At 45.9% G+C, this 72,089-nt stretch overlaps 1 protein-coding gene across 1 annotated transcript; it reads right to left on the reverse strand.

The window, feature by feature from the left end:
- Positions 1-26,980: 26,980 nt before the first annotated feature.
- Positions 26,981-42,699, reverse strand: LOC126272519 (antifreeze protein Maxi-like). The gene is made up of 5 exons (XM_049975425.1): positions 42,587-42,699; positions 35,138-35,240; positions 29,554-29,697; positions 27,997-28,035; positions 26,981-27,108 (listed from the first exon to the last, which is right to left on the reverse strand). The coding sequence occupies exons 1-5, from the start codon at positions 42,641-42,643 to the stop codon at positions 27,077-27,079; spliced, it is 375 nt and encodes a 124-aa protein (XP_049831382.1). The 5' UTR covers positions 42,644-42,699; the 3' UTR covers positions 26,981-27,076.
- Positions 42,700-72,089: the final 29,390 nt, after the last annotated feature.

A 72,089-nucleotide genomic window follows, 5' to 3' on the forward strand; every position in this document is an offset into this window, starting at 1 on the left:
TGTACAACAATGAAAGACTACAACTACAAAGGAGATTCTGTCTACAATTACGCGCTAGCAATAAACAAAATCTACATTAATTACACAAACTACAAGAAAAAAATCAGAAGATTCCAGTGAGGTATCCTTGGCTAAGGGTCGACATATGAAACGTCCCCTTAGAAAAATTTTTACAAGACTCTGCTTAAACTGACACACAATATTTTTAGCGCAACGCAATCTGACTTCCAAAAATCTCTACGAAAGAATGGCCCTGACTAACATTAACCTATACGTTTCACAAATCACTTACCTCACAAAATCTTCGTTACTCAAGCTACTGCAATACAGCGAGCGCCGCTACTGCCAGCTAACTAAAAGATTCAAACTACGGAAGTCACTAACTACTGATAGGCACAGTTAGTAAATGAAAGATTTTAATAGGGAACAAACAACGTATTTACCTTTATAGTCATAATATATGAATCAATTCATGACACCAATTCTTACAAATTTCAAAACTCCGCCATCTCTCTCCCCACGTCCACCACTGCTGGCGGCTCACCTCCAACTGCCAACGCTACGCGCTGTTAGCATCCAGCTGCCGCTGCCCAACACTACAATGGCAGACAACAATGCAAACCAGCCACAGACTGAACAAGGCACAGCCAGTGATTATCATACAGAGCGCTACGTGGCGTTACCAATAAAAAAAACTAAAGAGCCTACTTACACTGATTGGCCAACTAAGTTACTTATCTCATCAATCGCTTTGTTTAACACCAGCTTTTGTAGTTGTTCCGTGTTTGACTTCCAATCCTACGTTGAGACACACACACACAGTATCCAAGGAAGTATTTCGCTGACAGCTTTTCTTCTGAATGGTAAGTTACGTTTTCTCCGATAATAGCGTATTCCAATTGCGAACTCTGTCTTCGAATTGTGCCTATATCCTGCAAATTACGTGTGCTCTATAGCCAGACGGGTAAACATCCGTTCGGGTCTGGCAGCGGATCACTGAGGGCCACTCGTGACGATTTTTAGCCCAGTACCAGACTCCGGACGACTCCAGGTGACTAGGTTGCATGTATCTCGAGATAGTAGTTCATAGTGAAAAATCTTTCTTTACCTGTCTCTGACAGACAGGAATTTTGTTAGCCCCATACAGTACAGTACAGCAAGTAATAAATTTCTGTCTTCCCTGTTGTCGAGTGTATCGAGACATTGGAGGGAAGGTCTTGTTTCATTTTAACCTGCTATCTCACGGGCACGTGACACAGTAAGCAAGGCATACAAGCGGAACACAGTGGGATGGGGAATCGATCTAGCGAAATTGCAGCTTACCCGCTCTGAAAATCACGATACGTGGGGATCTGCAGTGAGTTAAAAAAGTATTCGTCTAGCTGCATATCTTTTAGAAAGCAGTCTGTGTAACATGAAAAGAAATTTATACAAAATCTAATGAGCTAGTCATGTGAGAAGTACCTCGGTATGTCATTTTGCTTGAAAAGGAAGGAAAGAAATACATCCAAATCGACAGCAAGGTTAACAAAATAGAGCATGTAATATAAGAGCTAGTTCATATTCGTCCACCATCTGAACATGCCGAAATTTTGAGCGCAGTGAATAAACTATAACGCTGACCCACAGCACGCACTAGAGTCAACCGTGCGTGGCCCCACTATGTCGCCTGTTGTGGTTCTCAACGGGGCCGATACAGTGCAATTAGCGCCTTTGGCTGTAAGGGTAGTGTGACGTCGCTGATTGAAAGGAAACTTATTCTGCGCTTACATAATGAGTGCAAATCTTCCTTCGAGATTGTTAAAGTAGTCGGTAGACCTAGATCGACAGTTCAGCCGATAATAGATCGATTTTGCGCAACAAAATCATTAAGAAACCAACCACGTACCGGACGCCCGGACACTTTGACTGATGCAGACGTGAGATTTATCAAGAGGGAACTGATTAAGGAATCTAAAATCAGCGCTCCTAAGTTGTTTGGGGAGTTAAGAGTCTAGGGGAAAGAAGGTATGTGCCAACACAATCAGAAATACCTTCAAAACGTGTGGGTATCATGGCCGGGTAGCGTCCAAGAAATTATGGGTCAGTGAACAGAATCGAAAGAAACGTCTTCATTTTTTAATGGAACGTATATCCAAAAAGGAAGACTTATGGAACAGGGTAATATTTTTGATAGTAAATATAACGTATTTGGGTCTGATGGCAGGCGAATGGTGTGGCGTAAGAACAATGCGGAGATGTTGCCACGCAATCTTGTGCCAACGGTTAAACACAGTAGTGGCTCACTGATGGTGTGGGGCTTTAGGAGTGCTGCAGGCGTTGGAAAATTACATTTCATAATAGGTGCAATGGATCACCATATCTATATCAATGTTTTAAAGGACAATCTTAATCCTAGCGTCGAAACATTAGGTCTGCAAGGAAATTACATTTTTCAGCAAGATAACGAACCAAAGCATACGGCTCTAAATGCAAGGCTGTGGTTCCTGTACAATGCCCCAAAAAAACTTAACACCCCTCCCCAGAGCCCAGACATTAATCCTATTGAACACCTTTGGAATGTGTAAGTAGGCTGTTTAGGTTTTTATGTTGGTAACGCCACGTAGCGCTCTGTATGAAAATCACTGGGTGAGCTGTGTGGAGTTGTGGCTGGGTTTCCGTTGTTGGAATATTTGCTATTGTAGTGTTGAGCAGTTGGATGTGAACAGCGCGTAGCGTTGCACAGTTGGAGGTGAGCCGCCAACAGTGGTGGATGTGGAGTTTTGAGAGCCGATGATCTAGACGTGTGTCCATCAGAGAGAGTAAATTTGCAAGACTGGATGTCATATATATATGACTTTTGAACACTATTAAGGTAAATACATTGTTTGTTCTCTTTCAAAATCTTTCATTTGCTAACTATGCCTATCAGTAGTTAGTGCCTTCAGTAGTTAGAATCTTTTATTTAGCTGGCAGTAGTGGCGCTCGCTGTATTGCAGTAGTTCGAGTAACGAAGATTTTTGTGGGGTAAGTGATTCATGAAAGGTATAGGTTATTGTTAGTCAGGGCCATTCCTTTGCAGAGATTATTGAAAGTCAGATTGCGTTGCGTTAAAAATATTGTCTGTCAGTTTAGTGATGATCAGAATAAGTAAAGAGAGAAATCTCTGAGTACGTTCAGTTTTGCTCAGCTGTATGAAAATCAAATAACGTAAGGGGTTTATCAGCACAATAATTCATTAATTTTTCTAAGGGGATGTTTCAAAAGTACTGGAAGATAACATCAGGAGAAGACACATTTCTACTTAGACAGAGCTAAAAAGAGGCACTTCAAGACGAATGGGACAAAATTCCAACCTCTCTGACGGCAAACTTGGTCAAGTCGGTGCCCAGATCACTAAAAGCAGTAATAGCTGCAAAGGGAAAACCTCCACTAAATATCAGTTTTTTTCTAGCTGAAATCATATTTTCAGATTGTAAATTTAAAAAAGTATGAGTGGACGAATACTTTTTGAAGTAGTCCTTGAATAAATTCTCAATTTTGTAAAATTTTTTATCGCTGTGGATGTACTTATTTCCTTGTTCATCAATAAAAATGACTTATAAAGGTCCGTTGCTTATGACCGGATGTTCACATATTGTGTTCCCTTCCTTTCAAGTGACATATACTTGGCTTTTTTTTTTTAATACAAATAGACGAATACTTTTTGGACTCACTGTATGGCAGATCTGGCTACACTGCTGTTGCAGCCACAGGTGTTTTGGAGCTCACCTTTCATCAGACGTTCTTGAACATGAAGCTCTGCAGCAGATGTTCTCATGTCGACCCGGTGTCAGGGTCAATTACGATTCCACTTGGTACGGAATACTCGAGACTGGACCGTACAGAATGGAAACGCGTCGCCTGGTAGGACGATCCACGTTTCTTGTTACACTCGGCGAAGGATCGTGCCCGTAGCCAGGCGAACAGCTGCTCGAAACACGGACTAAGGTCTGTGGGAACAGTATTATGCTGTGGGGAACATTCATATGGGCCTCCGTTGGACCTGAGGAAGTAATCGAAGACATCTGGACTCCGTGAACCTTACTGCGGACTACATGCGCTCCTTCGTGCTTGATGTTTTCCCTGGTGGAGTCATCATCTTCCGCCAGAATAACTGTCTTTCTCACAGTGTTTGCAGGAGCATGATAGTTTAGTCACTTCGACGTCTTGGCAGAACATCCGCATGAATCTGAATCCGATAGAATACATTTTGGGTACTATCAGGCGCCAGGTCCGCATCATACACAAGCCATCGGGCCGTTTACGGAAATCACGTGATCCTCCGTATACCAAGCCTGGTGATACAGTTGTGAAGTGCATACCTCGAAACTGGGAGATCACGGCATCGAAACCCGACCGGACCACGGAAGTTTTCAGTCTAGTTTTAATCTAACCCTCACATCTCAAATGATGCGATGTATCACCAAGAATGACACATTAAGGTTTAGACATCCCTGTTGGGTAACCGAGGTAGGGTTTGGATAGCAACACACACATCGCCATTGTGGCATCCAGTAGAAAGACCTGCACTCGGCCATTGATCTGCATCTCTCTCTCTCTCTCTCTCTCTCTCTCTCTCTCTCTCTCTCTCTCTCATACACAAGGTGAGTCACTAACTATAGCCACCTACAATAAATCCGAAAGTAGGATAGTAGTTGAAACGTTTGTGGTACAAAAGTTGCATGGGACAAAGGGGGCCGTAACATACGGCTTTTTGTTGCTAGGTGGAGTTGCTTCAGAGACATGAAAGTGAACTTTCTTTTCTTAAATGGGTTGCTATAGATTGGTGTGTATTTTCTGACAGCGGCTATCGACACCAATACAATGATGTGTAACAGTAAGGTATTTGAAGGTAAACAATGCCACAAAGGTGGCATGTACGTCCATTTACAGAAGGTGTTCGAGCTGATGACCATTAGTATCAATGCAGTGCTGCAATCTTCTTATCATGGATTGAATGGTATTCCTTACCACTTCGGCACTTATCGAAGCACATGCGCTGACAATTCTCTCTCGTATATCGTGCAAATAGTAAATACTCACCGAATACGGCGTATCCATCTAACGTTCCATTGACACGTAAACACCGTTCGACAGTTCTGCAATACAACACAAATAGAACGGTAAGACTAGTATCGTCGAATCAAGCGAATGTGAATGATATATTCCTTCTCATTTACGGAGAATACCAACGAAATTCACTGAGAGCTAGACTTAGGCCTATACGCTGAAAGATATCCTCAACGTATTCACCCTAGACGTCGTACATTTAAATGTCTGTATGATAAATTAGAACAACTGGATCTTTAAGGCATCGGAAATACATCCGGGAAAAGAAGTTACTAACGAGGAAGCGAACATTGGTACTCTTGCCACTGTGGTCCGAGGCCCTTGTGTTAGTTTACATCAAATCGCAAGGGAATCTAGCATGAGCCAGAGTAGTGTTGTTTGTGTTCTGCATCGCCATTAAGTCATCCTTACCACATCAGTCTCCAGCAAGAATTAACTGGTACGGATTGTGTGCGTCGCATTGAATTCTGCAGATGGGCTCAACTTCAGATTAACAGGGATGACACGTTTATTGATTTGGTTTTATTTACTGACGAGGCTAAATTCACGAACCATGGAAATGTTAAGTTGCATAACATACATTATTGGGCAACTGAAAACCCATGTTGGCTGCGGAAAGTTGCACACGAAAACCCGTGGGCGGTGAATGTATGTGGGACTATGGAGGACAGAATTATAGGCCACTATTTCATCTAAGGAAATCTTAATGGTAGGAAGTACACAACGTTCCTGCAAGAAACATTAGGTCTGTTACTGGAAGAAATACCTTTGCCTACAAGGAACGGAATGTGGAATGAACACGATGGGTGTCCGGCACATTTTTCGCTGATGACTAGAAATGAGTCACAGAGAGAATTTCCAAATCGTTGGATTGGACGCGGAGATGTTTCGTTGTCGGCTCGTTCGCCAGACTTGACGCCTCTGGACTTTTTGACTCAAATGGTTCAAATAGCTCTGAGCACAATGGGACTTAACATCTGAGGTCATCAGTCCCCTAGAACTTAGAGCTACTTAAACCTAACTAACCTAAGGACATCACACACATCCATGCCCGAGGCAGGATTCGAACCTGTGACCGTAGCAGTCCCGCGGTTCCGGACTGAGCGCCTAGAACCGCTAGACCACCGCGGCCAACTCTGTACTTTTTCTTGTAGGGATTCGTAATAGAGATTGTTTATAAAGACGTTCGAACGGCACCTGAAGATATGCGAAAGAGAAATGTCAAACCATGTGCTTCGATAAAAGCTGATGTGACAAGGAGTACCATTCAATCCATGATAAGAAGATTGCAGCATTGCAGTGATGCCAATGGTCATCACTTCGAACACCTTCCGTAAATGGACGTTCGTGCCACATTTGTGACATTCGTTGACCTTCAAAGACCTTACACAACATAGGATTCGTCTCGATAGCCGCTGTCAGAAAATACGTACCAAACTATAGCATCCCATTTAAGAAAACAAAGTTGACCTTCATATCTCTGACGCGACCCCACATAGCAACAAAAACGAACGTCATATTATGGCCCCAGTTGTCACACGCAACTCTTGTCCTACAAACTTTTCAGCTCCTATTATACTTTCGGAGTTATTCTTGGTGGCAATAGTTAGTGACTCACACTGTATATATACACGCAGGGTGAGCCAAAACAAACTTTACAACTACGGAACGATATAGAAATTTATTGAAATAACATTCAGAACCGGAATATGTAAAAAAAAAAAATTTCCAGCGTGTACAAACTCAACGGCTTCATCGATGAGAAGATGCGGAACAAAAAAGGTCTAATGAACTTACGTCCCGAAATGCATGGTTTCCATGCTAGACAGCATTTATTTAATTATACTTTGTTACAGAGATTGCTGTCTAATACGCGCTGTACCATGCAGCCACAGTTACAGAATGCATGATATCCTTCTAGAGCGTGGTACTGTTCCTTATACGTCATGCCCTAGCGCCCTCTCCTGCCGTAGTCATTGGTAATGTGTCTGATTCACTTTTCTTGTGGACTCACCTTGTAGTGGATGTGATATAGCGTTCTGCACAATGGATCCGTATTCGAATCGAGAGCTTTCCGACTCGTAAAGGCAGACGGCAACGGGAGGGGGCCAACAGGGTTGTATCATGAGACCTATCCCAGCCGACAACAACCACAGCATTGAATGTCTGCAACAGTGTTTCGCCGTTTCTCTGAGACAGGGTCGTTTCAGGAAGCAGGAAATAATAAGAGACGTACCCGAAATGTTCGGATACCAGACTTGGAGGAAAATGTGATTAACATTGTGGAACGCGACAGATTTTCCACATCGCGAAAAGTTATGTCACCGGTTTCTTCACCAGGCAACCATCACTCCGTGATTTGTCATCCATCCTATTCACAGATGAGGCCATCTTTACGCGGAGTGGTATCTTCAACTTTCATGACAGCCATCTGGGGGATCGCATGCAGAACCCACATGGTGTGGTGATAGCGAATGATCAGCGTCAGTGTAGCCGGAATGTGTGGTCCAGGTTAATTGGCAACAATATTTTGGGACCAGCCTTCTTTCCACGTCGCCTACCAGGCCGGAACTATCGGCGATTCTTGCGGGTGACTTTGCCTCCCCTCCTGGAAGAAGTGCCATTCATGATTCGAAGGGTTATGCGACTGTTACATGACGGTGCTCCAGCCGACTTCCCCGTTAACGCCAGCATGCATCTCAATCGGGTCTTCATTTATCGATGGATAGGATGAGGGGGTCCAGTTGCATGGTCTGCTCGTTCACCGGATCTCAGTCCGTGCGATTTCTGGTTATGGGGATATCTCAAAAATATCCTGTATGCAGAGTCCATTCCAGAAGTGGAGACACTGGAGTAGCGTATTCATGCTGCCTTTGACCCGTTTCGCATGCAGCCTGTTCGTTGTAAACGTGTGGGACAGAACTTCCTACGGCTGGTATACGAATGCGTTGCCGCACACGGAAACCATTTTCAACACATACTGTAACTGTGGCTGCCTGGTACAGCGCGCATTAGACTGCAGTCTCTGTAACACCGTATGACTGAATAAATGGTGTCTAGAATGGGAACCATACATTTCCGGCATACATTTATTAGACCTTTTTGTTTCGTATCCTCTCATCGATCAACCCCTAGAGGATGTCCACGGTGGGAAAAAACTACCTTGTCACATACCTCCTGAAATCTTCCAAGAAATGTTGCTGCTGTGTTACGTACCGAAGGTTTACCAATCCGCTTTTACACATGCGGTCATAACGTTTTGTCTCATCGGTGTATGTATGTATGTACATGAATCAAAGATTATGGAAAATCCGGTAAAGAGAAGATTCGAAATGTTTGAGATTTGGTGCTACGGAGGAATGCTGAAATAACATGCGAGTCTCCACAGAATCGGTGATGAAAGGAATAAATGAACATTAACTGAACACATGGACTGTGGTGGTTGTTAGTGTTTAACGTCCCGTCGACAACGAGGTCATTAGAGACGGAGCGCAAGCTCGGGTTAGGGAAGGATTGGGAAGGAAATCGGCCGTGCCCTTTCAAAGGAACCATCCCGGCATTTGCCTGAAACGACTTAGGGAAATCACGGAAAACCTAAATCAGGATGGCTGGAGACGGAACTGAACCGTCGTCCTCCCGAATGCGAGTCCAGTGTGCTAACCACTGCGCCACCTCGCTCGGTCCACATGGACGAGCTGGTAGGAGATGAGTTAAGACAGCAGGGAATAATTTCCGTGGTATCTGAGAGAGCGGGATACGGGAAGAGAGTGATCGGAGTTGAATTTGTTGGGCGTTTGAATTACTCTGAGAACAAGAGATTGACATCGAAGATAGATCTGACGGCTCACGTAAAAAAAGAAATTTTGCAAATCCAAGAATCCATAAACCATAATGTTCCATGGGAAAAGGGTAACTGGAAAAGTGGCGCGTGAAGGGGTGAGGGAGGGGGAGAGGGGAGACCGCAAGAAAAAGAAAAAAATGGTTCAAGTGGGTCTGAGCATTATGGGACTTAACATCTCAGGTCATCAGTCCCCTAGAACTTAGAACTACTTAAACCTAACTAACCTAAAGACATCACACACATCCATGCCCGAGGCAGGATTCGAACCTGCGACTGTAGCGGTCGCGCTGTTCCAGACTGAAGCGCCTAGAACCGCCCGGCAACCCTGCCGGCGGGAGGCTGCAGGTTGCAAGCTGGCGACGTCTGCGACACGTTTACCTTCTCCTCGTTTTGAGTGCTAGGATGATTCATTTAATTTGGTGCTGACCCTCTGTCGGTACGGCGTTGCGTTCTTTGCAAAGAGGTATGTTGGCTGGCTTGGTGTGACGGTAGCCGGAGAAAGTCCACCAACGTCTATAACGCTGCAATGCGACCTCCTGGTGTATAGTGTCATTAAGAAGAACGTTGCTGCCTGTCAGTGTTAATGGGGTGTTGAAAGCTGATAGTACGCTTACATTTGATGACTAGTGCGCTAAAATTTCTCTTTATGACAGGGAGGCAATATCTAGACTAAACTTATACTTACCAAGAGACATAAAATTCAAAAAAGTATTTTACCGCATGGAGAAGAATTGTACAGCTTGCCTTAGGAGCTCAAATAGATTACTAAAAATGCTAACTTAAAGAGGCAGTTAAAAAGTTCCTGTTGAGTAATACATTCTAAGAAGTGAAGCATTATTTAGATTGAAAATAGTAGTGGTCTGGTAAAAACTGTAGTACAAGTTATCAGATACCGTAGCTTTCTTATTTACGCCTATGTAAAATAGGTACGATATGGCAGTGGCTGTGTTAAATGAAAACTTGTATCGGACCAGGTGTCGAATCCGGGTTTCCCCCTTATCGCGAGCGGTCGCCTTACCGTTAGACTACCCATGCACGACCCACGGCCACACGCAAACTTCCATATGTCGCCAATCGTGTGTCTACGACCTGTACTCGTACATCCTTATGTATATTCCCGTACAGGGAAGGCACTTTGTTAAATATGTCGCTCAGTCTGTTGATAATTGTGGCCATGTCTAGCGCAGTTAAGCCCTGTAGGACAACGGTAGTCGCTACGAGATATGCTGGGCGCAATGCCTTCTAGTTCAGTATGATCTCTAGTACGAGATATGTTTAGTGCAATGTGAATACGTAATTGTTACTGAAAAACCTTCGAACAAATAATAACCAACTTTTTAACTTGAAAACAACATTGCGCAGCTTCAAATTACTTTGCAGCTACCTGTCCTGGCCGCAGACATATATTACTATACTGGCAACGACACAGCTGTTACTGAAGCCTAAAGTATGATGAGGTGAGATGGCAGTGTCAGGAAGTTTTTGTATGGTACTAACACGATTTTACTGAAACGACATGGCGTTGTAAGTTTTACGAGGTGGTATGAAGAAGTTGTGCGGTTGAGAAAATATCTGTGTACTAGTCTAGTTTACCACATACGCCATAGAATCGTATTATAAAATGAACGTACAGTTACATATATATGTTTACCCCCTGCAGGTCCGAAGGTTAGAATAGGCCCGAGGTATTCCTGCCTTTCGTACGAGGCGACTAAAAGGAGTTTCACACATTTCGGCCTTTATGTGATGGTCCATGTACGGTTTGACATCCATTCTTCAAAATGGGCACCTTACAAGATGTATCGTGTCCATCGTGCATTGAAATCTTTAGCCCATTTTCTCGTCGTCGCATTGCAGTCCTGCCCATTCTCCATCTCTTGGGCGAGGACACCTTGCTGGGTGAGTTTTCCACCATCCACCATGCACTAAGCAGTGTCGATTTCTGCGTCGACGATGACTATGGACTTCTTAGCACGTGATATCCAGCACAGTAGCCAGTCCGTTGTGGTGGGGCAGCCATGTTGGTTGTAGCCCCCTGACCACGCAGGGATCGCTCTGCTGATGCCTGCTTCGTTAACTCCCCATGTATTCCAAGGGGTAGATGCCCATCCCCCTGGGGCGACAGGACTCCCGGCAATGGCTATACTGCCAGGTGGCCTTTGCTGCGGCTGGGTGGCGCCTGTGGGGAGGGCACCTGGTCAGAGTGGGTGGTATCAGGGCGGATGACATGCGATGCAGCGTAGTCCATCATCTCTTGCTGGTGGTGAAACACCAGCAGTCTCTAGGCGATCACGAGCTCAATTCAGCGCACAGAAGCATGACCCCAAATCGTTCCACTCCATGGCCACACCATGGGAGGAACGTCAGGCTAAGGATGGCAGCGGATCTTATTCGCCCCAGTACCTTGTATGTTTGAGAGCTGATGGGGAATCTTTCATGAGGATGAAGCCTCAGTTTTTTGTTGAGCATTTAGAGGACAAGTTCGGGGAGGTGCAGGGCTTGTCCAAAATGAGATCTGGCTCAGTCTTGATCAAACCAGCATCCTCTGCCCAGTGACGGGAGTTATTCGCTTGTGACAAGCTGGGAGATGTTTCTGTTTCCATCACGCCCCACAAGAGCTTAAATACGGTCCAGGGTATCATACTCACAAGAGCTTAAATACGGTCCAGGGTATCATACTCACAAGAGCTTAAATACGGTCCAGGGTATCATATTTTACAGGGACCTTCTTTATCAGTCTGACGATGAGCTGCGCGTCAATTTAGAGCGGCTTGTTCACTGGGTTCCGAGGGGATAATCAGGTTGCCACCGGTGCCTTCATCTTGGCCTTTGAGGGTGGCACCTTACTCGAGAAGATCAAGGTGATAGTCTGCTACTGTGACATAAAGCCATATATCTCTCCACCGATGCAGTGCTTTATGTGCTGGAAGTTCAGCCATATGTCTTCCCGCTGTACTTCCAGTGTCACCTGTCAGGACTGTGGACGTCCTTCACATCCCAATACTTCTGTGCCCCGCCTCCCATCTGAGTCAACAGTGGAGAGCACCATTCGCCTTGCTCACCTAACTGCAGGATCCTCCAGGAAGAAAGGAAAATCAAGGGGTACAAGACCCTGGACAGACTGACCTGCACTGAAGCTAAGAGAAAATTTGAACGCCTCCATCCTGTGCATATGACATCATCTTACAGCGCCGCTACAACAGTTCTGGCACCATCAGCTTCGCCAACCCAGGTCACCTTTCAGAGCCAGAAGACTACACCTGCCCTCTTGATGGTGGTGGGCATTTCCCTCCCTGTTGCTCCTGCACCACCTGCTTTGAGAGCAACCCCCACCCTCCCCCAACCATTGGGGACGTCAGTCCCAAGCCGGAGAAGCGTAAGTCTTTTTCAGCTTCTCTCTCTAAGAAGGGGTCCATTAGATCACTCCCTTCCCCGGTTTCTTCTAGTGGGAAAGACGACACCGACCAGTGGCTGAAGAGCCCAAAAGCAGCTGGTCATAGGGCTTCACACTCATCCTCAGTCCCAGAGACTGAGCCAGTGAAGTCCTCCCAGCCAGAGAAACTCAAGGAGCAGCGACAAAAATCCAAAAAGCAAACCCCCTAAGACCAAGGAAATTGCGGTGGCACCCACACAACTGCTACCGACAAGCTCTGTGTCTGAGGATGGGGTGAAGATTTTGGCGTCCACTGAGGACCCAGATCTCACCAGACCCTCATACACAATGGATATAGACTAAATAAATCGGTGGCAGCGGGTAACCCTGAGGCATAAACTGCCTCATTGAATGTTCCATGCCTTCCCGGTCTCACGATGTCATCCTCCAGTAAAATTGCGCCGGTTTTTTCCATTGTCTGGATAAGCTACAGCAACTGTTAAGCTTTACACCAGCTATCTGCATTGCCCTCCAGGAAACATGGCTCCCAGCAATGCAGACCCCTGCCCTTCGCAGCTATAAGGGATATTACAGGAACTGTAGCGACTATAATCGAGTGTCAGGTGGAGTTTTTGTTTATGTCCTAAACTCGGTCTGTAGTGAACATGTGCCCCTTCAAACCCCTCTTGAAGCTGTGGCTGTCAGAATAAGGACAACGCAGGAAATAACTGTCTGCAATGTATATCTTCCTCCAGATGGTGCAGCAGCCCTGAAAGTATTATTTGCACTGATTGATCAACTCGCTAAGCCTTTCCTACTTTTGGGAGATTTTAATGCCCATAACCCTTTGTGGGGTGGTACCATACTTGCTGGCCGAGGCAGAAATGTCGAAACTTTACTGTCGCAATTCGACCTGTGCCTCTTAAATACTGGGGCCATCACACATTTCAGTGTGGCTAATAAGTAGTTACTCGGCCATTGATTTATCAATTTGCAGCCCAGGACTTTTCCCATCTATTCTTGGAGAGGACATGACGACCTGAGTGGTAGTGACCACATCCCCATCTTCCTGTCACTGCCACAGCGTCAGGCACACGGACGCACGCCCAGATGGACTTTGAACAAGGCGGACTGGGGAACTTTCACCTCTGCAGTCACCGCTGAATTTCGCCCACACGGTAATATCGATGTGATGGTTGATCAGGTGATTTGCACAATTGTTTCTGCAGCAGAAAACGCTATCCCTCGCTCTTTAGGGTGCCCGAGGCGTAAGGCAGTCTCTCAGTGGTCGCCGGAAGTCGCTGAAGCAATTAAGGAGCGTCGGCGAGCTCTACAGCGTCATAAGCGGCACCCTTCCCTGGAGGACCTCATAGCCTTTAAACGGCTCTCTGCCCGTGTGCGGTACCTTATCAAACAACGGAAGAAGGAATGTTGGGAGAGATACGTCTCCACCATTGGATGCCACACAGCACCTTCCCAACTCTGCCCAAAGATCAAACGTCTTTTTCGGGTACCAGCCCCCAACAGCTGTCTCCGGTGTTACCATAAATGGCGAGTCATGTACCGACGCAAACGCGATTGCCGAGCACTTCGCCCTGCACTTCGCCCTGCACTTCGCCCTGCACTTCGCCCTGCACTTCGCCCTGCACTTCGCCCTGCACTTCGCCCGGCACTTCGCCCTGCACTTCGCCCGGCACTTCGCCCGGCACTTCGCCCGGCACTTCGCCCGGCACTTCGCCCGGCACTTCGCCCGGCACTTCGCCCGGCACTTCGCCCGGCACTTCGCCCGGCACTTCGCCCGGCACTTCGCCCGGCACTTCGCCCGGCACTTCCCCCCGGCACTTCGCCCAGCACTTCGCCCAGCACTTCGCCCGAGCCTCTGCATCGGAAAATTGCCCCAAAGCCTTTCGCACATTGAAACGGCGGCTGAAAGGGAATGTCCTCTCATTCACTGCAGTGAATCCCATAATGCCCAATTTACAAAGTGGGAGCTCCTCAGTGCCCTTACACATCGCCCCGACACAGCTCCTGGGCCTGATCGCATCCACAGTCAGGTGATTAAACATCTCTCATCTGACTATAAGCGACATCATCTCATCAACTTCAACCGTATCTGGTGCGATAGCGTCATTCCATCGCAATGGCGGTAGAGCACCATCATTCCGGTGCTCAAACCCGGTAAAAACTCTATTTATGTGGATAGCTATCGCCCCATCAGCCTCACCAACGTTCTTTGTAAGCTGCTGTAACGTGTGATATGTCTGCGGTTTGGTTGGGTTCTGGAGTCACGTGGCTTGCTTGGCTCCATGTCAGGGTGGCTTCCGCCAAGGTCGCTCAACTACTGATAATCTTGTGTCCATCGAGCCTGCCATCGGAACAGCCTTTTCCAGGCGGCAACACCTGATTGCCGTCTTTTTTGAATTACGTAAAGCATACGACACGACTTAGCGACATCATATCACAGCCACATTGGCGAGCGCATTGCTCTCTGGGGATCACTCACGATTTTTATCCAAAACTTCCTGTCGCTCCGTACTTCCCGTGTCCAAGTTGGTGACTCCCATACTTCCATCCATATCCAAGAGAATGGAGTCCCGCAGGGCTCTGTATTGAGTGTCTCTATTTTCAGTGTCCATTAATGGTCTAGCAACAGCTGTCGGGCCCTCTGTCTCACCTTGTCTGTATGCAGACGACTTCTGCATTTCGTACTGCTGCTCCAGTACAGTTGCTGAGCGGCACCTCCAGGGAGCCATCCACAAGGGGCAGCCTTTGGCTCTAGCCCGCAGTTTCCAGTTTTCAGCCCCAAAGTCGTGTGTCGTGCACTTCTGTCGGCGTCGTACCGTTCATCCGAAACCCCCACTTTACCTTAATGATGATCCACCCACTGTAGTGGAGACATACCAATTCCTAGGACTGGTTTTTGACGTTCGATTGGCTTGGTTCCCTCATCTTCGTCAGGTTAAGCAGAAGTGCTTTCAGCACCTCCATGCCCTCCATTGCCCGAGCAACACCAATTGGGTTGCAGATCGCTGTACGCTGCTGCAGCTCTACAGAGCACTTGTCCAGTCCCGAACTGAATATGGGAGTGTGTTTTGTGTTTCGGCTGCGCCTTCAGCATTGCATTTACTTGACTCTGTGCACCACTGTGGGGCTCGATTAGCGACAGGAGCTTTTAGGACGAGTCTGGTGACCAGCGTACTGGTGGAGGCTGATGTCCCTCCACTGCAGATCAGACGTGCACAACTGCTCGCCAGTTACGCAGCACACATTCATAGTTCTCCTGAGCATCCGAATTACCGTCTCCTTTTCCCGCCCGCGGCACTCTGTCTCCCGCATCGGCGGCCCAGATCGGGGCTAACGATTGCAGTTCGCGTGCTGTCCCTTCTCTCCGAACTGGAGTCCTTCCTTTTACCACCTCTACTTGCGGTCCGTTCACGTACGCCTCCATGGTGTAGACCTCGGCCGCAGCTTCGTCTGGACCTTTTCCACGGCCCTAAGGACTCCGTTAACCCCGCCGCTTTCCACTGTCACTTCCTCTCGATTATTGACGTGTTCCGGGGCTCTGAAGTGGTTTACACCGACGGCTCAATGGCTGATGGGCACGTAGGCTTCGCATAAGTTCATGGAGGTCATATTGAGCAGCACTCCTCGCCAGTTGGCTGCAGTGTTTTCGCTGCAGAGCTGACGGCCACATCTCGTACTCTTGAGCGTGTCCAGTCATGCCGTGTTGAGTCATTTCTCCCGTGTACTGACTCATTGAGCAGCCTACAAGATATCGACCAGTGCTACCCTCGCCATTCTCTGGTAGCGGCCATTCAGGAGTCCATCTATGCCCTGGGACAGTCCCGCCGTACCGTGGTGTTTGTGTGGACCCCAGGACACGTCGAAATCCCCTGCAACGTACTTGCCAACAGGCTGGCCAGATATGCTACTTTGAAACCGCTTCTGGAAATAGGCATCTGCGAAGCTGTCTTACCCCGCAGGGTTTTTCAGCTTTGGGAGGCGGAATGGCATAGCAGCACGCACCAAAAACTGTGTGTCATTAAGGAGACTAACAATGTGTGGAAGTCTTCCATGCAGGCCTCTCGCAGGGAATCAGTTGTCCTCTGCTGGCTCCGCATTGGCCATACGTGGCTAGTGCATGGTTACCTACTCCGTCGTGAGGACCCACCTTAGTGTCGCTGTGGCTCCCAAATGACAGTCGTCCACCTCTTGTGGACTGCCCACTTTTAGCCGCTCTGGGGGAGACTTTTAACTTTCCCAGCACCCTGCCTCCACAGCAGCTTTAGTTTTACGTTTTATCCGTGAGAGTGGGTTTTGACTTCTATGTAGGTTTTAGCGCATGTCCTTTATCCCTCTGTCTCTTCCACGCTAGTGCTTTTGGGTGGAGGTTTTAATGTGTTGCAGAGTGGCCGGCTTTCCCTTTCTGTTCTCGTGGTTGGCCAGCCACTGTAATCTGTTTTCATGTTTTACTGTCCTCTGTTTCTAGCGTCTCTCTGCTGTTTTCTTGTCCTCTTTTGTTCCTTTTAGTGTCCGTTGCCTTCACTTACTTCTTGTGGCTTTTCATTTCTTTCTGTTTTGTGTAATATGTTTCGCCCGTTTTATTCTTACACTTGTGGCATTGTTTTATTAGGAACAAAGGACCGATGACCTCGTAGTTTGGTCCCTTCTCCTGCCTTTAAACTAACCAACCAAACACATTTCACCCTTCTTAAATACTGGAGTCACCTGCGCCTTTTTCCAGTCGCTTGGGGCTTTGTGCTGGGCGTAAGATTCGAGATGAATACAGGCTAGGTAATGGGTCAATGACGTAGTGTACTCTTTCTAAAACTGAACTGGGATTCCATCAGGTCCTTGTGATTTATTTGCTTCCAAATCTTTCAGCTGTTTCTCTACGCCAGAGATGCTTATTACTATGTCGTCCATACGGGAGTCCATCCGATGGTCAAATGACGGTATGTTTGTACGATTCTCCCGTGTGGGCAATTTCTTGGACGTGAAATTTAAAACTTCGGCTATACATTGCTATCTACATTCGCTCTTGAGCTCTTTTGGAAATTTTAATACTCCCCCCCCCCCCCAATGGTTAATATCAATCGCAGCTCGGTGGCACTACAGATCACAGTTTACGGTTGCCACCGGGGGCGTGCACGGCACGTCACGTGATCGAGCTGCTCAGAGGAACGGGGCCAGGGGTTCAGCCGCGATTCAGTCCAGCACAGTCCGTCTAGTGGGATATCACTTACCACGCTGTTCTGATTACTGGATTTCGAACCATCATTTACCTGGACTTGCATCTTCCTGTGATTGACCTTTCTTCCGTGTTCTGCTCTCGACGAACTTATCTTTGTTCAGAAATGGTTCAAATGGCTCTAAGCACTTTGGACAACATCTGAGGTCATCAGTCGGACCCTAGACTTAAAAATACTTAAACCTAAAGGTTATCACGTACATCCATGCCCGAGGCAGGATTCGAACCTGCGACCGTAGCAGCAGCGCGGTTCCGGACTGGAGCGCCTAGAACCGCTCGACCACAGCGGTATGCTATCTCTGTTACAGATTGGGCGACTGTATCTGGAGTGGACGGAAAATAACTAGCAGTCTTTCTCCCTAAACACTATATGTTTTCATAGCAACTATGCAACAAGGACGACATTCATGTCTTACAGAGATTCCACCATTAACAGTATCTCACATTCCTGTGTGTCCTATATTTCTTCTGCTGAGAAAGGCACACATCATTCGTTGACTTACTGAATCTCAGATCGATTCTGTAGATTTGCGGCGGGTTCTAAGTTTCAGAATAAGCTTGTGTGTGTGTGTGTGTGTGTGTGTGTGTCTGTGTCTGTGTGTGTGTGTGTGTGTGATTGCCCAGAATCTTCGGTCGTTGGAGGATGGATCAAAATAAGCGAACACGTGTCTCTGCTTATCAGTAGATACTCTATCGTTTCTGAGAAGACGATGGTCAAAGAATTTGATGTAATTTGAATCCGTCTTAGTAGGCGGTCAGTTATCGGAAGTGGTGGACAGTGGCTAGATTCGCGATTTTACACTTTTGCACCCCAACTTCGAAACACAAATTATGTTTTTATTTTTTCATTTATCTACTCACATCTGCAGAAAGTTACTACACGAACGTTTATTATCACTATAGAGAATGCAAGGGCGTTATATTAATCGTAATACACTCCTGGAAACTGAAATAAGAACTCTGTGAATTCATTGTCCCAGGAAGGGGAAACTTTATTGACACATTCCTGGGGTCAGGTACATCACATGATCACACTGACAGAACCACAGGCACCTAGACACAGGCAACAGAGCATGCACAATGTCGGCACTAGTACAGTGTATATCCACCTTTCGCAGCAATGCAGGCTGCTATTCTCCCATGGAGACGATCGCAGAGATGCTGGATGTAGTCCTGTGGAACGGCTTGCCATGCCATTTCCACCTGGCGCCTCAGTTGGACCAGCGTTCGTGCTGGACGTGCAGACCGCGTGAGACGACGCTTCATCCAGTCCCAAACATGCTCAATGGGGGACAGATCCGGAGATCTTGCTGGCCAGGGTAGAACGATCCGGAGATCTTGCTGGCCAGGGTAGAACGATGGGTTCGATGAAGGTTTGGATGTACCGTGCACTATTATTCAGTGTCCCCTCGACGATCACCAGAGGTGTACGGCCAGTGTAGGAGATCGCTCCCCACACCATGATGCCGGGTGTTGGCCCTGTGTGCCTCGGTCGTATGCAGTCCTGATTGTGGCGCTCACCTGCACGGCGCCAAACACGCATACGACCATCATTGGCACCAAGGCAGAAGCGACTCTCATCGCTGAAGACGACACGTCTCCATTCGTCCCTCCATTCACGCCTGTCGCGACACCACTGGAGGCGGGCTGCACGATGTTGCGGCGTGAGCGGAAGACGGCCTAACGGTGTGCGGGACCGTAGCCCAGCATAATGGAGACGGTTGCGAATGGTCCTCGCCGATACCCCAGGAGCAACAGTGTCCCTAATTTGCTGGGAAGTGGCGGTGCGGTCCCCTACGGCACTGCGTAGGATCCTACGGTCTTGGCGTGCATCCGTGCCCCGCTGCGGTCCGGTCCCAGATCGACGGGCACGTGCACCTTCCGCCGACCACTGGCGACAACATCGATGTACTGCGGAGACCTCACGCCCCACGTGTTGAGCAATTCGGCGGTACGTCCACCCGGCCTCCCGCATGCCCACTATACGCCCTCGCTCAAAGTCCGTCAACTGCACATACGGCTCACGTCCACGCTGTCGCGGCATGCTACCAGTGTTAAAGACTGCGATGGAGCTCCGTATGCCACGGCAAACTGGCTGACACTGACGGCGGCCATGCACAAATGCTGCGCAGCTAGCGCCAATCGACGGCCAACACCGCGGTTCTTGGTGTGTCCGCTGTGCCGTGCGTGTGATCATTGCTTGTACAGCCCTCTCGCAGTGTCCGGAGCAAGTATGGTGGGTCTGACACACCGGTATCAATGTGTTCTTTTTTCCATTTCCAGGAGTGTATTACAACTGCGTTGCACATTGTCACACATTTATTATGGTCTTTCATTTATTATTTTATTTATTATTGCTTTATTTCTTGTGGTATTTTCTGGGGTTTAAATTCTAATATTCTTATACCAATTCTTCTATTAATCCTTACATTTCATTCTTACGTTTAATCTTCAGTAAAATTTGGTTCATTCCTTTAGGTGACGCCGACCATACAAACTTTCGAAACGCAGACATTCCTACCACCAGAATGACACGCGATGGCAGTCACATTTCTTCGTGTGAATCTCACTCTGAAAAGATTTCGCAGCAAACCACGCCTAACGGATCATTTTCCAGAAAACTGGAGCTTCAAAATGATTATGAATCAACACCCGGCTCTTTATTGCGTCGTGTCTAGTTTGAAATCCGTTTGTTGTGCAAAGACTGTAAAGCAGTTCTCGCGTTTTCAGGCGAAATACTTTATTTGGTATTAAAAGTATATGTCACGGGGTAAACAGAGTTGCGTGTAGTTCAAGGAATTACTTTCAATGAACAGGTTTGTATTCGACCTTCATTCACGAATTTCTTGTTGTATAACGAAGGATGGATCTATCCACGTCATGAATCACTAATGAACAATAATGGCTCCCTTGTACGAGTCAAATGAAAACCTTAAATATTTTTTTAAATATTTATTGTGCAGAAGTGGTACAAAGCTGTACAAACTTTCAACTTTGTTGTGGTTGGCAGGAAAGCCAATACCGTGTTAGTAGAGGAGGCCGAAAGGCACGCATTTTAGCTCACGCAGGATGGCGTGACGTCAGGAACAGGACAAGGAAATTAGAATTTAGAAACAACGGACGGAGCTGGTGGAATACTTAACTTTAATCCATTAATGATGAACGTCGCTCTTGTCGGTACATGATTCACAATATCAATAGCAACTGAATATGGCGCCTTGCTAGGTCGTAGCAAATAACGTAGCTGAAGGCTATGCTTACTATCGTCTCGGCAAATGAGAGCGTAAGTAGGCAGTGAACCATCGCTAGCAGAGTCGGCTGTACAACTGGGCCGAGTGCTAGGAAGTCTCTCTAGACCTGCCGTGTGGCGGCGCTCGGTCTGCAATCACTGATAGTGGCGACACGCGGGTCCGACGTATACCACCGGACCGCGGCCGATTTAACGGCTACCACCTAGTAAGTGTAGTGTCTGGCGGTGACACCACAAACATAATCTCCCCCACGCTCAATTCAAGTCCTCCAGCGCTTACAAAGTGCATAAACTCCTGTAGAAAATAATTCTTTTGGTAGTCCGCGAAACCACTCATGCACCGCGTGGCGTACCTCCTCATCAGAACGGAACTTCTTTCCTGCCATTGCGTTTTTGAGTGGTCCAAACATATGGAAATCACTTGGGGCAAGGTCTGGTGAGTATGGTGGATGAGGAAGACACTCAAAATGCAGGTGTGTAATTGTTTCAACTGTTGTACGGTTAGTGTGGTGCCTTGCATTGTCATGTTGCAAAAGGACATCTGCTGACAGCAATCCACGTCGCTTTGATTTGATTGCTGGCCGCAGATGATTTTTGGGAGATCTGTGTATGATGTGCCGGTAACAGTGGTCCCTCTAGGCATGTAATGCCACTAAATGACGCCTTGTAAGTAGGCTGTTTAGGTTTTTTATTGGTAACGCCGCCGCCACGTAGCGCTCTGTATGAAAATCACTGGCTGTGCCGTGTGCAGTCTGTGGCTGGTTTGCATTCTTGTCTGCCATTGTAGTGTTGGGCAGCGGCAGCTGGATGCTAACAGCGCGTAGCGTTGGCAGTTGGAGGTGAGCCGCCAGCAGTGGTGGACGTGGGGAGAGAGATGGCGGAGTTTTGAAATTTGTAAGAATGGATGTCATGAACTGACATATATATTATGACTATTAAGGTAAATACATTGTTTGTTCTCTATTAAAATCTTTCATTCGCTAACTATGCCTATCAGTAGTTAGTGCCTTCCGTAGTTTGAATCTTTTATTTAATTGGCAGTAGTGGCGCTCGCTGTATTGCAGTAGTTCGAGTAACGAAGAGTTTTGATGAGGTAAGTGATTTGTGAAAGGTATAGGTTAATGTTAGTCAGGGCCATTCTTTTGTAGGGATTTATGAAAGTCAGATTGCGTTGCGCTAAAAATATTGTGTGTCAGTTTAAGCACAATCATGTATAATTGTTCGAAGAGGACGTTTCAGCCTTTTTCGTCCCAAAAGAGTGTCAGCATAATCTTCCCTGCTGATGTTTCTGTTCCAAACTTGTTTGATTTTGGTGATGAGGAATGGCGCCATTCCTTGCTCGCTCTCCTCGTTCCCTTTTGGTGGAAGTGAACTCAGGTTTCGTCCCCAGTAACGATTCTTGCAAGGAAGACATCACCTTCTCGTTCAAAGCGCCGAAGAAGTTCTTCACAAGCATCAACACGTCGTTCTCTCATTTCAGGGTCGGCTGCTGTGGCATCTGTCATGCAGACACTTTGTGAAACTGGTGCACATCATGCACAATGTGGTGTGCTGACCCATGACTAATCTGTAAACATGCTGCAATGTCATTCAGTGTCACTCGGCGGTTTTCCTTCACTATGGCTTCAACTTCTGCAGTGTTCTTGGAGTCACAACTCCTAGACGAGGAGCATCTTCTACTGAAGGCACACCATCTGCGAACTTCCTACTCCATTCGTATACTTTGCTGCCATGACAAATATGCATCACCATACTGAAACTTCATTCGATGAATTTCAATAGGTGGCACACCTTCACTACGCAAAAACCGAATAACAGAACGCTGTTCTTCTCTGGTGCAAGTCGCAAGTGGGGCGGCCATCTTTATACTGATACTGCGACGGTATGTGTGCATCCGCACTATGCTGCACGCTGTTTGTAGCACGCTTACCAACTTACAGGATAACGGCGCGAAGTTTCGATTTGTTATTACAAATTTAAGGTTTTAATTTGACTCACCCTCGTAACATACGGTCTCATAACTTTATCCAAGAACTGACTTTGTGTTTCTCTTGTCAGCTTGGTGGATTTTGTGGTGGTCACGTACACGTTAGGATTGTGTTCCACTGCTTTTGTTGGCCTCTTGTTGCTCAAGGACCGTACTGCCCGCCAACTTTTCTTATGAGAGATGATAATTCTTGGGACTAATCTCTGCGAACACGGGTAGAAAATAAGTGAAAACACAGTAAAAAATAATAAAAACAATAATCGGGCTTCGAACACGGGGCGCAAAAGTGTGAAACCACGATGTAAGCCGCTATATCACGGTTGCGGTTGAAATGCTTCCTCCCTAAGAGGCACATCAGATACGTCGAACACTTTGACGATCGTTTTCCTCTTCCTCGGAGCTAAGTTTCTTAGAAATCGGGTTATGGCACTTGCCGTGTTCTTCTCGTAAGTCTCGTTACATACAACTTCGTGAGTTGTTACTTTTGCGATTTTTTTCGCTGCAAATAAGAGAAACTGTTTGCTGCGTCTTTACCAGACACGGTACATAGTGTGATCTTTGGAGGGCGTTTCGCACCAGCCAGTAACGACGTGGCACACATACCGCGATCAGCCTAGATGGCGCCCACACCAGGAGCTATTCTGTGCTTCCACGCACAACATTGAAATAGCCCATCCATCCACCAGTAGCCTCGTCTGTCGCCACGGAGGGCGCTGGAACTCGGAACTATTTGATGCATCGGTCAAACAGTTCACAGACTGACATTCATACGACGACTGCAAGGTTTAATCGATCGTATGCCCACAGTCGACCGTATATCGCTCAGTTCTCAGTAGTTATCAATCGAATCCAGTTCTTCGGCTGCACAAAATGGTTAAAATGGCTCTAAGCACTATGGGACTTAACTTCTAAGGTCATCAGTCCGCTAGACGTAGAACTACGTAAACCCAACCAGCGTAAGGACATCACACACATCCATGCCCGAGGCAGGATTCGGACCTGCGACCGTAACAGCAGCGCGGTTCCGAGCTGAAGCGCCTAGAACCGCTCGACTACAGCGGCCGGCTTTTCGGCTCTACAGTTGCCTACACGGCGTTTTTGTAAGAGCGTGCAAAAGTTTTAACAGGATGTAGAGGATGCTCCACTAAACAATTTGAGGCAGGGAATCTGAGGTCGGAAAATCCAGCTTACAGAGGTATGGAAGTAAACGTGTCAACCGCTTTCTCTAGCATTACTGTTTTCCAACTTATTTACAACTAAGTACAAGTTTACACGTACTGTGCTGTTTATTTCGAGCACATTCTTTATTTCCTGCGAGGCTACATGGATACTCTGCAAATCACATTTAAGTGCCTGGCAGAGGGTTCATCGAACCACCTTCATAATTCTCTATTATTCCAATCTCGTACAGCGTGCGGAAAGAACGAACACCTATATCTATCCGTACGAGCTCTGATTTCCCTTATTTTATCGTGGTGATCGTTCCTCCCTATGTAGGTCGGTGTCAACAAAATATTTTCGCGTTCGGAGGAGAAAGTTGGTGATTGGAATTTCGTGAGAAGATTCAGTCGCAACGAAAAGTGCCTTTCTTTTAATGATTTCCAGCCCAAATCCTGTATCATTTCTGAACCACTCTCTCCCTTATTCCGCGATAATACAAAACGTGCTGCCTTTCTTTGAACTTTTTCGATGACTCCGTCAGTCCTATATGGTAAGGATCCCACACCGCGCAGCAGTATTCTAAAAGAGGACGGACAAGCGTAGTGAAGGCAGTCTCCATAGTAGATCTGTTAAGTTTTCTAAGTATCCTGCCAATAAAACGCAGTCTTTGGTTAGACTTCCCCACAACATTTTCTATGTGTTCCTTCCAATTTAGGTTGTCCGTAATTGTAACACCTAGGCATTTAGTTGAATTTAAGGCTTTGGATTAGACTGATTTATCGTCTAACCTTAACGAGTTCCTTTTAGCACTCATCTGGATGACTTCACACTTTTCGTTATTTAGAGTCAACTGCTACTTTTCGCACCATTCAGATATCTTTTATAAATTGTTTTGCAGTTTGTTTTCATCTTCTGATGAATTTATTAGTCAATAAACGACAGCGTCATCTGCAAACAACCTAAGACGGCTGCTCAGATTGTCTCCCAAATCGTTTATATAGGTAAGGAACAGCAAAGGGCCTATAACACTACCTTGGGGAACTCCAGAAATCACTTCTGTTTTACTCGATGACTTTCCGTCAGTTACTACGAACTGAGACCTCTCTGACAGGAAATCATAAATCCAGTCACATAACTGAGACGATATTCCATAAGCACGTAATTTCACTACCAGCCGCTTGTATGGTACAGTGTCAAAAGTCTTCCGGAAATCCAGAAATACGGAATCGATCTGAAATCCCTTGACAGTAGTACTCAACACTTCAAGTGAATAAAGAGCTAGTTGTGTTTCGCAGGAACGATGTTTTCTAAACCCATGTTGACTGCTTGTCAATAGACAGTTTTCTTCAAGGTAATTTATAATGTTCGAACACAATATATGTTCTAAAATCCTGTTACATATAGACGTTAACGATATGGGCCTGTAAATTAGTGGGTTACTCATACTACCTTTATTGAATGTTGGTTTGACCTGTGCAACTTTCCAGTCCTTGGGTACGGGTCTTTTGTCGAGCGAACGGTTGTGTATGACTGTTAATTATGGAGCTAATGCATCAGCATACTCCGAAAGGAACCTAAGTGGTATACAGTCTGGACCAGAAGACTTGCTTTTATTAAGTGAATTAAGTTGCTTCACTACTCCGAGGATATTTGCTTCTACGTTACTCATGTTGGCAGCTGTTCTCGATTGGAATCCTGGAACATTTACTTCGTCTTCTTTTGTGAAGGCATTTCGGAAGGCTGTGTTTAGTAACTCTGCTTTGGAAGCACTGTCTTCGATGGTCTCTCCATTGCTGTCGCGCAGGGAAGGCATTGATTGTTCCTTGGCGCTAACATAATCACTTACGACCAGAATTTCTTTGGATTTTCTGCCAGGTTTCGAGACAAAGTTTCGTTGTGGAAACTGTTACAGGCATCTGGCATCTAGGTGCAACATGACGGTGTATCACTTCACTTGAGTGTGTATGTCCGCAACCATCTCAACGTTGTATTTTCTGGTCGTCGGATTGGAAGATGTGGCCCTATTTCAACAGCCAGCGAGGTCACATGACCTGAATCCCCTTCGTTATTTCCTACGGGGATACCTAAAGTCAGTTGTGTATGAGACCCCAGTGGATACTGATATGGAAATATTTGACAGAATTGTAACTGCCTGTCATGTAATTCGAAACACGCCAGGGATATTTGTCAGGGTGCGTCAGAATCTTGTTCGCTGAAGTCATGCTTGCATTGAGGTTGATGGCCGTCAGTTTCAGCACATTTTGTAAGATACAGTACACATGGTACATTCATTGTGTCAGTAATGATATTTGCAGTTAACTAAGGCAAATAAAAAAAGTACACAGTAATGTGATTTTATTCCTATGATCTCCTTCAGCAGGATTCTCCCACCCGACGTTCCCTACCTCAAACTGTTCAGTGTAGCATCCTCTAAGTCTTGTTAAATTTTTGCACGCTCTTACAGAAACACAGTATATACAGTGCCAACTAGTTCTTGTCTTCGTATGGTTTGCAGTAAGTGTCAAACATTTGTCAAAGTGCTAGCCAAAATGTTTATCTATCGGGAGAGAGTGAATTCAGACCCTCTGAGATAGGAGTCCATAATGAACTTGAATTAGATTACTTAGCGATCATCTCCTGTGTTATTTTAGCTTAGGTGCAGAACTTTGCATCAGTGCCTCTATATCCCTGGAACCAACAGCTGAGTATATTTTTGTATACATTATTTCAATAAATTATTGTTGTTGTTTCTGATGGATTGCCTAGTGATTTTATTTTAGAGCTATCACCCTGTGAAGAGTTCGCAGTTCGTGTGTAACTTGACCACTGCTTTCTGTTATCTTATTTTTGAACACCTTCTATAGGTGAAGGCAACACCATTGTATTTGTTTCGAGTTTTTAGAATTTCTGAGCTACCAGCTGTTTAATGTCTTTAGTGTAGATAACAATGATGATGTGAGGAAGGAAGGGGGGGGTGAGGGGGACCGTTCTGGGAGGCGGTGTCAGTGAATAAAACGGTACGTGCGTTCAGAGTAGAAGCTCGGCTTTATTAACAACAGAAGCGTCTATAGGAAGCAGTGCGTGGCGGCGAAACAGAACAGCGGGCGGAGGCGCCTCCTGCACTAGAAGCCTGCTGCCTGGTTGGCTGCCGCAGCTGCAAAAGACGAAACATTTCGTTAGTGCTTTGTCTGTCCTCTTGACAGGTTACAGGAAAGGAGAGGAGAGGTACATTAGGAGTACTGGGAAATCCAGCAACGCAGTGCCATGTTCTCTGTTTTGGCTACCCCCTAGTCACACAAACACACACACACACACACACACACACACACACACACACACACACACACACAATTTTCCTGCTCTGGCGGTAATATACATAGCTTGACGAAGACATTAGTAGAAATGTAGCGAAATGATGGAAGCAAGATGCCGAAAGCGCTATGAACGACCCGTGTTACTGCAGAGTTCGAAATGACGCAAACGAAATGCTTGTTAGTGTGGAATTACAATTTAGAACCGCATGTTATTCAGTTCTAAGGACTGTTGGTGCAAATACATTGGTACTGCTACCTGACAAGGACGTGAGCTGTAAATACTTCATCCATTATGACCTGTGTTATAAAAACCGTCACTGCTATTCTAACTAATAATATTACAACGTCTGCATTAGATACAATTTTTTCCACTATGCATTTCGACGGTTTGTAGCGATTGCGTAGTGGAAATACTGTAGAAGGAGGAGGAGGAGATAAGTGTTTAACGTCCCGTCAACAACGAGGTCATTAGAGACGGAGCCAAGCTCGGGTTAGGGAAGGACAGGGAAGGAAATCGGCCGTGCCCTTTCAAAGGAACCATCCCGGCATTTGCCTGAAAGGATTTAGGGAAATCACGGAAAACCTAAATCATGATGGTTGAAGACGGGATTGAACCGCCGTCCTCCCGAATGCGAATCCAGTGTGCTAACCACTGCGCCACCTCGCTCGGTGGAAATACTGTAAGACAGTTTAAACGTTCTTTTGCTTGCGAACGCTGCGAAACTCACCAGCTGCAAGGGCGCGTGCCACATCTACTTCCTCCAGAACTGGAAATGAAAAAGCATAAAAGTTAGCAAGAGTGCACATATTTACATCGGTAAATAAGAAACATGCAGTATGTTGGACAGCGTCTCGTTTCTTGCTGTAATGGTCAGCTTTCCGTGCATACCATTATTTTTACACACTTTGGAAAATAACGAAGCCATTACAGATATAACACACAGAGAAAAAATTACTGCTCAAATTTACTTTGGCACAGAAATAGGTCGATAATGGAGCAACGGAAATATAAGACATACATTGTAAACCATTTTAAACCGAAGAAGTAGATAGAAGGAACACTGGGGAATAATTTCCTGCCTACGTCTTCGTTACATGACAGAATATGAAAGACAGAATGCCACCAACCTGTAAAAGATTGTTCAGACTCCTACTGTGAGACTTACATCATGGGATGCTTTGAAAGCGGCCAGATATTAATCTATAGATGCTAGGTACTTTGCCAATCAGCGCCAGTGTGGTACTCACCTACCCCAGACCCCCCCAAGCAGCGCTCTGCTCCCAGGTGGTGCGAGTGTGCACCTCACCTATCTCAGCACCGAGGTAGCACCCTGCCCCACGCAGCGCCAGAGTGCAACTCACCTACTGTAGCCCCCAGTTAATTCCAGTGTGCAACTCACCTGCCCCAATCCACCTCCCTCAGGCAGCGCCCTACTGCCCAGGCAGTGCCACAGCGAAGCTCACCTTGCTTGTCCTAAGGTAGCGTAACAGCCCCAGGTAGCGCCAGAGTGCAATCACCCGCCCCAGCACCGAGGTAGCGCACTGTCCCCAGGAAGGGCTAATGTGCATCTCACCTGCCCTAGTCCCCCAGGTAGCGCCTTGCCCCCAGGCAGTGTCACCCGCATCTCCCCACCTGCCTCCAGGTAACGCCTTCCTCGAGGCACTTAATATGCAAATGACCTGCCCCAATCCCCAATAGCACCCTGCCCTTCTATAGTGCCTGTGTGCAACTTACATGTCCCAGCCCCCAGGCAGCACTTTGCCCCTAGTAATCATATTGTGTCTGGCCTCTAGGTAGTGCTAGTGTGCACCTGTTCAGTCTCAGCTCCCAAGTAATATCCTGCCCACATGTAGTACAAGCATGCAGTTCGCTTGTCCCAGGACCCAGGTAGCACCCTGTTGCCAAATAGTACCAGTGTCCACCTCAGCTGTATCAACCCACCCCCCCCCCCCCCCCAGTAGCACCCTGATCCAAAGTAGTGCCGCTCTGTAAATCACCTGCCCCAACCACCAATGTATCACCAGTGTGCACCTCACCTGCCCGCTGCCTCAGGCTCAGGTAGCACCCTGCCCCAAGGTAGTGTCAGTGTAGACCCCACCACCCCTAGCCCCAGTTAGCCCTATGCCATCAGCTAATACCAGTGGGCAGCTGACCCACCCACCCCCAGTTAATGCCAGTGTGCAGCTCACCAGTAGTGGGAGTATGCACCTCTCCAGCCCCAGTCCCCAGTAGTGCTCCATCCCCAGTGTGTCCCGCCCCCGGATGGTACCAGCCTGCGACTCACCTCCTGATGAAGCTCCTAGGGAACGTGCAGCGGCATTGGCTGCTGCCGCCCTGGCGGCTGCGTTGGCCGCTGCTGCTCTCGCCGCATTCAGTGCAGCTGCACGCTGGGCACTCTCCAGTCCCACAGCCGAAGCCGAATCCAAGCCTGCAACATCCGTCAACAATCCATGTCATTCCTCGTTGTTGGGATATGTCCTTCACCACATCTCGCATGAAGCTGCTCATTTCTAGGTGTATCGAATGAGACAGTCTGAGGTGTGCACAAAGAGTACTGTAAGTGCAGTGGTCGTGAAGAGATTCTAGCAAGCATGGACTAGACAGGACTGACAAGCCTTAGCAAGGGTCTTCGGTTTATAATCCCACAACAATTTCTGCTGTTCATCTCAAACAGTTTCTGAGCGAACAACTGTAAGAGAACTGCATTCAGTGGACATCAGAAGTCGGGTACCTCGCAAAAGGACATTGTCGACAGTAGCACATAAAGTTTCATGTCTTCAATAAGCCAATCAGTACAAGTGGACCGTATCTGACTGAGTCGCGGTGCCGAAAGAGTGCGATTTGGCCTATTCCCAAATGTTGCAAAGCGCCCCGTGTACCGACGGCGCAACGAGGCGATTAATAACCAGTTTGTAGAAATTATACTCCTGGCCCCAGGTGGCTGTGTGATGCCTTGGAGGTGATTTCATCCCATGGCTTCATCTGATACATCCATATTGCTTTTAACACGAGCATGGTTTGTATTTCAAGATTGTTGGTGACCAACTACTACCTTTTCTTCTTCATCTTCACGATGCTTATGCTGCACACACTCATGTCTTAGAAGAAGGCAGAAGCCCTGTTCACGAGGCTGCATGGATATGTTTCTGATTTGGGCACCCCATCGCCTTTGAATGGTTCGTAAATCACCATATCTTAAACCTGTATACATCTGAGACTATTTGGAACTCTGAGTTTGTTTAATGTGGTTAAAGAATATTTACCTATTATCACATCTCATGAGTGTACACACAAACGGTTAAATGAACACATGGTCGTTGAATGTGAACAGGGTGAGAAGGAAAAAAAGATATTTTTTGTGGCCAGGAGGGTGTGGCCTGGTTTAGAACTGCTAAGAACGGACTGTGGACAGTAAAATGTAGTGTTGCTTCGCTATAAAGTCGCTTGCACTATGGTTTCGCACAGATGCCGTCACCGAGTTTTGCAACGTAAGCAGGAGCTGAGGGCAGGCAGGTGTTCTTCAGCACTGAATCCGTAACTGACACAGAGCAGGAAAGCGTAAATTGCAGCTACGCTGTGGCTAGTAGCAGGTCTACATATGGTTGAGCTATAGTGAGCAAGCGAATTATGAGTGGCAGTCAAATGAAAACATCTGCCGCAACGGGACCATGGAATGGTTCCAGCGAAAAGTAATCACCATATATGTTATTTATCCCAGTGGGAGATGAGACGGTCAATTCCTGTTTCGTAGAACACGGTCGACCGCTGACTGATCCACAGTCAGCAGTTCGTGGTCGTGCGGTAGCGTTCTCGCTTCCCACGGCCGGGTTCCCGGGTTCGATTCCCGATGGGGTCAGGGATTTTTTCTGCCTCGTGATGACTGGGTGTTGTGTGATGTCCTTAGGTTTGTTAGGTTTACGTAGTTCTAAGTTCTAGGGGATTGCCGGCACGATAGCACAGCGTGCTCGGTCAGAGGGTTAGCTTCCCTCTGTAACAAAGAAAAAAAAACTGAGTGAACGGATCAACAAAGAACCTGAACGGCTGTCGTCTGACGTCCGCCACGAACAAATTCATGACCAATATAGAGCAAAAGGGACTGATGACCATAGATGTTAAGTCCCTGAGTGCTCAGAGCCATTTGTACAATTTTTGAACGGATCCACAACCGCACCCAGTCTTGGACAGACGTTCACATAGGTCTTTTCTCAGGCCGCTAAAGAAGTGAAAATCACACGACTAAAGACACGAGCTGTATGGAGGATGTTGCAGTGTTTTCCCAACCAAACAGTAACCTTCGTCCCATTGGCAGTATGGTGGCGATCGTTAATGTGCAACAGGATGATTCCATCCCATACTATTTCGAGAGCATGAGGGCAGACGGGAAACCCAACACTGGAAACGTCCCGCACCTCCCTCAGCAAATAAATCCGCCGCCGGGGGGCCAACATTTGGACAGCACCGAGAACTGTTTTGACTCTCCAGAACTTCTAGTGTGCCAGCCTATTCGTTGTTCTCCACCACCACCAACACTCATCCCATTTCTGAATGTTACTACAGCAGCTAACATTAAACTTGTAGTCTACTTAGTTACGCATTCCGTTCTACACCGCTCAAAACCATTACAGGAATACATGTATAAACTTCCGGTATGTCAAATTTGTTTTGATACAGGCTGTACCCTGTGGTCTTACTGCGTGGCTTGAGAGCTTCACTTTCAGTGTAGGCAACAATTAAAATCTTTCGCCACCTATTGGCTGCGTAGTGTATACGTGTCACCCCTTAGAAGGAAGTGAGCTCCCGTGACCCAGTGTTTTCTAGTGTGTTACGCAGATGGCGTTTGTCATTTGTGGACGTTGTATTCAACCAAGCACCCCCAGCGCCACTGAAACGTCCCCTTAGAAAAATTTACTAATGATTGTGCTGATAAACCCCTTACGTTATTTGATTTTCAAACAGCTGAGCAAAACTGAACGTACTCAGACATTTCTCTCTTTACTTATTCTGATCATCACTAAACTGACACATAATATTTTTAGCGCAACGCAATCTGACCTTCAATAATCCCTACAAAAGAATGGCCCTGACTAACAACAACCTATAACTTTCAGGAATCACTTACCTCACAAAAATCTTCGTTACTCGAACTACTGAAATACAGCGAGCGCCACTACTGCCAGCTAAATAAAAGATTCGAACTACTGATAGGCATAGTCAGCAAATGAAAGATTTCGATAGACAACAAACAATGTATTTACCTTAATAGTGTTCAAAAGTTATATTCATGACACCCACTCTCACAAATTTACTGTCTCTGATGGACACACGTCCAGATCATCCGCTCTCGAAACTCCGCCATCTCTCTCCCCACATCCACTACCACTGGCGGCTCAACTCCAACTGCGCAACGCTACGCGCTGTTAACAGCCAACTGCCCAACACTACAATAGCGAATATTGCGACAATGCCAACCAGTCACACTGCACACAGCACAGTCAGTGATTTTCATACAGATTGCTACGTGGCGTTAACAATATAAAAACCTAAACAGCCTACTTACACTACATTTTAATGTAATGCAAGTTGCATGGGCAGTGTGTTTGTTCCAAAAAGGATTGACTTTCGGTTGTGTTACCTCAGATGTTAATGTCTCTATATGTGTCATCCATAGGTTGTGGACGCGCTACAGGGAGACAGATCAGCACACAAGGCGAGTTGGGCAAGGTAGCCAACGTATTACAACCCCCACGTGAAGACCAGTACGTAGCCATCCGTGCGTTGCGGCGTCGTACGAATACAGCCAGAGCATTGCAAGTGATCAAGGGCCACTGGAGCCGCTGTGTCCGAACAGACTGTAATGAACAGAATATATAAAGGACTCGCGACGCAGACGTCCTGCTCGAGTACCACGCCTGACATGACAACATGTTGCAGGACGTCTTACTTCTGCCGTTCCCATGTCAACTGACAACTTCATCACTGGCGAAATGAATTACTCACGGAAGAGTCCAGGTACCCTCTCAGTAGGTTATAGCCGTCTTCGTGTTCAGAGAGCCGCAGTGGGCAGTACGTCCCAAATGTTGTCAAAGTAATCTACAGTTCTTTCAAGGTTCTGTGATGTTGTGGGGGCCTTCTAAGTCGTCAACCATACGGGTCTTGTACTTATCCAAGTTCGCCTTACAGCTAGGCTGTAAATCGAACAGATCTGTTGGACCACTTGATGGCTGCTGCATATGGTGGTGGCTCTGACTTCCTTCTCATGCTAGGATCTGTGTGGCGGGCGTCAGCAGGACTGACTTGAGAAGTCTGGACACTGGAGTAACGGAATGGCTGGCGGTGAGTCCCAACGTAAACCCCATCGTCCGTATGTGGGACATGCTTGACAGACGTGTTCGTGGTCGTCCAGTTCCACCACACTCTCTCCGAGAACTCTCATGAGCTCTCCTTGAAGAATTGAACCTACATCACAGGGTGTCCTCCACAGATATACGTACATGTCAGGCAGTGATAAACGCTCACGGTGGGTATACACGTCATTGGAGCTCTCAAAGTCCAATGAAAAGCCCACAGGATAACGTGTCAGACATTGCAGTTGTTGTTTGTTGTTGTGGTCTTCAGTCCTGAGACTGGTTTGATGCAGCTCTCCATGCTACTCTATCCTGTGCAAGCTTCTTCATCTCCCAGTACCTACTGCAGCCTACATCCTTCTGAATCTGCTTAGTGTATTCATCTCTTGGTCTCCCTCTACGATTTTTACCCTCTACGCTGCCCTCCAGTACCAAATTGGTGATCCCTTGATGCCTCAGAACATGTCCTACCAACAGATCCCTTCTTCTTGTCAAGTTGTGCCACAAACTCCTCTTCTCCTCAATTCTATTCAAATTCAATACCTCCTCATTAGTTATGTGATCTACCCATCTAATCTTCAGCATTCTTCTGTAGCACCACATTTCGAAAGCTTCTATTCTCTTTTTGTCTAAACTATTTATCGTCCATGTTTCACTTCCAAACATGGCTACACTCCATATAAATACTTTCAGAAATAACTTCCTGACACTTAAATCAGTACTCGATGTTAACAAACTTATCTTCTTCAGAAACGTTTTCCTTGCCATTGCCAGTCTACATTTTATATCCTCTCTACTTCGACCATCATAAGTTATTTTGCTCCCCAAAAAGCAAACTCCTTTACTACTTTAAGTGTCTCATTCCTTAATCTAATTCCCTCAGCATCACCCGGCTTAATTCGGCTACATTCCATTATAGTCGTTTTGCTTTTGTTGATGTTCATCTTATACCTCCTTTCAAAACACTTCTCTTCCAAGTCCTTTGATGTCTCTAATAGAATTACAATGTAATCAGCGAACCTCAAAGTTTATCTTTCTTCTCCATGGATTTTAATACCAACTCCGAATTTTTCTTTAGTTTCCTTTACTGTTCGCACAATATACAGATTGAATAACATCGGGGATAGGCTACAACCCTGTCTCATTCCCTTCCCAACCACTGCTTCCCTTTCATACCCCTCGACTCTTATAACTGCCTTCTGCTTTCCGTACAAATTGTAAATAGCCTTTCGCTCCCTGTATTTTGCCCCTGCCTCCTTCCGAATTTGAAAGAGAGTATTCCAGTCAACATTGTCAAAAGCTTTCTCTAAGTCTACAAATGCTAGAAACGTAGCTTTGCCTTTCCTTAATCTTTCTTCTAAGATAAGTCGTAGGGTCAGTATTTTGCAGTTAGTTTTATGTAAACGACTGAGACTGCAATGATGAGTTGATGTTGCTTAATTTGTGAAGGATAAAGGTATAATTTGGTAACATGCCCAGTCGTCAGTGGAGTATAACTCTTGAGCCGTGCATTGCGGTACTCACCTACTGGGGCGCCGGCGAGACCCAAGCTGGCTGCCTGGAAGGCTCTGGCGATGGCTGCTGCGCGCGCAGCCTCGGCTTCACTCGTGGCTCCAGTCATGTGGGGCTGGAAAATAAACGCACACACTCAACTACCGCTCAACAAGGAACAGCGTGGTGTTTGAGAAGACTCAATCCATTATGGAGCCAATAATCTTTGCATCTCCTGAAACACGCGCACCCCCCCTCCAATATTTCAACGAAGGCTTAATCAGTCTTATATCAAACAATTAAATATTATATGAGGAGATAGGAAATGACGGGAACAACTGAAACAGCGCATCTCTTCACAGCAATTTGCATTTATTGTAACACTCGAAAACAGACACTTGACAGATAATAACACTAGAACAGTAATAAACACCTGATTCAGTTTTCTGCACTTTAACTAAAGTTCAACAGGCGAACACAATTTAAGGTCTTCCATAAATATAAATATGCGCGTAGGCGCCTTAAAAAACTGGTTATGAAACAGTCGCTTATAACATCAAGGGAGGCACGTTCCATTTAAAGGGAAAATAATTAGCAAGTTTACACATTGACTAGAACACTAAAATGAATAACAGGGAAGTGCATCGTCCACAACACCTTACGGCGACAGTTAACCTTCAATAAGTTCCTTCCATTATAATATGCCATTAAGTACAGCTGAGTAGTGGTAAAAAAATTTAGATTCCACCGATGCATATATAGGTGGATTCTAGATTTGGTCAACTTTCAATTTAGTGTTTTTCCATCAGTTTTTAATCGTGTTTATGCATATATATATAAATATATTGGCATAAGCACGATTAAAAGCTGGTGGAAAAACACTGAACTGGAAATTGACCAATCTACACTCAGCCGCACGCCATCTAAACACCCTAAAAATGGCAACTTAATGGCTACCTAGAGTAACAAAATTAAGAATAGCATGCTTATAGATGGACTAGAATAAAGGAATAAATAACACATACACGGCTTCTGATGGCCGACAGGCTGTATTGAGCTACTGAGCAGTCATTCATTTAAGCTAGCCACAACATACGCTAACCAGGTTAGCGGCGTATTTAAAATCAAGCGTGGAGCGAGAACTCTGATCAGAAGGTAATGGAACCAGTACTAATTCACAATTAAGTACAGCATTGAAATAAACTGATGACAGGTTGACCATTACCGATGTGGCGTACCATGGACAGTCAATAGAGTGAACACTCAGCTGAAACCCAAGTATAATGCTGAAAGGCGAAATGCCCAGCCCAGAGCATGTTTATCGCAGACACGTACTTTGAGAACAAAACAACCATGAAACAACAGGATGGTATTGCAGCTTGCTGTACAAATGCCAGTGCCCGAATATAGCCTTAACCCAAGGCAGGACTAAAGCACACTAGTTTCTCAAAACAATCAAAACTAGCAAGATTCCCTTACACGGCAGACGTGCCAACATTTCCGTTCATACCTCCTAATCAACTAGCGCAACATAAATCATTAACACATTTCAATTAATATTTTGAAACAACATACTTAAATACCTTTGTTTACCACAAGTCTTAATTAGTTAACAGGTTAGGCTCTGTTACTGATGCCACGCAAATGAGATAGCAAGTTAAGGTCCACAATTCTACTTTGCCATTTAACACGCCTCGTGACGAGGAAAGAAAGAATCCAGCTAATTAATTGAAAGTCACTACTTGGATTCAGTATTTGACAATGCGCTTAAAATCAAAAGACAAAGGTGATAGTCAAGTTTACACTCGCAAGCAGCATACGCAGAACACAAGCTTAAGGTGAGCATTAAATAAACTGCTCCTTGTTTAATCATTTACACACCGACGAAACAAATAGTCTTCGCCGAATTACTGCAGACGCCGGAATCTCCAGTTGCTTGGAAATGACGCAAATAATGATCAAAACGTCTTTAAGTCCGATGACATCCGTAAGATAGGAGTTTCAATGGACAACCAGGCCTCATCCACTTGGATCCACCTGCAACCAAGACAGTAACATTGTCTGCCACGGCTTTAACGAGTCCCTCCTCCCGAACGACGCACTCCCGCAAACACGGCAAGCAGCCGGCCGCATCAGCGCCACGGCACCCTCTGGCTAGAGTAAGAAAACAGCACAGCGCGAACCGGGAATTTCAAAAGGAACGCGCTGCAGACAAGGAGGAACCGCAGAGAACTAACTGTGACAATGCATATGATGGCAAATTGATCTACGCGTACATCCCAGGATCACATCCATAGGAGACTAATACACTGCTGTCCACCTCTTAGGCTTACACAAGCAGTTATTCAGCTTGGCGTTGACTGACAGAGTTGCTGGACTTCCTCCTGAGGGATATCGTCCCAGTGGCCGAGAGGTTGTAGGTGCTACAGTCGCAGGTTCGAATCCTGCCTCGGGCATGGATGTGTGTGTCGTCCTTAGGTTAGTTAGGCTTAAGTAGTTCTACGTTCTAGGGGACTGATGACCTTAGAAGTTAAATCCCATAGTGCTCAGAGCCATTTGAACCATATCGTCCCAAACGCTGCTCAAGTGATGCGTTACATCGCCAAAATTCCGAGATAGTTGAAGGGCCCTGCCCATAATGATCCAAACGTACTCAATTCGCGTGCGATCCATCGACCTTTTTGGTCAAGGTAGGGTTACGCAACCTCGAAGACAAGCTGTAGGAGCTCTAGCCTGTGAGAATGGGTATTTATCTTGACGAAATGTAAGCCCGGGATGGCTTGCCATGAGCGGCAACAAAAGGAGGCCTAGAATGTCGTCGACGTACTGCTGTCAGCGAGTGGCAACCAGAGCGGTCCTGCTATGAAAAGAAGTGACACACCAGAGCACCACTCCTGGTTGTCGGGTCCTATGGTTAGGGGACAGTCAAGTTGGTATCCCGCCGCGGTCCGGGACGTTTCCAGACACGTCTTCGGCCTGGAGCAGAAAATTGTCTTCGTTGGCGATTCCCGCTTTCGGTTGAGCCCCGAAGACCAGCGATGACGTGTCTGGAGAAGCCTCGGGCAGCAGTGGGATACCAACCAGAGTGTCAGCCGCATTACCGTCCGACAGTCAGGAGTGATGGTCTGGGGTGCCATTTCTTTTCATAGAAAGACCCCGTTGCTTGTCATCCGCGATACCATTACAACAAACCAGTATGTCGACGACATTCTACGCCTTGTTTTGTTGCCGTTCATGGCAAGCAGTCCAGAGATTACATTTCATAAAGATAATACTCGCCTACACTCGGCGAGAGTTTCCTTTGCTTGTCTTCGTGCTTGCCACAAGCTGCCTTTCTCAGAAAGGTCACCGGATCTCTCTCCAACTGAGAACGTTTCGGTCATTATGGGAAGGGCCCTCTAAACAGTTCGGAATTTCGACGATCTAACGCGCCAATTCTGCAGAATTTGGTACGATATTCCTCAGGAGGACATCCAGCAAACTATGAATGAATGCCAAGGAGAGTAACTGCTTGCATAGCAGCGAAGGTTGACCGACGCGTTATTGACTTGCTCAGTTCTTGAAAGTCTTTCTCTTGAATAAATGGTCCAAGTTTTCTGAAAGTGAAATCAGTTGTTCGTTTGCATATCTAAATTATATCTACCGATTTCCGTCCCATTCTGATAATTCCTTCGAGGTATGTCGTTCGTTTTTGTCTTAGAGTGTTTTTGTATATCCCAAGCTTTTTGTTAAAATTTACCTAGCTAGGTGGCGCAGTGGTTAGACACTGGACTCGCATTCGGGAGGACGACGGTTCTATCCAGCGTCCGGCCATCCTGATTTAAGTTTTTCGTGATTTACCTAAATCGCTCCAGGTAAATGCCGGGATGGTTCCTTTGAAATGGCACGGCCGACTTCCTTCCTCGTCCTTCCCTAATCCAATGAGACCGATGACCTCGCTGTCTGGTCTCGTTCCCCAAACAACCCAACCCTAAAACATTCAGATTCAGATTAGTTATAATTTATCTGTAGTTGGATAGGATGGCAATAGCAGCACATCGCTTCGTGTTGAAAAAACCTGTCTTTAACGTCTTCGCTGGGAAAGAGAATTGTAGCTCATTAATGGCCTACTGGCAGTGTTACAGTGGAGATTTTAATCTGTCTTCCTACATTTCAAAAAATTAGATTTTCAACTGTGTGATAAATTTAGGACTGGATAACCAGGTAAAAATGCAAAACGAAAGAAACCATTGAAAAAAAGTCATGAACTGATACGCAGGAGACGCAGGCAGCAAGAGAGGATCTAAGCAAAACTAAAGAAAACCTACGACATTTCTTCCTTTCATAGCCCCTCTGTACCCTAGTTTCTAGCAGAATCTGACGTCTGTGGAAGGTCATAGTGAAGAAGGTACATTACACGTTGCTGAAGATGAAAATGAGTAAACCAGCACCTCCAGGGCTGGTAACGGAGAATGCACTGTGCTTCTGTAAATTTTTGTATCTACTGCCCATATAATACGTTTGCTCAAAACATTCTTGCAGCGTAAGTGTATAACGTGGACATGGTCCTGGTTCCTCAAAATATCAGCTGCTCCACAGTAAGAATCATATCTTTCGTCAGCCAAAGTAACTTCTGAAAGACAAATTTCGCCATAATCAGAATTTCCTAGTGTTAATAATATTCTAAAAAATGCTAAATTTGTGTTCTCAAATAATTTATTTGGATTATTTCCAATAAACAAAGAAAAGAGAGTACCTTTAGCATTGGAGTCTTAACTACCATGCACTTGTCGCAAATCTCGCTCTCAGTGCAAAGTCCCAAGCGACTGGAAAAACGTGAAGGTGACTGCCGTACAAATATGAGTGAATGAACGAACCCGCAAAACTGCAAACGAATATCCTTAAAGTAGGTTTGCTGCAGAATTCTCGGGAAATTCTGATTTCAAGTGTAATAAATGTACTTGAGAGAGGAAAGCTTTGATCCACAAATCAACGCTAAATTTTAATTGCCCTTTTCGCACACGATACCCTGTGAAATATCAGTGAAGAGAAACGGGCAGATTCGATATTGCTAGATTTCCAGACAGCATTTGGTGCAGTGCCACAGTGCACACTGTTAACCGAGGTCTCAGCATAAGGACTAGGTTTTTAGATATGTGAGTGGCTCGTATACTTTTTGCGTAGTAGGAGACAGTACTTTGTCCTGGAGAACGAGTGTTCATGAAGGACAAATGTAATGCCAGGAGTACCCAGAGAAGTGTGATAGGGTCGCTGTTGTTCCCTGTACGTACAAACGATGTGACAGATAGGGAGAGCAGAAATTTGGGACTATTTGCTGAATACATAGCAGTGTTTGGGAAAATGTCATCGTTGCGTGACTGTAGGGGGATACACGAAGGCTTGGACACAATTTATATTTGCTCTGATGAACGCTCTGAATACGGAAAAATGAAATTTAATGCAAACTAGAAGCAAAAACAGTCCTGTAATCTGCCCTGCTTGACATAGTCATGGTGATTAAATATATAGATGTAACGCTGAAATATGACGTGAAAAGGAACGAGTACATAAGATAGGTTGTAGCGACCTTGACATTTTTTTATTGGGAGAATTGTAGGAAAGTGTGGCTCATCTACAAAGGATGTTGCATACAGAACACCTGTGAGACTCATTCCTGAGTACTCCTCGAGTATTTGCGAGCCCAAACAGGTCGAATTAAAGGAAGACATCGAAGCAGTTCAGTGGTGTACTGCTATATTTGTTGCCAGGGGGGGTGGGGGGGGGGGGGTCGACCAACAGGCGAGTGCTACGGAAAGTTCCGTGAAATCAAATTCGAATCCCTGGAGGAGAGAAGACCTCTTTCTGCGAAACACTTTAAGGGGGGATATTGATGAAATTCACCTAATTGACTTTCGATTTATTTTTTGTTTGTTAGTACAACCCATAGACAGTAAGTTCCCAAAGTTTCAATGTTTAAATTGCATACGAAGCGTCTGAAACTTAATTAAAAGTGTGACGCAGCCTTCCTGCCACGCACACGTTCTGAAGCAGCACTTCAATATCAGCTCAGTGAACAACGATTCTGTGTTTTATTTTCAAACAAACATGTGCGAGATACATGTAGAAGGCCGCGTGATACATACTCTTTGGTTTTATAGATCATCTTTGGCCGATCCTGCACTTCTCAAAAACTGCGTTCGTGGCAATTTCCAAAATCCAAATGAATCTCTAAACTCACTCATATGGAAACGATGCCCTAAAAACACATTTGCATCTGATACAGTTGCCAAGATTGCAACTTATGATGCAGTTATTGTATTTAATGGTGGAATCGTCGGGGGGATGAAGGTATTAGAAAGAATGGGCTTCAAGATAGGAAATTTTACTCAAGACATCCTGCAAAAGATTGATTTACAGCACGTTTCTGTAACTGAAAAGTCGGTTGAAGACCTGGTAAAGGAAAGAAGACAGACAACAAGAAACCAGAAGAGAAGCCTTGAAGGGAAAGACTACCCAGAGTACAAATGTGGTGCCTTATGAAGAAGTGACATAAGTAAAAAAGTTAAGTTGAACTTTAAATTGCGTTTCCTGAAAAGTTTTTTTTTAAGTTTATGTACCTTTTCCTCAGTTTATACGCATGCTAGAATTGTGAAATGTTGTACACATATTTCTGTAAGGCAAATAAACGTTGTCTGAAGAGCAAATTTTGAAATTCTGACTGCAAGCTGAGATATGGGACAAAGTGGTTGGAATTTTGCATGAATTTAAAATTGTACTTGTGGAATTATAATTTAAAAATTATGAAAATTCTCTTATTTGGCCTATTCCAAAAGCCTCATGAGAGAAGCTTACAACGTATAAATAGATCAAATAGAGAAATTTTTGTAGAAATCTCTTGAATACTTTCTGAGAAAAAGGAACATACATTATTTTTTGAAAATAAAACTTCAAATTTCATTCAAAAAAAGTTGAATATATATAATCAAAGGATTTTACATGTAAATGTGTTACTTTCATATAAAGCGTGGTACAAAATTTCATTGCCATATCTCCAAAATTGTGGATTTGGTGCATTTTTGGAATAGAGTGTGTTTTTTCATCAACGTGCCCCCTTAACTTCGTTGATCTGACGGGAACCCCTATTACCACCGTGACAAAGCCGTTGGTGTACAGACAGTCGGTTTTCGCTCTTTCCATTTGCGAGTGGAACAGAGGAGAGGCGTGGTACAAGGTATCCTCCACAACGCACCATGTATCTACAAATGTGGTGGAGCACATACGAGCGTTTATCTCGAAACTTTGCACATGGACAGGGCCACTTTTTTTTTTCTACTCAACGGTCCGAGTGACCTTTCAAGCTGTAGAAGAAAGATGGCCACAAACGTGGATAATTTTCGTAATGAGTCCACTCGACACCTTGCAGTTTGTGAACAGAAGGCCGGCCTTTGTCTGAGGCTGCGTGGTGCTCAGATGAGCTGCTCATGCGTGGTGTGTGGTACTCACATGGCACAGGGTGACGACCAGGGAGGCGAGGACGACGACGACCTGGATGGCCTGCATGGTGGCGCTGGTGGTTGGTGGTTGTTGGTAGCGCTGTTGTCCTCCGGAGCGAGAGCTGGCCAGAACGGGCACCGCGAGGCTATTTAAACCGGTCACGGCGCGCGATCGGAGCCGACGTATCGTAAATCGGAACGTCTAAGTGCCGCTCATTAATGCCAGACAGTGCAGATAAGACAGCGTTTACGCCACCTTACTGTCCACTTTGAACGAAATACGCTAATCACGTCGACGTTAATCCTCCTACTGTTTCTGAGCTCGTGCAATCAAAGATGTCTTCGTTGCTTGCCGCGGATGAGCCTTTATCCTTCAAAGAACAATCTTCCACAGGTTACAGGGAACCTCTCTATTGTCTTCATGTGTTTCAAAATTTAGAAAAATATTTGCACGCAAAATAAAACTAGTCTAGTCTTCAGTCTTATCGATGTGATGTAGTTCAGCACATCAAAAAATAGAACTTAAGACGACTTGAGCTGAACTTCAGACGAGTTGATCTGACTAAGAACGTGTTTTGAGATTCTCTCTCTCTCTCTCTCTCTCTCTCTATCTCTCTCTCTCTCTCTCTCTCTCTCTCTCTCTCTCTCTCACACACACACACACACACACACACACACACACACACTCCCTGTGTGTGTGTGTGTGTGTGTGTGTGTGTGTGTGTGTGTGTGTGGACGGGGCGTGAGTCGTGCTTGGGTAGCTCAGCTGGTAGAGCACTTGCTAAGCAAACCAATGTGTCTCTCCCCCCCTCTCTCTCCCTCCCTCTCTCTCTCTCTCTCTCTCTCTCTCTCTCTCTCTCTCTCTCTCTCTCTCTCTCTCTCTCACTCTCCCTGTGTGTGTGTGTGTGTGAGAGAGAGAGAGAGAGAGAGAGAGAGAGAGAGAGAGAGAGAGAGAGAGAGAGAGGGGGGGGGGGGAGAGGGGGGCGAGACACATTGGTTTGCTTAGTACGGTAAAAGACTTAAAATTCCTCACAGTACAAACTAGAGTTGTAAAACTACAATAGGCTACCGTAGACTATCGTAAGTAAGCATAAACTACGGTAGTTATGAAACTTTTTTGTTTATTTATTGAAACTTCCTGGCAGATTAAAACTGTGTGCTGGACCGAGACTTCATCTCGGGACCTTTGCCTTTCGCGGGCAAGTGCTCTACCAGCTGAGCTACCCAAGCACGACTCACGCCCCGTCCTCACAGCTTTACTTCTGCCAGTACCTCGTCTCCTACTTTCCAAACTTTACAGAAGCTCTCCTGCGAACCTTGCACAACTAGCACTCCTGAAAGAAAGGATATTGCGGAGAAAAAAATGGCTGTGAGCACTATGGGACTCAACATCTTAGGTCATCAGTCCCCTAGAACTTAGAACTACTTAAACCTAACTAACCTAAGGACATCACACACATCCATGCCCGAGGCAGGATTCGAACCTGCAACCGTAGCAGCCCCGCGGTTCCGGACTGCAGCGGCTTAGCCACAGCCTGGGGGATGTTTCCAGAAAGAGATTTTCACTGTCTCTGAAATATCCTTTCTTTCAGGAGTGCTTGTTCTGCAAGCTGTGCAGGAGAGCTTCTGTAAAGAGATTTTCACTCTGCAGCGGAGTGTGCGCTGATATGAAACTTCCTGGAAGAGTGAAAATCTCATTCTGGAAACATCCCCCAGGCTGTGGCTAAGCCATGTCTCCGCAATATCCTTTCTTTCAGGTGTCCTAGTTCTGCAAGGTTCGCAGGAGAGCTTCCGTAATGTTTGGAAGGTAGGAGACGAGGTACTGGCAGAAGTAAAGCTGTGAGAACGGGGCGTGAGTCGGGTAACTCTGTTGGTAAAGCACTTTCCCGCGAAAGGCAAAGGTCCCGAGTTCGAGTCTCGGTCCGGCACACAGTTTTAATCTGCCAGGAAATTTCATATCAGCGCACAGTCCGCTGCAGAGTGAAAATCTCATTCTACGGCAGTTTTCTTAGTAGGTTTAGTCAGTCAGAATCGTGAGTTTGCATATCATGAATATCCGAACTCAATACTTTAACCTTAACGCAACCCCCCCCCCCCCACACAAAAAAAATGTCAAGAGGTGTTATGTATGATGAAAGTAGTAGCCATGATGTTCGACCGTCTTTATCAACCCATCTGTCCGGGCAGGTTTCATCACAGAACTGGACAACAAATAATCCCTAGCGTGGCGATGCCTCATCTTATTGAAACAATACCCACAGTGGAAAAGGAAATGAAATACTGTTCACAGCCCACAGCCCACAGCCCACGTGGAACTGCGTCCATAAAGAATTTCAGGAGCAAAGGCACCATCTGTAACAAAGCGCATAGCTGTATCCAGCATAATTCCCCAGTAATAAATTTCTGTAATCCCCCTAGATAATGAAATAGGAACGTTACAACATGTAAATGTCAGACCAAAATGTACTGCCAGACTTCTCGCGAAATGTGCTTTATCACCATCGAAATCTTCAATGAAGCCTTATAAGCAGCATAATCAACAAGATGAAGTCAAATATTAGCAAACTGCCAAATGACGTAACCTCCATTAAACCCCATCTTACACATCTCCACATATTCCTCGTACAATATAGTCGTACAGAAAAATCAATTCAAGTAAATCCAGCAACTAGGATGTTATCCAGTGCAATACACCAACAAAATACAAGCAATGCAAAATGAAAATAGCTGGAAAGACCGGAAAAGGATATGGGCAAATATCCACAGCACACTGAACATCTAAAAGGCAGAATCTAGGTGGCACAGAATATCTGTTAATACATTTATCCCGTTATCAGACAAGACGGTCAAGCATTCGTGGAAAAATATTTGCGGTTGCCTGCGGGACCATTATTGTATCGAGGTGTGCCACACCCCTCCGTCCGATGGAGCCAACAGCCACGAATATATTTCTTCAGGGATCCAAAAATCTCGCAAGAGGAGAGATCCAATGTGCGTTCACCGCGATATCTCCAAACCACAGATGCGACCATCATGATGCTCTCAACAGAACCTGGATTCATCCGAAAAAAATGACATTTTGCCATTCGTGCACCCAGGTTCGTCGTTGAGTACACCATCGCAGGCGATCCTGTCTGTGATGCAGTGTCAAGAGTAACCGCAGCCACGGTCTCCGAGCTGATAGTCCATGCTGCTGCAAACGTCGTCGAACTATTCGTGCAGATGGTTGTTGTCTTGCGAACGTCCCCATCTGCTGACTCAGGGATAGAGACGTGGCTGCACGATCCGTTACAGCCATGCGGATAAGATGCTTGTCATCTCGACTGCTAGTGACACGAGACCGTTGGGATCCAGCAGGGCATTCCGTATTACCCTCCTGAACCCACTGATTCTATATTCTTTCTAACAGTCATTGGATCTCGACCAATGCGAGCAGCAATGTCGCGATACGATGAACCGCAATCGCGATAGGCTACAATCCGACCTTCATCAAAGTCGGAAACGTGATGGTACGCGTATCTCCTCCTTACACGAGGCATCACAACAAAGTTTCACCAGGCAACGCCGGTCAACTGCTGTTTGTATATGAGAAATCGGTTGGAAGCTTTCCTCATGTTAGCACGTTGTGTGAATGCTCTGAAAAGCTAATCATTTGCATATCACAGCACCTTCTTCCTGTCGGTTAAATTTCGCGTCTGTAGCACGTCATCTTCGTGGTGTAGCAATTTTAATGGCCAGTAGTGTATTTCATAACGTTCTAACACAGTATATTTTCCAAAATTCTACTGCACATTGATGTCATCGATATGAGTCTATAATTCAGGGGATGACTTCCATTACTCTTCCTGTGTGTTCGAGTGACCTGTGCAGCTTTCCATTCTTTAGGCAGGGGTCGCTCGTTGTGTGAGCGATTGTATATGATTGCTAAAATGCAGGAATTTCATCACGATACTGTGAAAGGAACCAAACTGGTACACGAAGTGGGCCAGAAGAATTGTCTTTATTGAGTTAGTTGCTTCGCTGCACTGATAGTGTCTGTTCCTAATTTGAATTTTGAAAATTTGCTATGTTTTCTTTGGAAAAGGAATTTTGGAAAACCTTGTTTCGTAACTCTGCTTTGCTGGCGCTGTTATCGGTAATATTACCACTGCTATCGCACAGTGAAGATATTTGCTTGTCTTGCTACTGGTGTGCTTTACGTTCAAACTAATCTCTTTGGATTTTTTGCCCGATTTCAAGACAGGGCCTTAAATCCAATCTTCCTTCCTTCCTTCCTCGAGACAGGATTTCGCTGTGGAAATTATTAGAAGCATTTCGCATGAAACCCGAGTTGCTTTTCATGCTTCAGTATAGCCGCGCGGGATTAGCCGAGCGGTCTTAGGAGCTGCAGTCATGGACTGTATGGCTGGTCCCTGCGGTGGTTCAAGTCCTCCCTCGGGCATGGGTGTGTGTGTTTGTCCTTAGGATGATTTAGGTTAAGTAGTGTGTAAGCTTAGGGACTGATGACCTTAGCAGTTAAGTCCCATAAGATTTAACACACATCTGTACATGCTTCAGCATCAAGTCACCAGTCTTGGAGATTGCAGGTTCTTTTTTAATTTCACATGCTATTTTCGTTATTTCTGCAATGGTGTTCTGATCTATTTTGTGTACCATAAGCCGTTATGTACGTCTCTTATTAATGAAAAATGTTTTTCATCGACATAGCATATTTGTCTGTTGCGTGAGGAACAGGAACCACCTTGGGACTTGCTTTGTTCTCTGTTTTATGGTCGTAGAAAGTTCTGGCCTGGCAACGAGCTTGGGAAAAATTTGTGTTCGTTCCTCTGCACGTGGAAACGCAGCCCATTGGCTCATTCAGAAAACTTCCCTAGACGGGAGACACAACATTACATTGGGCAGTTGCTTTAGACCAAGCTCTCCGACTGATGGGGGAAAGTGCACGAAATTATGACACCGGACTCTGGAGTGGAGAAGCCAGGGAGTCATAGTGGATGACGTAGTAGGCACTCCTGGAGTGATGTTGTTTGGAGTATTGGCTTTCTTTAAGCACTTTTAGCACTCGCTCGGGACTCGGAAAATTTCCCGCTGATAAGCTGCAGAGGCAGAAGGACTTCGGAGCCAACGGATAATCTGTCGTCACGCAGTCGATGTCTGGGGCTCTTCCAGTTACGAAAACACACATCTTGCAGCTGCAGTTTCCGGCACACAGTTATTATGGTTTATGTATTTATTTAGCGTTACACAAGCACACATTTTTATATTTACAATACATCTACAAATATTTAACACTTCTAAAAGAAAGTCACGAATATAAGCTGATTAAATTTACAATATTTACAGATCACAGAACGTGACAGGCTTATGTCCAACTGCTGAACATGCACAGTTGACGCCTTAGTTGTTAACAGAAACTCTTCTGGATCGCCACGTAAGGATCGATGTGGCCATGTATGTACACTCCTGGAAATTGAAATAAGAACACCGTGAATTCATTGTCCCAGGAAGGGGAAACTTTATTGACACATTCCTGGGGTCAGATACATCACATGATCACACTGACAGAACCACAGGCAAATAGACACAGGCAACAGAGCATGCACAATGTCGGCACTACTACAGTGTATATCCACCTTTCGCAGCAATGCAGCCTGCTATTCTCCCATGGAGACGATCGTAGAGATGCTGGATGTAGTCCTGTGGAACGGCTTGCCATGCCATTTCCACCTGGCGCCTCAGTTGGACCAGCGTTCGTGCTGGACGTGCAGACCGCGTGAGACGACACTTCATCCAGTCCCAAACGTGCTCAATGGGGGAAAGATCCGGAGATCTTGCTGGCCAGGGTAGTTGACTTACACCTTCTAGAGCACGTTGGGTGGCACGGGATACATGCGGGCGTGCATTGTCCTGTTGGAACAGCAAGTTCCCTTGCCGGTCTAGGAATGGTAGAACGATGGGTTCGATGACGGTTTGGATGTACCGTGCACTATTCAGTGTCCCCTCGACGATCACCAGAGGTGTACGGCCAGTGTAGGAGATTGCTCCCCACACCATGATGCCGGGTGTTGGCCCTGTGTGCCTCGGTCGTATGCAGTCCTGATTGTGGCGCTCACCTGCACGGCGCCAAACACGCATACGACCATCATTGGCACCAAGGTAGAAGCGACTCTCATCGCTGAAGAAGACACGTCTCCATTCGTCCCTCCATTCACGCCTGTCGCGACCCCACTGGAGGCGGGCTGCACGATGTTGGTGCGTGAGCGGAAGACGGCCTAACGGTGTGCGGGACCGTAGCCCAGCTTCATGGAGACGGTTGCGAATGGTCCTCGCCGATACCCAAGGAGCAACAGTGTCCCTAATTTGCTGGGAAGTGGCGGTGCGGTCCCCTACGGCACTGCGTAGGATCCTACGGTCTTGGCGTGCATCCGTGCGTCGCTGCGGTCCGGTCCCAGGTCGACGGGCACGTGCACCTTCCGCCGACCACTGGCAACAACATCGATGTACTGTGGAGACCTCACGCCCCCACGTGTTGAGCAATTCGGCGGTACGTCCACCCGGCCTCCCGCATGCCCACTATACGCTCTCGCCCAAAGTCCGTCAACTGCACATACGGTTCACGTCCACGCTGTCGCGGCATGCTACCAGTGTTAAAGACTGCGATGGAGCTCCGTATGCCACGGCAAACTGGCTGACACTGACGGCGGCGGTGCACAAATGCTGCGCAGCTAGCGCCATTCGACGGCCAACACCGCGGTTCCTGGTGTGTCCGCTGTGCCGTGCGTGTGATCATTGCTTGTACAGCCCTCTCGCAGTGTCCGGAGCAAGTATGGTGGGTCTGACACACCGGTGTCAATGTGTTCTTTTTTCCATTTCCAGGAGTGTATTACACTATGTGATCGGAAGTGTCAGGACACCCCCAAAAACATAAGTTTTTCATAATAGGTGCACTGTGAAGCCACCTACTGCCAGGTACTCCATATCAGCGCCCTCTGAAATCATAGACATCGTGAAAGTGCAGAATACTGCACACCGCGGAACTCACGTATTTCCAACGCGGTCAGGTGATTGGGTGTCACTGGTGTCATACGTCTGTACGCGACATTTCCACAGTCCTAAACATTCGTAGATCCATTGTTTCCGACGTGATAGTGAAGTGTAAACGTTAAGGGACACGTACAGCACAAAAGTGTACAGGCCTACCTCGCCGGTTTACTGACAGAGACCGCCGACAGTTGAAGTCGGTCGTAATGTGTGATAGACAGACATCTATCCAGACCATCACACAGAAATACCAAACTGCATCAGAATCCAATGCAAGTACTAAGACAGTAAGGCGGGAGATGAGAAAACTTGGATTTCATGGTCGAGTGGCTGCTCATAAACCACACATCACGCCGATAAATGCCAAACAATGCCTCGCTTGGTGTATGGAGTGTAGACATTGACGATTGAACAGTGCAAAACGTTGTGTGGAGTGGCAAATCACGGTACACAATGTGACGATCCTATGGCAGGGTGTGGGAATGGCAAATCTCCGATGAACGTCGTCTGCCAGCGTGTGTATTGCAAATAATAAAATTCGGAGGCGGTCGTGTTATGGTGTAGTCGTGTTTTCCATGGAGGGAGCTTGCTCACCTTGTTGTTTTGCGTTGCACTATCACAGCACAGGTCTACACTGATGTTTCAAGCACCTTCTTGCTTCCCACGGTTGAAGAGCAATTCGGGGATGGCGATTGCATCTTTCAACACGATCGAGTACCTGTTCATAGTGCACGGCCTGTGGCGGAGTGGTTACACCACAATAACATCCCTGTAATAGACTGGCCTGAACAGGGTCCTGATCTGAATCCTATAGAATACCTTTCGGATGTCATGGAACGCTGACTTCGTGCCAGGCCTCACCTATCGACATCGATACCTGTCCTCAGTGCAGCACTCCGTGAAGAATAGGCTGCCATTCCCCAAGAAACCTTCCAGCACGTGATTGAACGTATGCCTGCGGGAGTGGAAGCTGTCATCAAGGCTAAGGCTGGGCCAACTCCATATTGGATTCCAGCATTACCGATGGAGGGCGCCACGAACTTGTAAGTCATTTTCAGCTAGGTGTCCGGATACTTTTGATCACATAGTGTATGTGCTGAACAGTTTGTCAGTTCTGCGCCACAATCACTGTTGAGCTTTGTTGTTAATACCGATTTGTACATCGAGTCATCACGTCTTCCCCTATTTGCCCATATTCTATTGAGTACAGATCTTGCAATGCTCTTCACACCCTGGAGGCCTGGTTGAGACGCAGGGCACCTGCAGCTGTTCTGAGGTAGCGTTGCTGTACGAAGTTCGTGTCTGTTGTTGCTCCGTCGTCCTCCAGAGATTTTGCACTTCATAGAGGTGGGTGACAGGAGCGAAGTCTGTTTTCCCTGAGTACGGGTATCTCCTCATGTACAGGGAGGTAAGGATCCCCAGCTATTTTTGTAAACTCCCCTTGACAGCAGCTTCAAGGCGCAGAAATGGAGAGCTATATGGCTGAGAATAGGCAGCCGAAGAGTTAGGAAACTTCTGATTGCTCCTGCGAGATAATGCATACAGTCTGGTTGAACTGCGTATCGACGGGTCTGGTCTGAAGTGTAATGTTCTGCCAGAGGGTGCACCAGCCCAAGAGCAGATGACCACAGTGTTGGAGCTGATGATCGCCATGTCGTGCCACAGAGTTGCTGCAAGATGATGTTCTTTGACTTCATCTTAGGGAGAGTTTTCAGCAAGTGGTCTTTGAAGCTGAGCGTTCTGTCAAGAGTAACCCCCAGATAACGCTAACTTTTTGTTACGACAGAACTGTTTCCCTTCCAAATACACATTTATTTCCTTGTTTGCGGGCTTGTTGAAGCTGGAGACTTCTGTTTTGGCAGCTTTCGCCTCAAGTTACGGAAGTATTTGTCAGCAATTTGTAGGTCTTCAGTCAAGACAGATTCAGTAGTGCCCACGTATTTGTAAGTCGCAGCTAGAGCCCATTTGTCAGCATATCCAAATTTCCTTGATGTTGACTTAGGCATGTCTGCTATATAATAGTGACAGAAGTGTTGCTAGCACTGATTGATAAGCTGTATCTGCGGCGCGCTGTATAGAGACTTTGCTGAAGTTTAAGAATAATGTAAATGGTTGCGTGGCTAGCCAGTGTGCTATTAGGAAAATATGGTGTCTGGGTCTATGCATAACATTGTGGTCTGACTTGTATAGCTACTGACGCAACTTGTTACTAATGGTAAATTCTATGATTGTCTTTCAAATCCAGAATAGTATTATCCATTTCCTCACCCGTTACCACTATCGTCGTGCCTCCATTGTATTGTAATAATTAACTGTATCAGTGTTCTTATGTAGTATGCGCTTACTCTTCTGTCAGAGTTCGTGATGTGAAATTACCGTACGTTGTTGATCTCACGTAACTTGAAATGGGATCGAAGTTCTAAAAAGCTAAATTTAATTCATATTCGCTAATATAGATGTAGAGGTACCGACACAATAACCCATTTTGATTTCATTTAAACAATTAATTTTCGTTTAAATAATTTGCATTTCCCTTGCATAACAATTTTAATAAGCAGTTGGGTTCATGGAAGCTGTCTCGTAAGTCCAGGTGGAGCGAACACTTTTTATCGAACCGTGGTTCGGAGCTCGGTCCTTCACTTCCTAGCTATGATTCAACTTGCTCCATTAAGGTTGCATAAACTTTGTGAGATGCGTTGCTGTTAATGTTTCGCATACACGTAACAGTATGTAGCATTTCTTGCTTCATTTTGCAAGGAATGATAATGTCTGAAACTTTAGATGTGTTGGAGATCGCTAAAGTTTTCTTGACTATTCCAGTTTCCTGTACTTACAGATATATATGGATATTAATATAGTTTATTTACTTTGTGAAGCGTATAATCAAATTCAGAATGCTTAGATGAGGAGACAACATTTAATCCGACAAAGACCTAAGATATTTCTAAGTATTTATGGTTCGATATCCTTATATAAATAAAAATTTGCAATTTAGGCTGATACCTGTGGAAAAAGCAGATAACATATTTCTTCAATAGAAAATACTTAAAACTGTGATGCTGCAAATGTTTGCAGTAACTTTTTTGTTTATTATGTCACTATTAAAGCTATTTTTTACAATTTCATTGCTGAAAATTGACTAAATCAATTTTATGGCTCTATCTAATTTCCAGGTGGCCTCTGAAAGTTTTCTATCTGAATGGATGAACAGTTTCTGTTGTACTGGTAGCAGTTACTGGTTTGGCGTACTTGTTTAGAAGAAAATAGGAAGATAAGGTCTAACGTCCCGTCGACATGGAGACCATTCAAGACGGAGAACAAATTTGAATTGCATCGAGGATGGGAAGGAAATCGGCCGTGGCCTCTCAAAGGAACCATCCCGGCATTTGCTTGGAGCGATTTCGGAAAATCATGGAAAAACCTAACTCGAGAAGGCCGTCGTGTTTTCGATGCGCTCTCCTTCTGAATGCTTGTCCTATCCTAACCACTGAACCACACCGTTCGATACCTTTTTGGGTGATAAACCTAATGTATACGTTTTATGCATATATAGTCCGCCCGCAGCAGCTGAGTAGAGCCGACACGGTAGGTCAGCGTGTTCGGTAAGAGGGTTATCTTCTAAACATTCATGGTGGTGCCTGATTGTACTATATCGTGTCTCCCTCTCTTTCGCGCAACGACGCTCTGAGCGTGTTTTTTAGGGAATTAACTAGTTTGAACCTGGGACCTGTTGCTGGTAAGGAGACGGCAGACCACACATGACATGTAGAATTCAGAAGAGTTCAGTGAGACTAGCGATGATATAACCAAATACTTAATGATCTCAGCGTCAGCTCCACTGCACTCCCTGTAAAAGAATCTTAATACTAACTAAATTTAGTGGAAAGGGTTCAAGGCTTTCCTATTTTTAGTTAGCTGGTAAAATAACGTCGAAAAAGCAGTTAAGTTTACCATTGGAAATTTTATTCTACTCACAAAAAATTGTTTATAAATTGCGCTATTGATAAAAGGAAATGTTTTAATACATGATGGTAAAAACCAACTGCGTTCAACAAAAATGTGAACGAATATTCCCTAAATGGGTTTCCAAGTTCTACAATTGATCGAAGGATGACCTATGCCATATCACATCTATAATCTAGGTTTAAATTAAGTTTCACAAAAGAGAAAACTATCAAAATGGTCTACAGTGACCCTCAATTATCTTTAATTACTTTCTAACCTGTCCTAAATTACAGTGGCTGATGTGGCTTCTCAATAACTATAAAAATAGAAAAATCATCACGTTTCAGATCTTTACTTCAAGTGGCAAATGTGAATACCATGAATTTTAATTAACGATCGACACTAGTATTACGCAAAAACGTGGTGTAACAGATGAGACTTCTGCAGTTCTGAGTAAAGCCTTATGCGCTCAAAAATGCGGCATCGCGTGCGTTCATTACCTTGTCGGTGTTTAAGCAGCGTCAGGGCGGCAGCGGCCGGCGCAGCAGCCATCCAGCTCGCCGTCTCGGAACCAACTCTCTAACTTCTCCTTACTACAATTTACTGAAGTTAGTTAAAAAAAACTATCTGGCTATGTTTTCATCTGACCAATCAGGGTCTCAATGTTAACCTAAAGCTCCGCCTACAAAAATTCTGTCTATCCAATGAGAAACGTTATACTTTTCGTGGTGGGGCAATGTTTTTTAAAGTTTGCAACGTAACAGAGACGCTAAAAAGTCTCACGCTAAAACCTGCAGCTGGTGTGGTCCTTTTAGCGTTATCGTGAGATCTATACTGTTCTTCTGGAGGGCTCTATCTTTTAACATGGACTGGAGGATTGTCCTAATGTAACAGACACGCGAAAAAGTCTCACGCTAAAACTTGCGGGTGGTAGTGGCCCTTTTTGTGTTATCGTAAGATCTATACTGTTTTTCTGGAGGGCTCTAGCGTTTAATATGGGCTGTGGGTTGTCCTTGACGTACCTGAGACGCGAAAAAGTCTCACGCTAAAACGTGCGGGTGGTGAGCCCTAGTGGTTAGCTGGAGACGTGGGTGTTCGTCCCTTATCGTAGGGCCTTCTAGCTTAACACGGTTCTGCTCTCGGCTTCTGTCCTCGTTTCTCCCATCGGAACTGCGTCTGCCTCACGGTGGGAAGGTATGACATGCATTTAGGCATTCTTGTGTTAGTCTGTGGTATTCCATTTGCTCACTCGTTACTCGTATTACTTTGGTTAATTTAATGTCACGATTTATTCGGAGCTATGTGACATACTACTGGATTTGCTTATCATGTCAGGGTTTTCATGTAAGGTGTTGGATTTGCCTGACACCTTACAATCTGCCCTCTGTAATATATATAAAAAAAAAAAACTGAGTCAACGGCTCAACACTGAACTTGCACGGGTATCATAGGACAAATGCAACGAACAACATCGAAAAAAAAGTGGTCAGCACAACGGAATGTCATACCTAAAGGCCCGGGTTCGATTTCGGGTCAGAGAATTTCCCCGCTTAGGGACTGGGTGTTGTGTTGTCCTTATCACCATCATTTCATCCCCATCGACACACAAGTCACCGAAGTGGCGCCCACCCGAAAGACTTGTATCAAGCGAATGGTCAACCGACGGGAGGCCCTAGCCACACGGCATTTCCATTCTATGCATATATACTAAGCGCCATAAGTGTTAACGTAATTTTGTAGATTCCACAGCATGAGGGTCAATGAAATAATATACGTTGCTTACATAAATACAAGGAATGTTGTGTTCATTCTTATGTGTCATTGTATATCTGTATAATTCTTAGAGCCTAGGAACAAAAATATTCACATAATAATTGTCTGTGAAGAAATTTCCAAACATTTATGTGTCTCCTGTAAATTGAATACCTCAGACTTCCTCAACCCAAGCAAAATGACGCTAAGAAGACTGTACACTGCCTTGCAAATGTTGTGGTTGTGGATCAGCGATGTATGGCAATAATAAGCTACTGAAGAATGCCAGTGTGTGTCCGAAACGCGCGCTGCGTGGGGTAGCCGAGCGGTCTGGTGCGCCTTGTCAAGGTCCAAGGTCTGCGCGGCTCCCCCCGTCGGAGGTTCGAGTCCTCCCTCGGGCATGGCTGTGTGTGTTGTCCTTAGAGTAAGTTAAAGTTAGATTAAGTAGTGTGTAAGCTTAGGGACCGATGACCTCAGGAGTTTGGTCCCATAAGATCTTAACACAAATTTCCAACTTTTTTTTTCTTTTCTTTTTTTTTCGAAACGTGACGTGTTAACTCAGTCAATGAACGATAACAGAAGGGGCGAATTGCTAATTTATCAAAAGTTGATTCATACTATAATGTCAAGTTGACCAGTAATTACCATAAACATTCGTACTATAAGTTTCGACATACGAAGCACCATCCTCAGATGTGACAATAACTACAAATACACTCCTGGAAATGGAAAAAAGAACACATTGACACCGGTCTGTCAGACCCACCATACTTGCTCCGGACACTGCGAGAGGGCTGTACAAGCAATGATCACACGCACGGCACAGCGGACACACCAGGAACCGCGGTGTTGGCCGTCGAATGGCGCTAGCTGCGCAGCATTTGTGCACCACCGCCGTCAGTGTCAGCCAGTTTGCCGTGGCATACGGAGCTCCATCGCAGTCTTTAACACTGGTAGCATGCCGCGACGGCGTGGACGTGAACCGTATGTGCAGTTGACGGACTTTGAGCGAGGGCGTATAGTGGGCATGCGGGAGGCCGGGTGGACGTACCGCCGAATTGCTCAACACGTGGGGCGTGAGGTCTCCACAGTACATCGATGTTGTCGCCAGTGGTCGGCGGAAGGTGCACGTGCCCGTCGACCTGGGACCGGACCGCAGCGACGCACGGATGCACGCCAAGACCGTAGGATCCTACGCAGTGCCGTAGGGGACCGCATCGCCACTTCCCAGCAAATTAGGGACACTGTTGCTCCTTGGGTATCGGCGAGGACCATTCGCAACCGTCTCCATGAAGCTGGGCTACGGTCCTGCACACCGTTAGGCCGTCTTCCGCTCACGCCCCAACATCGAGCAGCCCGCCTCCAGTGGTGTCGCGACAGGCGTGAATGGAGGGACGAATGGAGACGTGTCGTCTTCAGCGATGAGAGTCGCTTGTGCCTTGGTGCCATTGATGGTCGTATGCGTGTTTGGTGCCGTGCAGGTGAGCGCCACAATCAGGACTGCATACGACCGAGGCACAAAGGGCCAACACCCGGCATCATGGTGTGGGGAGCGATCTCCTACATTGGCCGTACACCTCTGGTAATCGTCGAGGGGACACTGAATAGTGCACGGTACATCCAAACCATAATCGAACCCATCGTTCTACCATTCCTAGACCGGCAAGGGAACTTGCTGTTCCAACAGGACAATGCACGTCCGCATGTATCCCGTGCCACCCAACGTGCTCTAGAAGGTGTAAGTCAACTACCCTGGCCAGCAAGATCTCCGGATCTGTCCCGCATTGAGCATGTTTGGGACTGGATGAAGCGTCGTCTCACGCGGTCTGCACGTCCAGCACGAACGCTGGTCCAACTGAGGCGCCTGGTGGAAATGGCATGGCAAGCCGTTCCACAGGACTACATCCAGCATCTCTACGATCGTCTCCATGGGAGAATAGCAGCCTGCATTGCTGCGAAAGGTGGATATACACTGTACTAGTGCCGACATTGTGCATGCTCTGTTGCCTGTGTCTATGTGCCTGTGGTTCTGTCAGTGTGATCATGTGATGTATCTGACCCCAGGAATGTGTCAATAAAGTTTCCCCTTCCTGGGACAATGAATTCACAGTGTTCTTATTTCAATTTCCAGGAGTGTAATTTCGCCATATTCTGTAACGTCATGTGATATCGTATAACATATGTCAATAAATCATGCAGACATGTTTTCATCATATGGCAAATGAGACTTAAATTGAAGTACTGTTGTTTGCCCTTTATACAGGGCTCAGGAATGAGAGGTGGAGGGGGGGAGAGGGGAAAGGAGATAAGAATATAGGCGAGGAGAGGCGGAAAACGGCACACCCCATATCCATTTATTTAACAGAAATACATTTTAAAACACACGTATGCGTAAAAAAATAAAAGTTGAAAACATTAATACAAGATTACGTAACACATACACGCCTAGGCAGTGGCTGTCATTAGTTCATACAGTCATTAAGCACATAGATATTTTACGTCTAAGCTAACGCCTAAGTTTAATTCTGTTAAAATGTGTCAGACCAAAGGAATCAAGCTATAACTGATCACCTTAGAAGTGCGGGTATAGAGTGTGGTTCAGAAGTGATGGACAGTATTTAGGGATATGTCAGGAATAATCATTCGAAACAAAAAAGTTAAGTAAACATGAGCTGTAAAATGCATACCTTAGAGCTATGAGCAATTCTTGATCTTTGATATTGTGACAGAAATCACTTCTGCTGGGAGCTCTTCGCTTTCCATGTTATGGAAAAAAAATGTCCAGTACACATGTGGTGTAAAATGCATATCTTAAGAGTTGCGTGCACATGTTCATCCTCGCTACTTTGAAAGGCAACTCTTCTGATGAACAAGTGCTCATAACTTTTAAGAGCAGATGTTTACTGGACTTTTTTTCTTGTTTTGGTACATACTACCAAAATATGGAAAGCAAAGAGCATGCAGTAGAGGACATTTGTTTCACAGTATCGAATATCAAGAGTTGCTTATGCCTCTGAAGGTATGCGCTTTAGCGCTCAGGTTTACTTGACTTTTTTGTTTCGAATGTCATATCCCTGAATGCTGAGCATCACTTCTGAAACCCCCTGTATAACTAGTGCCTGACAAGAAAAGTTGAGCATCCAGAACAGAAGGCGTGGTCCGATGCCAGTGAAACTTGGTAGACGTACACATCGTCAGAGGCCATGTAAATCTCTGTGACAGGCATAACGACCACCCCTGTCGAGTGTATAAACATTGTTCACGCTCAGTGTTGTTTCCAGGTCTGCTAGGCTATATAAGAAGCATGAGCAGCGTCAGATATCGAGTGATCACTTTGCAGCACAAGATGATCCCACATACTTTCTGAGACAGCTTTATCAGCAAGTGATAATATGAAACTGGCCTCATTGTAGGTCCCCATTTGGCCAGAGTCGAACAGTATCCCGATATGTAGGGAATTTGAATGTGACTGAGCTGTGCTGCGGCTCGCGTTGGTGCTGTTTCCGCCCTCTGTTGGAGGCCAGACGGTATCGTTTAGTTGGCATGGTTGCGGTTGTTTGTCTTCTTCTTGTGTTGACTGGCGCCACTCGGATTCGCAAGCGTTGCCTGTCCGCTAGTGGCAGCAGCGGCGGTTATCGATATGTAGTAACTGTTGCCCTATCTTTGGAGCGACCTCGTTTTCCGGGTCATGTGAGTGGGCAGTTCGGTTGGGGACTCAGTAGGAGCCAGGTCCGCGCAGTGCCAGAACGTGCTGGGACTGCTGGCGGCACGCATGGACTGCTGAGCAGAAGAGCTGTGGTCACGAGGGTGCACGACCTCGTCGTAAACAGGATCCAGCAAGCTTTGAGAAGAATGCATTTCAGTCCAAGCAGAGAAACCTCCACCATTGTGATATCTTGCGATTCTCCAGTGACTTGCGTTCGTGTTGCTGCTCGTAGTGTCACCGAGGCGAAGAGCAGCAAGTGGAGTGCTTGGGGAAGGCGGACCTGGTTAGTTTTCCTCAACTTCTTATTACTATTTACTGGGTAATTTTTCTTGCCTGGTGGCCACTAACGCTCCAGTTACCTGCCCTGGTGGTAAGTGTATGTAACGGCAGTGTACATTTCCTCGTCTTGCTGTTGCTGTCTGATAAGGCGTGTAGTTTTGACAGCTTTCTGCATTGTAGGCCGCTTGGTGATTCTTTTACTCTGGTGGTAGTGATTCCTTTCTCGTTCCGAGCAGCCTAAGCACAGTATTCTGCGAACGCAGAGCAGACCGCCGATTCCGGCTTTGGCGTATTGTTCCTTCGTTGCTTTTGGTTTATCAGACGTCAGGTAGGTTAAGAAAGGTTATCATTAGTCATTCGTTAGACGGCCACTCTCCTGAGATACCATCTTGTGAAGTGAATGCAACGCTTGGCTACCTAACACAGCGCTCCCGAAAGTGTTTGTTGCCGGACATTTTCAGAGGTCGATTCCTGGAGCACCTTCTGTGGCCCCTTGATTCTCGTAAGACATGTGTGTTCTAAAAGGAGGTCTGATGGCCAGTAGTTCAGTGTAATGCTCCTTCAGTACACGCCTTCTGCGGGTGTAATCTGCCTCAGAACCCTTTAAGGAACTTATGTACTGGTCCTTGTGTTTTATTATTGTATTATTTGTTACAATACCTTGTAATGCCTATATTAAAGAATATATACGTCTAGTTAATAGTTCTGGTCACCCTCTGGAATAAATCTAGCAGTGTAGTATTCAGTAGATGTTAAGGGTTCTGTTACAAAGTTTACCATCATCTTATTTCACGTGTTTGTTTATCAGTTGCTTGTTTTTTTTTTAAATTAACCTTTGCTATTCTATTTGCTGTTTTACAGCAGGTTTCTAAATTTGTTATATTATTACCTTACCTGGCGTGTAAGGCCTTCAGCCGTGATCGTGGTCATTTGCTTTAAAATTCTAATTTGGTGTTTGCATTTTAGGAGTAAGCCTCTAAAACCTTATTTAGTGCGATTCCTGGCGTATGATGCCTTCTGCGTGTTTGTGGCGACTTGCCTTAAGTATTCCAATACCTGCAATTTGTAAGTTGCAACGAGTTTTAAACAATTCTTAATTTATTACCATTCCTGGCGTGTAAGGCCTCCTACCCAGATCACAGTGACTTGCCTTTAAAATATTATCTGGTGTATCTGTATTTAACCGTGATTTTCTAAATTGTAACTCACTAAAAATACTATTATTTACACAGTTGTTTATTCCTTCATTAATAACGTGTGGTATTTTTATTTATTGTTGAGTCTGGAATTACTGGTTTAAAATAAATTGTGTGTAACTGTAAAAAACAACCAATAGTAACTGATTACGGCACTGTCCACAATCGTAACTGAATCCTGCCTTCCCTTGACAACCAGGTTTCAGTGAAGGTGGATCCTATGTCGGACCACATCTGAGCTTCGCATCCCCTTCACATCTGGACCGGCCATCCAAAAACAAGCAATGCGCTCCCTGCAACATTCTGTGTCATCCCGCGCCATTGGTCTTAGATTAGTAGCAGCCAGACTACGAAATCACCGCTCCATACGAAGTTCTGCTGTTAACACAGTAACGCGAACGAACCCTTTACAAGGAGTGGTCTCGCGATGGGGAAGCATAGCTGTTGATGAAAGATGTCGCATTGTGTTCAGCGATGATACGCGGATGATTATCGCCGGCGATTATGGCAGCGTCTTGGAGAGAATTCCCATTCTTCCAGTAGTCTGGAGAGACATGGTGGTGTTACTTTAGCGTGAAGGTGTAGGAAGCCATTGGCTAACGGCTGGTACCGATTGAGGGAACTCGCATAGGACAACGGTAAGCCACGAACATCCTGCGCCCTCGCGTATTACCTTTAATGTGGAGTATCGTGGTAACATTTTTCAACAGGACAATGCTTGACAGCAGATGCCGCGTATCTCTACGAACTGTACTCATGCTCATAAATTAAGGATAATGCAGATACGTGGTGAAACAACGGTCTGGTGCGCGGTTTGCGGTTTTAAATCACCCCGGGATATGACCATGCTGTGCATTTGACCTGCGGTCGTCGCACCATGGCGCTGGCAGTAGTCCACTTACGCACAGGTACGGTGCAGCGAGTAACTCTGCAGACGTTTTCAGACGTGTTAATGGTGACTGTGTGTTGAAAATGGCTCAAATAACACATATTGATGACGTTACGAAGGGTAGAATACTAGGGCGAATGGAGGCTGGTCAAACACAGAAGGTCGTAGCAAGGGCCCTCCCTGTGTAACAGAGTGTGATCTTAAGATTATGGCAACGATTCCGGCAGACAGGAAACGTATCCAGGTGCTACAGTACGGGACGCCCACAGTGTGCAACACCACAAGAAAACCAGTATCTCACCATCAGTGCTTGCAGATGGACACGGAATACTGCAGGTAGCTTTGCTCGGGACCTTACCGCAGCCACTGGAGCAGTTGACACAGTCTACAGACTACTGAACAGACATGGTTTATTCGCCCAGAGACCTGCTGGGTGCATTCCAGTGACCCCTGGTCACAGGAGAACCCGTAAAGCCTGGTATCAAGAACACTGTACATGGTCATTGGAACAGTGGTCCCAGGTTATGTTCACGGACGGCTCCAGGTATAGTCTGAACAGTGATTCTCGCCGGGTTTTCATCTGGCATGAACCAGGAACTAGATACCAACTCCTTAATGTCCTTGAAAGGGACTTGTATGGAGGTCGTGGTTTGATGGTGTGGGGTGGGATTATGATTGGTGCACGTACACCCCTGCATGTCTTTGACAGAGGAACTGTAACAGGGACGTCATTTTGCACCCCCTTTTCAGGGGTGCAGTGGGTCCCACCTTCCTCCTGATGGATGATAACTCAGAGCCCCACCGAGATGCCATCGTGGAGGAGTATCTTGAAACACAAGATATCAGGCCAATGGAGTGGCCTACCTGTACTCCAGATCTAAACCCCATGGAGCACGTCTGGGATGCTCTCGGTCGACGTATCGCTGCACGCCTTCAAACCCCTACCACACTTCAGGAGCTCCGACAGGCACTGGTGAAAGAATGAGAGGCTATACCCCAGCAGCTGCTCGACCAGCTGATCCAGAGTATGCCAACCCGTTGTGCAGCCTGTGTACGTGTGCATGGTGATCATATACCATATTGATGTCGGCGTACATGCGCAGGAAACAGTGGCGTTTTGCAGCACATGTGTTTCGGGATCGTTTTCTCAATTTATCACTAATACCGTGGACTTAGAGATCTGTGTCGTGTGTGTTCCCTATGTGCTTATGCTATTAGCGCCAGCTTTGTGTAGTGCCACGTTGTGTGGCACCACATTCAGCAATTATCCTTAATTTATGAGCATGAGTGTATTTACGTAAGGCTGATGTACTGCAGTAGCCAGCAAGATCCCCAGATATGTCCCTTGAAGAACATGTGTGGGACCAACTAGGACTTCAACTCCCAGTGGAAGTATCTACGACGTCAAGCAACTACAACAGTTTTGGCCAACTTGCCTCAGAAGAGGATGCAACAGCTTTATGACAACCTTCGCGACCGAATCATTGTATGCGAACAGGCCAGACAGGGGCCAATGTCAGTTACACTAACAAGTGGCCTCATACTGTCAACTACTTTGCCAATGTGACAAGATTTTGTAATCGCTGATAAAACGTCACACACACACACACACACACACACACACACACACACACACAGCGCACAAAGTTACATTTCGTTTTCTCTTCCCGTTCTGGCTGATTCATTTTTTTGTCAGGCAGTGTAAATGTACATTGATAAAACAATACTTTATGATCTCTGACCTGCAAGAGGTTGGATACCACCTGGTGACGCTGCGAGCACGCGAGGCGGTAACGAAAGAACCTAAGTGAAAAAGACACGGACGGTGGATCACCCTAGCGAAGATTATGGGTCGCAAATGGAAAATTCCACTGAGAACAGCGACTTTTACAAAGGGCAGATTATTACGCTGAGCCTGTGAACTAGTACCCGGAAACGGCGAAGCTAATCGACTGTTAATATGCTACTGTCGTGAGCATCTACGGAAAGAGATAGGACAGTGATACTACCACTAGGCGCTGAATGGTTAGACGTCCACAACTCTTCAGAGGGTTGTATGCTCTGTAAAGGATAGAGGGTGATCTGTGGCATCTCTGCCGAAAGAGCACTATGCTAGTGCACACACAAGTGTTTCAGAGAACACCGTTCATCGTACATTGCTGAACAAGGAACTCCACAGCGTACCACCCCTACGTGTTCACCTGTTGACCCATCGACATCGTCAATTACGACTGCAATGGGCTCGAGACATCTGGATTCGACCGTCGATCAATAGAAACGTGTCGCCTCTTCGGGTGAATCGTGTTTTTGCTACACTACTTTGATGGTCATTTCCACAACCACCGTCATCGATGTGAACGGCAGCTCGAAATTTGCAGCGCGCCACGAACGCACGCTGGGGGGAACAGTGGTATGCGACGAGAGACATTTTCCTGTGCTTGCGTGGAAACTCTTGTAGTAATAGAAGAAACGATGACAGCTGCGAACCGCCTGCAACCGTTCATGCTTGATGTCTTTCCCGATGGAGATGTCATCTTTCAGCAGCATAATTTTCCGTTTCTCGGGGCCAGTACTGTGCTAGGGTGGTTTGAGGTGCATTATAGTGAACTCGAGTTCATGTCTCGGCGACCAGATTCCCCTCATGTAAATCCTATGGAATCCATGTGCGTCACCGTCGGGCGCCATCACCACGTACGCAAAACAGCGGCCCGTTATCTACGTAGAATACGTGACCTGTGTCTACACATCTAATGCCACACTCACACACCACCTCAAACCTACCAACAGACTGTCGGATCCCTGATACGCAGAATCAGTGATGTATTTCGTTCCAAAGATGGACAAACAAGCTACTAAGCAGGTGGTGATAAAAAAAATTATTTTGAAAACAAAATGTAGATTTTTAGTATGTAGCTTTGAGAAAATAACTACAGCATGAAAAAAGCCATTATTGATAACCGATTGTACAAGCAAGCTTCCTTTCCTTCCTTCCTTCCTTTCTTGGGGGTCGGCCATGTTACCATTGATTTGGCAGCTTTAGTTGCAGAGGGTGGCCAGATGCCCTTCATGCCACCACCCCGAACACCCCGCGAAGGAATTAGTGTATCCCAGCTGTCTGCGTCTAGTATAAGCCATGGAATAGTGTGAACGTTTTCAGATGTCTGCACGTCGTGTAACTGAGGCGTAACGTGGGGACCAGCCCGGTATTCACCTATCGTGATGTGGAAAACCGCCTAAAAACCACATCCAGGCCAGCCAGCATACCGGCTCTCGTCAGTAATCCGCCGGGCGAATTCGATCCGGGGCTGGCGCGCCTGCTGGCCTGTGAGGCCGAGCGGTTCTAGGCGCTTCAGTCTGGAACCGCGCGACCGCTACCGTCGCAGGTTCGAATCCTGCCTCGGGCATGGATGTGTGTGATGTCCTTACGTTAGTTAAGTTTAAGTAGTTCTAAGTTCTAGGGGACCGATGAGCTCAGAAGCTAAGTCCCATAGTGCTCAGAGCCATTTGAACCATTTTGAACCGGAGCGCCTACCAGAGTCCAGGAAGCAGCGCGTTAGCACTCTCGGCTACCCCGGCAGGTGCAATTGTACAAGCAACTTCTATGATGAAATTGTAACATTTGATATTTTTGCTAAAACTGTTAAAATGTGAGTTCCTAAATTTTTTTTTTTTTGTATGATAAGACCGACGGCAAGATAGACATGACAGAGACGACATACAGTATCTGACTGCACAACGGAATGCGTGCTGCGTCAAAGCGTGCAAGCCATCGCGGTGAACGCACGCAGTTGGCTCAACAGCGGTTAACCTTTCGGGCTCTTAATTCCTTATCGCTCCTGCCGCACCGTTCGCTTAATTGCTATCGTCATATTACGCGACTCCACTTGCATAAAAGCGACGCGAAATGCTCTCGTAAAGCAATATGTGATGAACATTATAGCGGACAACGCCGAATGTTATGAGCAGACGTGACTTCGCGAAGGAAATAAAGTGCTACCGGGATCTAATACAGTGCTTCTCAAAAACATTAATCCGATTTCACAAGGCCCCTTCTGCCTGAATTCAGGTAGAAATTTGGGACGAATTTTAACTTACGAGTAGGATTACGCTTTTACAAAGCAAACAAATAAAGACGACGATTGATGTGCATCTTCATACTTTCGCGACGCAAATACTGTTCCATAAAAGTTCGTGCGTGGAGCGGCATAAATTTATACAGCTGCACGCCCAAAATTGTATGGACCGACGACGACTGAGTGTACAACTCTATATATTGTATAAGCTTGCATGGAAAACATGTAACAAAGCTGAGCAACAAGTAAACTGTGTTTGTTTTACTGATTTTTGTTAATTTCTAACTAGTTTTCAGCTTATTAGGCCATATTCAGGGAACACCTGACTAGTTCGTACGTAATCAAACATTATAAGCAAAGATACAATTGGCTTGCAGAGAATTTTGTGCACCAAACTTGTATTTTAGCGATCTAAATAACATTTACGAAATGGACAATATTAAACACAATAGATATTAAAATACACAATATTACAGCATTGCAGATTATATGGTCACGATGATACAATTTGTGAAGTCGTGGCGTTAGACAGTTCTCAACTAACGTCATGACCTCACAGACTACAGCATCATGTCCATATAATCTGTAATACTGTAAGAGTCTGTGTTTTAATATTTATTGTGTTTAATATTGTCCATTGCATAACTTGTAATTTATAATATCAAAAAACACGTTTGGTGCACAACATAAATGAATACAGTTACTCAACCAATGGCACTAGTTCACAGAGTTTAGCATTATAGCCAAATAACCTGTAAATTATAATTCTGGGTGGTTTAATTATTTATTGCGTTTAATATTGTCCATTGCGTCAAATGTGATTTACAACGTTAAAAAACGAGTTTAGTGCACAACATTTTGTGCAAGTGTATTGTGTCTTTGCTTACGACGTTGGTTACCTAAGAGCTAGTGTTCCTTGCACTAGTCAGTGGTTTCCTGGAGATGGCCCAATAAGCCGAAAACTAGTTAGAAAAAAGCAAAAAAGCTGTTGAACAAAAGCAGTTTACTTAATATTCAGCCTTAAATATGGAACTGTTACCCAGGAGTGACGTAGGAATCCATAAATATCTTCAAATTTGTTTTATATCCTAACGGCACATTTCGGGACCTGAGTTCCTTGTCAAAACTTTATCTGCCAAGTCCCTTTACAACCCCAAGACGTCTGTGACAGGAATTACGAAACACCCTGTACATACACTCCTGGAAATGGAAAAAAGAACACATTGACACCGGTGTGTCAGACCCACCATACTTGCTCCGGACACTGCGAGAGGGCTGTACAAGCAATGATCACACGCACGCCACAGCGGACACACCAGGAACCGCGGTGTTTTCCGTCGAATGGCGCTAGCTGCGCAGCATTTGTGCACCGCCGCCGTCTGTGTCAGCCAGTTTGCCGTGGCATACGGAGCTCCATCGCAGTCTTTAACACTGGTAGCATGCCGCGACAGCGTGGACGTGAACCGTATGTGCAGTTGACGGACTTTGAGCGAGGGCGTATAGTGGGCATGCGGGAGGCCGGGTGGACGTACAGCCGAATTGCTCAACACTTGGGGCGTGAGGTCTCCACAGTACATCGATGTTGTCGCCAGTGGTCGGCGGAAGGTGCACGTGCCCGTCGACCTGGGACCGGACCGCAGCGACGCACGGATGCACGCCAAGACCGTAGGATCCTACGCAGTGCCGTAGGGGACCGCACCGCCACTTCCCAGCAAATTAGGGACACTGTTGCTCCTGGGGTATCGGCGAGGACCATTCGCAACCGTCTCCATGAAGCTGGGCTACGGTCCCGCACACCGTTAGGCCGTCTTCCGCTCACGCCCCAACATCGTGCAGCCCGCCTCCAGTGGTGTCGCGACAGGCGTGAATGGAGGGACGAATGGAGACGTGTCGTCTTCAGCGATGAGAGTCGCTTCTGCCTTGGTGCCAATGATGGTCGTATGCGTGTTTGGCGCCGTGCAGGTGAGCGCCACAATCAGGACTGCATACGACCGAGGCACACAGGGCCAACACCCGGCATCATGGTGTGGGGAGCGATCTCCTACACTGGCCGTACATCTCTGGTGATCGTCGAGGGGACACTGAATAGTGCACGGTACATCCAAACCGTCATCGAACCCATCGTTCTACCATTCCTAGACCGCCAAGGGAACTTGCTGTTCCAACAGGACAATGCACGTCCGCATGTATCCCGTGCCACCCAACGTGCTCTAGAAGGTGTATGTCAACTACCCTGGCCAGCAAGATCTCCGGATCTGTCCCCCATTGAGCATGTTTGGGACTGGATGAAGCGTCGTCTCAAGCGGTCTGCACGTCCAGCACGAACGCTGGTCCAACTGAGGCGCCAGGTGGAAATGGCATGGCAAGCCGTTCCACAGGACTACATCCAGCATCTCTACTATCGTCTCCATGGGAGAATAGCAGCCTGCATTGCTGCGAAAGGTGGATGGACACTGTACTAGTGCCGACATTGTGCATACCCTGTTGCCTGTGTCTATGTGCCTGTGGTTCTGTCAGTGTGATCATGTGATGTATCAGACCCCAGGAATGTGTCAATAAAGTTTCCCCTTCCTGGGACAATGAATTCACGGTGTTCTTATTTCAATTTCCAGGAGTGTATTATAACATGAAGTGACGTAACTGAAGTCGCTACTCTTCCGTGGAGTCACCTTTGCGTTTTCTTCGAACGGCTAGGAGAAGCCCACTGAAATCTAGCTCCAAGAATAAACCTTCGACAGGAACTAAGATCGTACTCTAGCGTTTCAGATTAAAGCAATGCCGTCTATTCCGTGACAACGGAGCTCTGACCATTCAGCGGTCGCAGTAATAGGTTAGCTGTCATGTGAGCAGTTTCGTGCGATCGTCTCACAGTGGCTCCCACTGCCCACTTACGACACTCACGAGGGTGGGGAACACCAGGCGATCACGCGGGTAATCAATGTGTCGACCGGTTGTCGTCGCCTGTCGTGCTGCCCATGTTGTGCCACGTAGATAAGAGAACCGACATCCATGATAACAGCAACATCGCCGTTTATCTCTCGGCTCTTCGGTCTGTAGAAGGCGGCCACCGACAGTTAACAACAGAGGAGACCACGCAATCGTCTGTCCAGAAAAAGTGAATAGAAGGGCTAGGTAAACGATATTCTCGTCCAATGGGGTCGAGGTTTCCTGATACCGATGCAGTATCGAGCTTGTTCGAAAAATCACGTGTTGACTAGCGCGGCGCAGGTGCGAAGGATACGCAAGAAATTACGAAGAAGCCGTAACAATGAGCTATGGCGCCGCTTACATTTGACAATTTTGTGGAACAAAGTAGGCAATAGAGTTAAATCCCACCACTGAAAAAACTCATTTGTATCTGAACAAATTTACAATGACTTCTCATAGAGTACCGTTATGTACGGGTGTATTAACATTTATGCTGTTTTTTATGTTAACAAACAAAGGCGAATACACTATTGGCCATTAAAATTGCTACATTAAGAAGAAATGCAGATGAAAACGGATATTCATTCGACAAATATACTATACTGTAACTGACATGTAATTACATTTTCACGCATTTTGGGTGTATAGATCCTGAGAAGTCAGTACCCAGAACAACCACCTCTGGCCGTAATAACGGCCTTGATACGCCTGGGCATTGAGTTAAACAGAGCTTGGATGGCGTGTATGCAGCTTCAACGCGATACCACAGTACATCAAGAGTAGTGACTGACATATTGTGAGGAGCCAGTTGCTCCCGCAAAATTGACCACACGTTTTCAATTGGTGAGAGATCTGGAGAATGTGCTGGCCAGGGCAGCAGTCGAACATATTCTGTATCCAGAAAGGCCCGTACAGGACCTGAAACATGCGGTCGTGCATTATCCTGCTGTAATGTAGGGTTTCGCAGCGATCGAATGATGGGTAGAGCCACGGGTCGTAATACATCTGAAATGTAATGTCCACTGTTCAAACTGCAATCAATGCGAACAAGAGGTGACCGAGACGTGTAACCAATGGCACCCCATACCATCACGCCGGGTGATAAGCCAGTGTGGCGATGACGAATACACGCTTCCAATTTGCGTTCACCGCCATGTCGCGAAAAAAGGATTCGACCTTCATGATACTGTAAACAGAACCTGGATTCATCCGAAAAAATGACGTTTATGCACCTAGCTTCGTCGTTGAGTACACCATTGCAAGTGCTCCTGTCTGTGATGCAGCGTCAGGGGTAACCGCAGCCATTGTCTCCGAGCTGATAGTCCATGCCGCTGCAAATGTCGTCGAACTGTTCATGCAGATGGTTGTTGTCTTGCAAACGTCCCCATCTGCTGACTCAGAGATCGAGACGTGGCTGCACCAGGCATCGCAACAACGTTTTACCAGGCAACGTATCAAGGCCGTTATTACTGCTATTTGTGTATGAGAAATCGGTTGGAAACTTTCCTCATGTCAGCACGTTGTAGGTGTCGCCACCGGCGCCAACCTTATGTGAATGCTCTGAAAAGCTAATCATTTGCATATCACATTATCTTCTTCCTGTCGGTTAAATTTCGCATCTGTAGCACGTCATCTTCGTGGTGTAGCAATTTTAATGGCCAGTAGTGTATATTGTCCTCCAAAAAATAATACTTTACTGGACCCAGTATAGTATGTTATTTGTTTATGGGAAACGGCGATGATTTACTAAGTAATTGCAAATGAGCAGTTCAATCCCTGTTCACATACTAGAGTAACAGGCAAAAATGTTACCAGATTTTAATCAGTTTGAAAACAAGAAGACTACATTCAGATGAAACAATCAGGACAAGTAATTGTGAATTAAATGCCGAACAAACAAAACAGATCGTAACAAAATGACGAACTTTTATCGCGAGAATGAACTACAGCGATAAGATCCGTCTTGGAGCTAGTACCATCAGACATCGCGGGACCAACTAAACCTTGTAATTGTTACATATGACCTGCACCCTAGAAGATATTTCAGTCCGTATTCCACAACTGTTTTTATTATTAAAATCAATAGTGCATCAAAAACGGTAACACAGATCGTTGCTATAGTACCAACAAAAGACACTAGATGGCAGGCCGATCAAAAGATAGAACTTTTCTACTCGCGTTCAAACACAGCCCCAGTGAATAGATTTACGCATTGTGTTAGATCTTATCTAAAAGTTGTTAGAACCAAATTACCTCCTAAGAGACATAACCGGATGTCGAAGGCTGCCTGGAATTTATAAATTTTGAACCTCTACTTTTTTGCTTCAAGTCATTAAAATTATTAAATCAAGTGCCATACACAAGTTTTTAAGAGCTCTTATCTCACCGTTAATTACGCATGCTGTCCCGCCCCACCTGAGCGACAAACAAACGATAGTTAGAAACGTGTCAGAATGAGTCTGACAATTCTTTTATATTTCCTTTTATAATCACAGCGCAGAGCTACTTCTGTTTTGCTGTTGATGATATACTAAAATAAAATTAGTTTAACTTTTGATCTGTCAACGTAACTGCATAAAACTAGGACTTATAATAATTCAAATCCCAAAGAAAGCAAATGTTGACAGATGTGAAAATTACCAAACTATCAGTTTAATAAGTCACAGCTGCAAAATACTAACACGAATTGTTTACAACGAATGGAAAAACTAGTAGAAGCCGACCTCGGGGAAGATCAGTTTAGATTCCGTAGAAATACAGGAACACGTGAGGCAATACTGACATTACGACTTATCTTAGAAGCTAGATTAAGGAACGGCAAACCTACGTTTCTAGTTTTTTGTAGACTTAAAGAAAGCTTTTAACAATGTTGAATAGAATACTCTCTTTCAAATTCTGAAGGTGGCAGGGGTATAATACAGGGAGCGAAAGGCTATTTACAATTTGTACAGAAATCAGATGGCAGTTATAAGAGTCGAGTGACATGAAAGGGAAGCAGTGGTTGCGAAGGGAGTGAGACAGGGTTGTAGTCTCTCCCCGATGTTATTCAATCTGTATATTGAGCAAGCAGTAAAGGAAACAAAAGAAAAATTTGGAGTAGGTATTAAAATCCATGGAGAAGAAATAAAAACTTTGAGGTGCGCCGATGACATTGTAATTCTATCAGAGACAGCAAAGGCCTTGGAAGAGCAGCTGAAGGGAATGGACAGTGTCTTGAAAGGAGGGTACAAGATGAACATCAACAAAAGCAAAACGAGGATAATGGAATACAGTCGAATTAAGTCGGGTGATGCTGAGGGAATTAGATTAGGAAATGAGACACTTGAAGTAGTAAAGGAGTTTTGCTAATTGGGGAGCAAAATATCTGACGATGGTCGAAGTAGAGAGGATATAAAATGTAGACTGGCAATGGCAAGGAAAGCGTTTCTGAAGAAGAGAAGTTTGTTAACATTGAGTATAGATTTAATTGTCAGGAAGTCTTTTCTGAAAGTATTTGTATGGAGTGTAGCCATGTATGGAAGTGAAACATGGACTATAAATAGTTTGGACAAGAAGTGAATAGAAGCTTTCGAAATGTGGTGCTACAGAAGAATGCTGAAGATTAGATGGGTAGATCACATAACTAATGGGGAGGTATTGAATAGAATTGGCGAGGAGTTTATGGCACAACTTGACTAGAAGAAGGGATCGTTTGGTAGGACATG

This window comes from Schistocerca gregaria, chromosome 5, assembly GCF_023897955.1.
Source record: "Schistocerca gregaria isolate iqSchGreg1 chromosome 5, iqSchGreg1.2, whole genome shotgun sequence".
Taxonomy (NCBI): Eukaryota; Metazoa; Arthropoda; class Insecta; order Orthoptera; family Acrididae; genus Schistocerca; species Schistocerca gregaria.

Excerpts from the sequence above, each read along its gene's own strand:
- LOC126272519 (XM_049975425.1), bottom strand. The coding sequence starts at position 42,643 with ATGCAGGCCATCCAGGTCGTCGTCGTCCTCGCCTCCCTGGTCGTCACC. Across the intron at positions 28,036-29,553 it reads CCTAGGAGCTTCATCAGGAG|TTCTGGAGGAAGTAGATGTG; the intron begins GTGAGTCGCAGG and ends TTTCATTTCCAG. Across the intron at positions 27,109-27,996 it reads GGCACGCGCCCTTGCAGCTG|CTGCGGCAGCCAACCAGGCA; the intron begins GTGAGTTTCGCA and ends CGTCTTTTGCAG.